General features: G+C 33.8%; 6 protein-coding genes across 9 annotated transcripts; 3 read left to right on the top strand and 3 right to left on the bottom strand.

Annotated features, from left to right (window-relative positions):
* Nucleotides 1-9,651: 9,651 nt before the first annotated feature.
* On the top strand, nucleotides 9,652-35,940 carry LOC131937460 (signal peptide, CUB and EGF-like domain-containing protein 2). Of its 3 annotated transcripts, XM_059294915.1 has the most exons (22): nucleotides 9,652-10,222; nucleotides 18,125-18,244; nucleotides 22,586-22,708; nucleotides 23,097-23,219; nucleotides 27,327-27,452; nucleotides 28,328-28,444; nucleotides 29,225-29,341; nucleotides 29,837-29,959; nucleotides 30,110-30,226; nucleotides 30,459-30,581; nucleotides 30,866-31,087; nucleotides 31,622-31,741; nucleotides 31,901-32,056; nucleotides 32,395-32,497; nucleotides 32,855-32,958; nucleotides 33,092-33,256; nucleotides 33,602-33,769; nucleotides 34,050-34,211; nucleotides 34,423-34,635; nucleotides 35,030-35,182; nucleotides 35,295-35,374; nucleotides 35,552-35,940. In XM_059294915.1, exons 1-22 carry the CDS (start codon nucleotides 10,126-10,128, stop codon nucleotides 35,693-35,695), a joined length of 2,976 nt encoding a protein of 991 aa, XP_059150898.1. In that variant the 5' UTR covers nucleotides 9,652-10,125; the 3' UTR covers nucleotides 35,696-35,940. The 3 variants fall into 3 exon arrangements, with proteins under 3 accessions (XP_059150898.1, XP_059150900.1, XP_059150899.1); XM_059294917.1 differs by lacking the exon at nucleotides 18,125-18,244; XM_059294916.1 differs by lacking the exon at nucleotides 29,225-29,341.
* Nucleotides 35,941-37,940: 2,000 nt separating this feature from the next.
* LOC131937424 (methylthioribulose-1-phosphate dehydratase) lies at nucleotides 37,941-42,623 on the bottom strand. 2 transcript variants are annotated; one of them, XM_059294832.1, is made up of 9 exons: nucleotides 42,583-42,623; nucleotides 42,362-42,397; nucleotides 40,145-40,239; nucleotides 39,956-40,004; nucleotides 39,729-39,846; nucleotides 39,162-39,284; nucleotides 38,916-38,989; nucleotides 38,677-38,783; nucleotides 37,941-38,526 (listed from the first exon to the last, which is right to left on the bottom strand). In XM_059294832.1, exons 2-9 carry the CDS (start codon nucleotides 42,395-42,397, stop codon nucleotides 38,409-38,411), a joined length of 720 nt encoding a protein of 239 aa, XP_059150815.1. In that variant the 5' UTR covers nucleotides 42,583-42,623; the 3' UTR covers nucleotides 37,941-38,408. The 2 variants fall into 2 exon arrangements, with proteins under 2 accessions (XP_059150815.1, XP_059150817.1); XM_059294834.1 differs by lacking the exon at nucleotides 39,162-39,284.
* A 96-nt stretch (nucleotides 42,624-42,719) lies between these two features.
* On the top strand, nucleotides 42,720-48,952 carry LOC131937429 (pyruvate dehydrogenase protein X component, mitochondrial). Its single transcript, XM_059294839.1, has 10 exons — nucleotides 42,720-42,879; nucleotides 45,435-45,512; nucleotides 45,721-45,821; nucleotides 46,027-46,208; nucleotides 46,308-46,406; nucleotides 46,644-46,836; nucleotides 46,917-47,054; nucleotides 47,384-47,542; nucleotides 47,881-47,945; nucleotides 48,031-48,952. Exons 1-10 carry the CDS (start codon nucleotides 42,735-42,737, stop codon nucleotides 48,302-48,304), a joined length of 1,434 nt encoding a protein of 477 aa, XP_059150822.1. The 5' UTR covers nucleotides 42,720-42,734; the 3' UTR covers nucleotides 48,305-48,952.
* Nucleotides 48,953-52,480: 3,528 nt separating this feature from the next.
* On the bottom strand, nucleotides 52,481-56,090 carry LOC131937430 (MOB kinase activator 3B). Its single transcript, XM_059294841.1, has 7 exons — nucleotides 56,018-56,090; nucleotides 54,871-55,021; nucleotides 54,549-54,642; nucleotides 54,291-54,424; nucleotides 54,084-54,199; nucleotides 53,827-53,913; nucleotides 52,481-53,146 (listed from the first exon to the last, which is right to left on the bottom strand). Exons 1-7 carry the CDS (start codon nucleotides 56,063-56,065, stop codon nucleotides 53,117-53,119), a joined length of 660 nt encoding a protein of 219 aa, XP_059150824.1. The 5' UTR covers nucleotides 56,066-56,090; the 3' UTR covers nucleotides 52,481-53,116.
* An 85-nt stretch (nucleotides 56,091-56,175) lies between these two features.
* On the top strand, nucleotides 56,176-59,676 carry LOC131937440 (CCR4-NOT transcription complex subunit 11-like). The gene is made up of 11 exons (XM_059294872.1): nucleotides 56,176-56,406; nucleotides 56,724-56,832; nucleotides 56,951-57,085; nucleotides 57,251-57,367; nucleotides 57,507-57,676; nucleotides 57,809-57,962; nucleotides 58,291-58,497; nucleotides 58,587-58,666; nucleotides 58,786-58,855; nucleotides 59,047-59,202; nucleotides 59,289-59,676. The coding sequence occupies exons 1-11, from the start codon at nucleotides 56,366-56,368 to the stop codon at nucleotides 59,409-59,411; spliced, it is 1,362 nt and encodes a 453-aa protein (XP_059150855.1). The 5' UTR covers nucleotides 56,176-56,365; the 3' UTR covers nucleotides 59,412-59,676.
* A 517-nt stretch (nucleotides 59,677-60,193) lies between these two features.
* Nucleotides 60,194-67,890, bottom strand: LOC131937439 (uncharacterized). The gene is made up of 15 exons (XM_059294871.1): nucleotides 66,302-67,890; nucleotides 65,939-66,015; nucleotides 65,660-65,776; nucleotides 65,308-65,397; nucleotides 65,036-65,220; nucleotides 64,531-64,726; nucleotides 64,099-64,273; nucleotides 63,834-64,007; nucleotides 63,500-63,604; nucleotides 63,248-63,313; nucleotides 62,384-62,565; nucleotides 62,057-62,184; nucleotides 61,471-61,679; nucleotides 60,825-60,949; nucleotides 60,194-60,738 (listed from the first exon to the last, which is right to left on the bottom strand). Exons 1-15 carry the CDS (start codon nucleotides 67,842-67,844, stop codon nucleotides 60,613-60,615), a joined length of 3,498 nt encoding a protein of 1,165 aa, XP_059150854.1. The 5' UTR covers nucleotides 67,845-67,890; the 3' UTR covers nucleotides 60,194-60,612.
* Nucleotides 67,891-69,280: the final 1,390 nt, after the last annotated feature.

Here is a 69,280-nt window from a genome sequence, read left to right as displayed (position 1 = left end):
GTTAACTAACTTTTGCATTAACATTTAAGTTCTAGTGCTTTTAAATTTAAATCATCAAGACAGAAAGACACATTTCAAACATGCATTGATATAAGCTCTCGTCGTCGTTTTTTTGTTTTTTTTTAAAGCCAATGATTAAGATACATTTCAAACATACTCTCAGACCAGAGAAGTAGATCTAACGTTGTTGGCATATAGCTAAGGACCAGCTCCGCTCCAGTCCGATAATTAATAGTTTTTAGTTTTACATTTAGTTTTACATTTAACTTACTTCCCCTGTAAGCTTTTGTCGTCATGGATCAAAACTGGCGAGCGAAATGTGACATCAAATTTAACTTAGTAGTCATCCATAAGTGACGTTATGCTTTTTTTGTCGATTTTTACCTGTCCCCTCCCCTCCGTCACACAAATTGAGGCCTAAAAAGTGCAGTTGAAGTTATCTTAAAACTGAGTATTTATCTCAATTTGTATTACCATTTATTAAAACAAATTTTCTAAAACGCACAATAACGGCTTTTTTTACAATACATTAAAAGTTTGACGTCACACTATCTGAACCCCTCCCAACCCCTCATCCCAAACCGTCACAAAATTACGCCCCCCCCCCCCCCCCCCTCCGCTAGTGTGGAGTCATTTATGGACAAACCCTTAATCGGACCGGATGCTTAATTAATTTTTTTATTAATTAAAGTTTCCTATATAAAGTACTATTTTTCGCGCTATTACGAAATAGTTTTAGTCATGCAATTTTATTGTACTAACAAATTTAAAGTATTGTTTAAAAAATTTATAAAAAACATTTTAGTAGCAAGCGTTTACTAAATTATGCACAAAAAAGGAGAAAATAAACGATTTTCCTTTAAATATATTATAATGCACCATTATATAAATACCTATAAAGAAAATCGTGGGTTGCTATATTATGTATTGAATACCTTAACTGATATACCTAAATATAAAATTTCATCTACCTTCCTGAAACAGTACTTATTTTTTGGTATTTTAGAAAACGGAAATAGAGTATAGTACCATTTCCAGATATAAAAAAAATTAAAAATAAAACAAAAAAATAATCGGTGAAGGTTTATACAATAAGTTTTGTTGAGGTATGCGGGGGAGGGGGTAACTTACTACATTATTAAATTTTATAAAAGTATCTATGTTAACCACCATTAATGGGCACAATCTGTTATTTGCAATACATATATATATATATATATATATATATATATATATATGTATATATATATATATATATATATATATATATATATATATATATATATATATATATATATATATATATATATATATATATATATATATATATATGTATATATTTTAACTGATGGGTTTTTCGTGCGTAATTTTTTTTTTATAAGTTTTCCATTATTTGTTACTTCGCGTCCATATTATTCGTGAAAGGAATAAAGGAGATGGAAGGGGAAGTAAGGAGGACAGAGAAGAAAGACTCATTTTGCTTCGATTATCTTCGCTTTGCTGAAGATCTATACCATAAAACATTTTTTGTTAATTGCTAATTTTATGAGGAAAAATTAGACTGCCGTAATTAGCTAAAAAATTAGACTGCCGTAATTAGCTAATGAACAATTATTTGCTTCAAGTCTTTCTATTTTTATTTTTAAATCTCCTTTCAAATGTTTTTTCGGAACAGCTTATATTGCATACACTCCGAGCCGAGTATGGGAAGGGGAGCTAATCTCCTCCCGTGTATGAACACATGGTCTGACTAAAGAGTAGTCTTAGCTTGGCTGCCAACATAAGGAAGAAATCCTGCCTCGGGAGGAGAGGATGCGCTGTTAGGCTTGACTGGGTTTCCTTCAAGCCTAAGTGAACACATCGCTTTTAGCGTCAACTTGTGATTCAAAACATCTCATCTGGGCACGTTCGCCTCATCAACAGCGCCATCGTCTGGTGGCAGAAGCCATACATCAATTTATAATCGCTTACCCTCAGACATTCCCGTACCACCCCCCGCCCCCAAGCCATTCTTTTTAAATCTATGAAACAGCAAGGAAAAAAATATCGTTTTCCGTGTTTCAATTATTCAGAGGCGTGGAAGACAGGTGTATGCGTGTAGGAGCGAGAGAGAAGAAAAAAAAATGGGGGGGGGGGGGGGGGGGCGCAGGGGCGAATGACGGAAACTTTTCGAAGCTTTTTTTACATTTTAAACAAGTATATTTGACAATTGGGTGTAATCGTTTTTAAAAGATTAACGTCATTGATAAAAAGAAAGTAAATATATTACGGTGATATCTCTTTGGAAGAAAGTTAAGAAAAATGCAAATTCAACTTTCAGTAGTAGTAGTTGTTTTTTTCTTTCGATTTCATTTTATTTTGATTTTAGCAACAAAAATATTAGTAGTTGTCTTGTTATGGCTAATAACTTGAAATTATTTCAATTCTCACTTTTCCGCTGCACAATAATATAAGAAATAATTTGTATTGGTTTTAAGCGTTCACACTCAAACATGAACATAATCCTGGTTTTACAGGAACTGTGGTTTTAAATAAACAGGACCCCTCCCCCCCCCCCCCACCCCTGACACACACTCCACAAAGCAAACTGTTCTCACGCAAGCCAGCGCCACTCATGAGCTAGTGTCCAAGCTGACAATACGAACATTGTAACAATTAAACGTCTTTACCCTGTTTCCTGTGACGCCCACTTCATCAAAGTTTTACAAATATTATTTTCATGTTTGAGATTTTCACCAGCTCACGAACCTTGCGCGCGGTAATAAATTACATCCTTCCGCCCTTGATCTTTCGCTAACTATAAAAAAATATACAAGAAAACTTTGAGCATAATTTTATCATTAATCAAGGTTTTACAACGAAACACGTACAGCCGCTCATATTTCTTGTTTTATTTAACCTTATCCATGTGCTGGTGATTTCAGCTCAGGTAAGATAATTGGAACGGAGATCTCTCGGTGGAATGTTGTTTGTATAGATGTTTTTTTTTCCTTATGCTGAAACGCAATACTCCCCCCCCCCCCTCCCTCCATGGGGCCTCGGCTAGATAAAAATAAACCATTAAACGTGGATCATGCATGGACGCGCTTGCCGTCTTTACAACATGCCCGCTTCACTTGATTTCTTGGGACTGCCACATCTTTGTTAAGGTCTTTCAAAACTTCCTTATCTAAGTACTTTTTATTTCACAAAATGGCTGATCGAACTGCTTTGTGATTACTAGTCAATTATCCGACTTGCTCGTGTGAAACCAAGTTTTAAATGTTTTACTAAATTAAATATTATAGAATTTAATTCTGAGCTTCCATTTTTATACAAACGATTACCCTTAGCCCATTAAAAAAAATCCTTGCATTAGATGTTTTTTGTTTTCTAAATTCCAAACCTGGTTCGGTTGGACGAACAAAAAAAAAACGGTCTCCGGATAAATGGAGGAAAGATCTAAATCTTTTTCTCTGCAGGCGTAAAGGAGTGAAATGTAGACGGCTACACGGACAGATTATACACGGAATTATCTAAGTAAAAAACTAAGCCGAGCATGAATGGCACATAGCGTACAGGGAGTGTAATGACATGTACACTGTGTTAATGCGTCGTTAAAGCAAGAAGTTGGCATTTTTTAAACACGGGCAATAAAATGTGAACTCTTTAACCACTGAAGGTAGGCTAGGTACAGAGAAAGTGAATAAAGCTAATACGTTTTTGTCACATGTAAAACAGCTGTCGTGTATCTTGTCATGATCTTATCCTGTACAAGATGTACGTCAAGCGCTGTGTGTTACAGGGATTAGGTGGACCTTCTCTGTCTAGCGTGGACTACGTGGACAATGGCAGCATGGGATACCTGGATACTCTTTCTTCATTATGGACTACGTGCACATTGTTTGGGTCTTAAGCAGACTTCCAGAACCATCTTAGTTAAACTTGGACTGCTTGCACATTTTTACGGAAGGGTGGAGGGGTCTAAGGTGGACTTTCTGAATTATTTTTGTTACAACATATCGCACACAGTACGCCCCACAGAAAGTCATATTGGGATAAAATTAACTACGCAGAAGTTATTTGTCTACTGGACTTTAAAAAGTATTTGTTGTAATACTTATACGATTTATATAGGAGATAGCAATGTAGATCTTTAACAAGTATTATTTACTATGAGGTTTCAAGTCTTTTGCTGGTTTACAGATGTAAATGTTTATGAAATCGCAGCGCGACTCGAATCTTTAGGCCCACTCTGAGTCTCCTCAGCTCTCTCAAGTACCGTAATTGTATTGAGTTGGGGAAGTGAAGGCGGATAACGTGTTGGTGAAAACAGTTCCCTTCTCATATTGAGGCCATAGACATAAAATAATTCTACTAAAAAATTCCTGAAAATGTATCTTTACTATAAAATGCTCATCGAAAAATAAAAAAGTACTACTAAAGTAGTCACAGATAAAACAACGAATACTGAAACTAAAGTAACTACCGAAACAGATAAAAGCTACCAAATTATTTTCTATTATGATGTAACATACACACCTTACAAACCTCGCAAGTCAATCATCGACATGCATTTATGCTTGGGTCTGAGTCAATGCTTTAAATACAGAGAGAAAGTATGGCCTCGTAAAATACGTCATATGGATTGCGAATGTAGGCAGTGTATAGGAACAGAACATATTTTACTTTCTCAGATCGTCTGGAAACAGAGTGGAATTTTTTTTTAAACGACCAATTTGCGTCGGCCTGGAATTTGTGGGAGCGGTGCTAGACGTATCAGATTAAGTCAGACACGTCTTGTACAAGAATAGACCGTCTGGCAAGAGCAAGGACCGTTGGGCTAAGTGAAACAGGAGAGTGGAGAAGAGGCTTTTACACTGTATTTTTAATACGTCTGTGTGTCGTTTTACATTTTAAAAATAACAGCAGTAATGTCATATATATATATATATATATATATATATATATATATATATATATATATATATACATATATATATATATATGTATATATATATATATATATACATATATATGGTAAGCTACTAAAACAAGTGACAAGCAACGCATATCTCTTAAAAGAAAAATCTCCAGAAGTAAAAAAACAAACTATATGAGCTTGCCTCTAAGCGTTAATTATCAATAAGGATTGACGCATGCGTGTTTATTTATCTCAAAGGTAGTTTGTCCAACGATATTTTCTGGAAGTTAACATTATACGTTATCACTACCTTTTACTGTTTATATATCCAACGGTTATTAACGGGCATAATGTGATCCTACAAAGACGTACATGGGGGCCATCATAACCCCGACTGTCGGCGTGCCTTAAACACTGATAAAAACAAAAAAAATATTATTGTTAGATAAAAGCTTTCCCGGCAATAGCGTGTGCTGTTTGTGAGAAAGAAGTATGCCTAGCTTTCGTTCGAGCTACGAATAACGTTCTAAAAATACAACCTAGAAATTGTCATAAATATGCACAATTATTGTCGGCCAAGGAACGCCTCTCAAAAAAAACAAAATAGATTACATTTAGAATAAAGAAAAAGCGAAATTTTTCGCGGAGTAACGACGGTTAATTCTGCCTGATTCTGAAATTAGTATATGTATTCAATTAGTCAGAAACAATTAATTAGGAAGACAGTGCACTCAGTGTTTTTAAAGACGTTTTTATCTAAGGGTATATGGAGCTGCGGCGCACACGTCCAACACGGTTAATAACGTCAGAAAGATAAGAGAATCGCGGTCCAGCAATTCGATGGTGCTTATACCACGAGCGTTTCCAGTTGCGTAATGATAGACCTATGACCTCTAATAAACTATAAAAACATTTCAGACATTTGTAATTGATCTATCCTGACAGTGATACGAGATTAACATTAAGCTGAGTATTTCGCTGTAAACGTGTAGGCAGATAATCGGAGAGTTTAAAAAAGCAGGTCTCTCTAAAGATAAACTCATCTCAGTGGAATGTCCATTCTAGACCAGACATTGAAAACATTCTTAATTTATTCCTTGACTTGATCAGCCTTACACGCTTAAAGAGCTGCAATGTGTCTGGAATGCAGATCTCTAGTTATCTGAATAGAACTTGCCGTAAAATACTACACGGCGCTAACAGCTCAAGAATTTTTTGAGAAAAATTCCAACTGATATTGTACAGAAAAAAACAACAACAGCTGTTTTATGAAGTACTGATGTGGTGTAAACAGTTGAGACTAACACTTTACCGTTTAAAATATGTACCGTGTTGTTTTTAAAACTATACACAATGTTCTTCTATATATACTTTTGAGATGTAAGAAAATATCAAGTCTATGAAGTATATGAGGATTCTATCATTCCTCAGTGGTTTCCCATTTGTTATTGGCCATTCTAAAGCCGTGTATTGAGTGAGACGCCGCTTAAACCTACCCTTTCATGTCGACTCGGTTCCCGTGTGAAGCGGTTACCGTGTCATCCGTGCAGGTAAAGGATAAATCCCGCCGCTCGGTAACCCGATCCGTGGGCACACAAAAAGGTGTCGCTCAAGTGTATAGAAATGTATGCATCACATTTAGGATGGCCAGCGTTCATCTGTAGTCGGCTGCACGTTTGGGGTTTTCCTTATTTATTGATCACAATTTGAATCATTTTAAACGGGCACAACTAAACCTAGGCTAGATGGTTGTTGATGGAGATTTGGTTTTTATGGTTGGAAATTTTAATAATTTTAAAAAGTGATACAATACCGATTGTATGTGTGTTTGTCTGTATTTTTACACCCTCATACATTGTATTAATACTGTTTAAACGTCATCCACTGTAAGAGATAAATACTGAGTTAAGTTGCGGATAAATTATGGTGTTAATTAATCAAATCAGTGCAATATCATTTCAAGTTATATACATATGTAATTACAGTTTTTTTGCTCGCTAGATGTTTATTCATCACCACTTGACAATACACTAAAACTACTTCATAAGAACTAGAAATATCATGTTTAAGCAATGGCCAGGGTGCCAGTTATAACATAACAGCTTGAAAAAATGAACGTATGACTATAATGTAAAAAAATAATGACTACAGCTTATAAAATATGTGTACACGTAATAGACTGCTTATATAGATTTACCAGTTCCACACAGGGGACTTCTGGCATATGTTGCTCTTGAATAGATTAGGGCTAATCCCGACATAATTATCTCCGTGTGGATTTGTGAGTTCGTGACTCCAACACCGCCCTAACGCGATGTTTATTAATATTCTGTTGCACACATTTTGAGGAACGTATTGCCACAAAACTAACGCCGACAACCCCACCCACGAAAAAAATCGATTGCTTAAAACTTTAGAGATGTTAACAGTTAACAAAAACGATCAACTATTCTAATAAAATTGTATTACTGTTTAGAAAATAAAAAGTAATGTGCAGTGACAACTTCTACTTATCCCTTATTCCCATTCTAGACATCTTCTTGTGAAACAAAAAGCCATGAAAATAACTTGCAAGAAAAACTGATTCATTCAAAATACATTTTTTTTTTACTTAAAAGCTCAGGCATAATTATTTACCCACCCCTTACCAACGCAGATTTTTCTTTGGACCAATATCTTTTTGAAGAGTCGCTACGCTTGTCCAAAAACCCATGGAAATTTTATTTAGACACGGAACGTAACCACATCAGCTTTGAATGCCGGGCTTTAAGGCAAACAATTGAATGAATGCAGTTGTATTAGACAACGGAGATTTTGGCATGGACCTCCCTGTCTAAGAAGTTATTCTTATACAATACAATCTTTAAAACGCAACATAAAAGAATTCTTTTTTTTTTACTTAGTAACGTATTTTTTGTAGTTTAGCGTCAAATCTCGTGCTCGAGAGATGGGTAGATACATAGGTAGCCTACCATTAGACAAAGGTATGATCATAGAGAGAATCATTGTTAAGTTTCACACACTACCTAATAAGGAAACATATTCTTATTTGTTAATTACGAGACTAGCATAGTCGAGCTTTTTATCACTAAATCAAGTGGCTGGGTTCGAATATCAGTAGTGTCGGGGTTTGGGCTTAGATCCTGGCATGGTTATACTAGACAGGCCTTAACTTGCAAACTGAATACTAACGTGTTAGTATGTAGGCCTATCTCATGTAACCTAACAGACACAATCTGATCGATGATTATCACACGAAATAATGGTTCAGTGTGAAGTCAGTGTATGAAAATGGAGGCAAACGTCAAAGAAACCGTGTCAGCCGGCGAGACAGGACAAGAATGGCAGACGGAAAAAAGTTTTGTGTTGTTATCTCGACCAACATCTTTACCGTATGGTGAGAGAATAGTCCCTGATACCGCGGACCTCGCGGCGACAAGTCGGCCTACAAACATCCAATGAGACCAGAAATATGCGCGGCTACATCAGCGGTCCTCAAAGTGGTCGGCATACAGATTTAAGAATTCGATGGCCGATGCGTTCATTAAAAAAAAAAGAGTGATAAAGTACGAAATAACAAAGAAGGCAAACAAAGAAATAACGATGGTACCAAAGTAATGAACTGGGTAAAGCAAGCATATATTTAGCTTAGAGTAGAGAGTTGTTACACGGATCCTTAAAAAGCTTTACTAATGTTGTAACAAGCACATTCTATCCTAACCTGGAGATCTAATAGTGTAAAAAAATTGACCAGGTATCGCCAGGAATAGGCTTTCCACCATATTGGCAATATTTTTCAAGATTGATTCAATAATGATGCTAATGGACGTTCACGATATTTAATAACCTTTAAAAACAACCTGAAAAAAAAGAGAACAGGTACGTCTGTGTTTCCTTTTCAGTGTTAAATTTCTTACGGATAAAGGGAGGGGGGAGGGAGCTCAATCAAATACACTACATAGGGTTGAACGTGAACAAGTTTAAGGACCAGCGGGCTCCAGCTTCGCCAAGCGTTGCTCGCAACCCTATACTTATCTCTTATTCCCGCCGTCGTGGTACGATTAACTTGAATAGAAGTAGGGGGAAGCTGAGAGCAGAGATACGTGTAAGAATAGTTTAGTGCCAGTTTTATGTTGAGGCCGTCCTGCGCTGAATCGGTGCTATATCCTGATGTTCAAGCACGAGCGACTCCGGAATGATGAGCTTTTGTGTCAATCTCTCCTCCACTGTCGCCGCTACCGTTAAGACGGGATCATGTGGAGGGCGCGAGACGTCAGACTCCACCCCCCCCCCCCACCCCCTTCTATTTTTTCTTCCCCCTTTTTTTATCACTTTTACTTGTCTAAGGTGAAGGCAGAGGACCATACGATATTAAAAACCAGCTACCATCCAGCCCACCTTTTCTTTCGGGCGAGAGGAAGATACGGCGAAGATGGTATATCTCCCAGCGACATCTGTGAAACTAAACACCTCTTTTATTCTCTCCCTTTTTCATCCCCACCCTCCCCAATTCCTTTCCTCTTTAGATTCTCCCCCTCCACCCCCTCTTTTTTTTTCTTCATGCATCCTTCTCTCCGTCGTTATTCTACAATTTTTCTTCGCGTCAAAACTATCATAGTTTTTAACACCTGACATTGGTAACATACGGCCAACTACTCTACGGCCAATGGAACAGCTGGCCTGAGTTATTCCCCCTCCTACCTTCACGGGGAGAGCATTAACACCTCATTACACGATCATTATTTGGGGAACTCTTCTTGTTAGCTATCCATTCAATACTGCCTTGGTCGCTGTTTTATTGCGTAGTTTTTTTCCCCCAAATAACTGGAAGGGGGAAAAACTAAAATGTCTGCTTCTTTTCGCCGTCTGCACTCGGTGAAACAGGGCGAAAACGCGTGCTGTGTAAGTGCCGATGAAGCCCGATCTGTTTTAAGTTGTTTCTAATCTCTCGAGACAGAAGATCTTGTTTAAACCTCCATTTAGATGCTAAAGATAGCTGATAACGGCGCGGCTTATTTCACTACTGAAAAAAAAAGCGAGAGAAGTGAAAGACGAGAGGGGTTAGAGGAACAGAGTTCATCACGGAATGTTCCAGTGTTAATTCTCGGGGATTTTTACTTCATCATATTACATTCTGCTTGTGGACAGATGAGGCTTGTGTAGAGTTTAATGGTTGATTATGTCATGCCAAGAACTCATCGTTTGGTCACTTACAGTGCGACATGAAGCTGACCACTCGATGTCGTCTGGTGTTATTTCTTTTGCTGATGGTCACCGCTTCGCTTGGTGAGGGGAATACACGGCCACTCAAGACAAAAGGTAAGGGGACATTGTCATTTTGGTTAGCTTAAGAACACGACGTGCTATATTCTTAATGTGTCAACCACGCCACATGGTACAGCCAGACACTGACCGCGTAGAAGTCAGACCACGATTTTAGTACACCCACTACACGTATTATACTGATCTTCTTTATCTCTATCCGCCTAACATAAACGGTAATAGTAACCATTACGAGGGTATTTTAACCAGTACTATACTACTAATCTATTAGCTATTTAAACACAATCATTTAACGCTGGTAGATTTTACTTCTTGCTTTTGTATGTTTCCACCTAACATTTCGTGCTTGTTGTATAAGTAGGACATGTCTAATTTAACCTGGCTGGTGTAGCTAAGTTGGTCATTAAATCACCCACTAAAGAATCCATTGTTCTTATAGTTGATATTTTTTCGAGAGAAGCCCATGCTAATCTAATTAATAACACACGCTAACAACGCTCTAGGATCAACTATAGTAGGACTGGAACTATTTGTATTCATCTCAATGTATATTTTAATACCACCCTATTTATATACCAATGTAAAACTGTATATATATATATATATATATATATATATATATATATATATATATATATACATATACAAATGTTAAACGGATGCTTTTGACTGGTGTAATGGAGGCTAAATACTAATATAATCTGTTAATTGGCAAAACATAAGGATATTTTTACAATTAGATAGTTAAAACCAGTGTCTAGTTTTTCTACATGACGAATCTTTCAGTAATCTTACATAAGAAAATGTGCTGCACTTATAGTCTATGTTCCTCTCTGGTTTGGACAGGCTTAAGAGTTTAACTTCATCTTATCGCCAAAACATACACACAGATGTAAAATGACAGTCATACTTGCTTACGTCTTAACAGTTTTTAATGAACTAGAGTTTACTAGAGGTAAATGATGTGTCTCACTAATTCTTTATTAAAAAAAATATAAAAAAACTGCCGTCATACTCGTAGACTTAAGCCGCGAGTGTGTGTGTACACAGAAGAATGAAGTTAGTGTAGACCGAGGCCACAGTCGAGTGTGTCTACGTTTGCTTTTGTTCGAATGTCAGACTTTTTACTTTTTGCATGTCATTACATGCGCGGTACACGGTACACGCTGATGCATCAGGAGAGGGGGGGGGGAGGACAAGGCAAGATATATTTTCAGCCAGACGATCTTTTTTCGACAAAATCAACATAAAAATAGAAACGGAATTACCTTTTTACTTTTAGATTTTATTTTCACCATGCTTGCCGAGAGAGGAAATTTAATCAAAGCAGCAGGGAGGCTCACATTACCGCTTCGTTTGAGGAGTCGTGTCTTATGGCACGTTAAGTGTCATGTTTTGTGGCATATACGTGTCTTGTAGCGTGATAAATAATGATTCTTACACTATGACATGTAATGAGTCGTGTATTGGTACATGAAATAAGTCTTGTATTGGGCCATTTAACGCGTTGTGTATTGGGACATGTAATGAGTTGTGTATTGGGACATGTAATGAGTTGTGTATTGGGACATGTAATGAGTCGTATTTTGTGACATGTAATGAGTTGAGTATCGTGACAATTGGACATGTAATGAGTTGAGTATTGTGACAATTGGACATGTAATGAGTCGTGTATTGTGAAATTAATGAGTCATGTATTGTAAATGCAAAAAGTCGTAAATTATACTAATAATCTGTTAAAAAAGTACACCTGTCCCATTTTCACTGCCATCAAACTTCAGTTAAATACTAGTTGAAATAAAAATTTCCTTTAGTTAAGCGTTAACGAGTTTTTATAAATTGACCTTTACATAATTTGTGTTACTTGATAAATTTAAATCCACGTGCGTCTAATGACTATAATATCGTACACAATATCTCCGTATGTAATAATATCTATCCGAAATCTTTATTTTGAAAGTTTAAACATTTTTTAAACACTTCACTTAAATAAAAAGTATAATGCCATCTATCCATACTCCTACAACATACACTAACCACTCCAAACATCTGCAGCTACTAATGCAGTAAGTTTGAGAACCACCGATACAATGGATTCGTTTCAATAAATCTTATTTCCCACGCTGTCTCCAGAGCGAACGTCGCTACGTTGTTTATAGCTCCCATACATACCGTTTTAAAAATGGGCGTTTTTTTTCCCCTCGAGCTTAGCATAAAATTTCGATCGGATTTCCCCAAGACTTCCATCTCTAGCTAGTAATTTTCTCCCCTAGTGCCCCCCTAAACACTATCATTGAGTTTTTGTTATTCCAGCATTTAAATTCACGATGAATAAGAAGTATTGATTCTAGAAGTTAGATTCCGTTACAATAGTAAATACACAAGCATATGACAGTTTTAGAATATAATATAGATTGATTAATGCTTTATTCTTGCCTCGTAACTAGACCGGTACGCGCTGTGGTTTTATGACGCCGTAGAAGCAAGCCATTGTTTGTGTAAGATTTAAACTAAAAAGAAAATCATGTTTCGGTGCATTACAGTAAACCATTACATAGGTTGATAAATATGTTTTAATCTATTTAGTAGATTCCTTTAAATAATTGTGTTGGGAGATAATGTTGTTTGGCCATTACAAACATAGCAGCTGTGATAAGTTAACATCGACGAAGTACCCCCCCCCCCCCCATCCGAGAAATGTGTGTCGAGAGTAAGGCTGAGCCGGCGCCCCTTTGCACAAAGATTGTATACACTAGGTGGGACGAAGACATCAAGAAATGATACAATAGATGAAGACATATACTTTTATTTACAGGTTATTAAGAAATCAAAACTTGTGAACAATTCGAAGGTTTCAGTCACTAAGTATTGTTATGGTGATAAGAATGCACTATGGGTTAATATTTTTTTCTCAAAGTAATTTGGCTTTTTTTTTTAACAGGAATACATTTTTACTTTCTCGTATATACAAAGTATAGAGAAAGTATTGTAATCGTGCAAAAAAAAAATCGAGATTTTTACAGATCTCGACGTTTTACACCTCACTGATACGGAAAAACATAATTTTGCAATCTTGTCCGTATGTCTGTGTGTGTGTGTGTGTCTGTGTGTCTGTGTGTCCGTGTGTAAACACGATAACTTGAGTACCGTTACAGCTAGGTTGATGAAATTGCATATATAAGTATTTTATCAAAATCGTAGATCCGTATCAACTTTTGAGCGATTTCCGATAACCGGAAGTGGTACTTTTCCTACTTTGAATTTTTCAAAAGCCTATAACTTGAGTACTATTTCAGATAGATAAATGAAATTTCACATGTAAGTAAAAGATCTAATTCTCTACCTTCTGTAAAATTTTGAGTAATTTCCGTTGACTGGAAGTAGTAATTTACGCTACTTCCGATTTCTCAAAAAACGAATGTAAATTTTAAAAGTACTAATAATATTGCGCACTATTATGCGCTTTTTTATTTGGCGTTCACTTGGTGTGCAATTAATTTGTCTACGAGATTTTATTCTATTTTTAAAACTTTAAGTATTTAAAATGGATTAAAAATCATGTCTATATACCGAGTTCCCATCCCCTGTTATTTTATATAAGAATATTCGATTACATATTTGAAGAGGGATCTAATTTTGATCTTACGGGTAAACAATTCATAGACATCGTCACATGGCAGCATTTAAACAAAGTACCGTTATAGGTATTCACAAAACTTGCCTCAAACAAAATTACCTTTGACTAGACTAGCCTCCTCAAACAAAAGTACTACTAGACCACTTTTAAACAGAGACTATATTTTGTCGCAATGTATGCATTAAAAAACATGTTTCAAGCAAAACCGTTGCACTGATTAAAAAATAAAATAAACAAGCTCATAAAACGAAATATCTTTTAGAATATACCTAATCGTTTCCCAAGGAGGTACACATTTTTCTAGACATTTGATCAATGGTTTATCATTAATGTGGACATTCTGCCGTTATAAGACAGTTCAATGTAACAATTTTGCCACATTTTATCACCTGAATTTTGTTTAGTAAGTTGTTTCATTTTCGTGGCGTGCACATCTTTAATATACCTCAATTTGATAAGATTGTATTTGTAACTCAATATCTATTATCCCTCTGTGATTGATTACATTTTTTTTCGCCTCGTATTTTTATAAGATGCTATCATTTGCGATACCCGGTAGATGAGGCTCAATAGTTAAGAACAGCAACTCATCTAGGTTTGTTTGTTCTCGGATGGAGAAATCCTATGGAAGGAAGCAGATCCAAAATGAAAAGCAGGCAGAAAAGGAGTCAACGGGCCCATAAGGCTCATAAAATTTTGACTTGAGTTGGAGGAAACCCCGTCCAAAAGTACAATTAAGAAAGAAAACGACATTGCGAAAAACATTTCTAAATGAATGCTTGTGCCAATGAAATAAGTGTTGTTTATTTAATCTTAAGATACGAACACAGCAAACACCGAAGAAACATTATTTAAAAATTATTCGATGTTGTAATAGTCAAAGCCATTGCTGACAAAGATCATCTTCCTTTAATACACATTTTAATTGCGTTTCAAATAGCCGTCGAGCTTAATAAACTCTAATGAAACTTGCCTTTCATAACGATACGTTTCTTACTTCAATAGTATGGATTTGAGCCTGTATATTATTTGCTCACTCAGGGATACGATACCCAGACAACATCGCTGTATATACTCAAGTGCCTCAAGTACACGGAACGAAAACTGACTTTCCACTCTGTTTCTGAATGTAGTACCCCCTTCTTCCAATTTGTATAGCTTAATAAAAATATTTGTAACAACACGTTCTGATATCTTGAAATTATATTGTACCTTCTTGTGACCGTTTTTTAACATCAATATGTCGATGCTTTTAACCCAACTTTCTTGTAATAAACAACGTATTTGCAAATGTATAAGTAAACATATGTGATACATCAAGTGTTCAAGCTGTTAAACATAACAATTATAGCTTAAAGAATACAGGATGCGGCAGTCTTTTCACACTTATCGATTTAAATATTGTACCCCATCTCTCCGCAGTATCAAATTTGCTAACTAGTTGAAGACCACAGGTAATAAACCACAGTTGTCACAGTTTTCTACTTTTGAGAAAAATGGGATTTTGTATTTGATATTTGAGATCCTTACTTGCTCCATTGTGGCGTGATTTTAAAATCTTAATGTTAAGGGGATCGAGGGGGTTTTACGCTTTCATATTGTAATGTGTGATAGACATACATTAGTGCTACATGAATATGGCACTAATCTTAAAAATCCCAAAAAGTTGGCATTTATGGTTTATCCCGTTTTTTTAAATGTTATTTAAATAGAAATTATGTCGGGGGAGGGGGGGGGGGGGGGGAATGCTCTACTTTTGACCCATTATGCCATCACATATAAATTTTTTTGTTTATACACGGGTTCATTAATACATGCCATAATTATACGTTTTATTTACTTAAAGCTATTTTTAAACACATATTAGTTCAACACACATAATTATCTCCGAATATTGGGGGTGTAGATATCATGTAATGTTATACGTCAACCTAAAAATGTACATTTTCCCAAACTTTAAATGATAAACCTGTTTACACTCAAATAGAATTTTTAAAAAAAAAGTTGTTTCTTTACCTCCTACTCAAATAACTAGGAATTCCCCAGGACGAAACCGAACAAAGGCAATAGTTTTTAAAAAAAAACGAAAAAAAACCCCCCTGACATTTATGTTTCATTAAAAATATAGGATCACGAGGTGCAGATATATCAAGTGATGGTTTGGAAAGTATGGAGTCGATTTCTTCCAATTACATCTGTCCTGTAAATGTGTAAAGAAGTATCGCAGAACGTTATAATCCACTCCATCCAAGCCCACACCAGACACCTGCTTACCAAATAAATAATCCTGTTATAATAGGCCTAGTCAGACTAAACAGATCCGACTGAAGTCAGAAAGATAAACAGAAAATGTTTTTTTCTCTCCGGTATTTCCGTTCATGTGAATGTAAACAACCATTCTGGTCTGTGTCTCAGGGCTAAGCAGACGACTGACCAGACCTTGGCTATTGTTTAACTTGATACTAAGATTTCACCACATCGCCTCGTGATCTTTAATGCCACCATCAAACGTGGCTATTTATTTAAACTCCGTTTTATGGCTTGAGCACCTCGCATCACCCTCGTTACTAACGTTTAGTGGAACATTGACGATGCCTGCACTTTGTCACAGGCTTTAAACAGACATCCCACCCCCTAGCTAAGAGAAGTCCTCGAGACAGTGAAACTCATTCAAGTTCCAGTTTTATAGCCACGTCTGTTTCTTATTGACTTCACGAATAATTTTTTTGCTACTGTGTTGCTTTAACGTTAAAGTTATTTTTTTCTGCGAAAGTATGGCTTCCAGAATTCATTTCAGGCACCTCTTCGAGTGACTGGGGTGGGGTGTGTTTACTCATATATACCTTAACTAGTGTTCCCCCCCCCCCCCCCCGCTGGCTTCTATTAAGCTATCCATAAGCTTGGCCCAACGATGGTAGTATTACAAAGGTGTATTTACTAAATTTAACAGCATTAAAAACAATACACGTGATCGATGTGTTAATTCTATCACAAAAAACATATTGTAAGTTCATTGATACGCCATAGTCAAACAACATCCATTGCTTTGTTGTATTTTTTTCTCAGATTTCGATCTAGTTCGGTTATCTCGAGGCTAGCGGTAAGTGTAGTGCATAATATTTGTGTTGACTTGTAAAGGAAGTCAAAAGTGTCATTCTCATCGACTTAGTAAGCAGCTTGGTTGAAAGTAAACCTGCATTCACTCCAAAAAATGTTTACAGTTACACGGGCCTTTCATAACAACGGTAAATATTTTCTTTCGACTGGACGCAAGCTTATTTTCCATCTAGCGCCACACCTCTAACGTCGACACGGTGAATAGAGGTCCGCTGATGTGAGAGATTGTTGACGTTGAAATGAGAACTGCTGGATATTGTTACCAATAATGTTTATCCAGCAGTGAGCACATGTTTACACGTCACGAGATGTTTTATCTTAACACCGGCTTTTTTTCTTCATCTAGCATGTGCCAAAATTATTTCTGCGCCTAAAAAAAGCGTATTCTATATTAAAATATTTGGCCCGAAAACAGAAAATTGTAACGTGTTTCAGACAAGCTTATGCGCACACCTATAATTCCAAAACAATCTTGCTTTGCCATGTATTCATGCACGTAGTTCTAATTATCCACAATCGACCCATAAACTTAAGATTATTTTTAAAGTCACAAACCAATATTCCGCCTTGTAGCATTTGGTACAATAGGCTAAGTGAGGAAGTGATGCTTCATGTAGATAGACAACATAGACAAACATTCATTTGCTTATTTAATTTGCCTCTTGTTAAGATACTTTGTTAGTCACTATACATGTGATACGCTGGGGATCTAAGCACAACATCCATCTTATAACCAACACGCTTCTACTAATATTTTTACTTCATATCAATTAACGTATAATATAAACTATTAGAATAAAGTAGCTTATATATCAATGGTATTCAATACAAACACTCACGAGTCTAGCTAATATTGTAGATTGACCAGCCATAGTAATTTTTAAGTAAAAGTAGTGATACCACATATTTTTTATATTTGTAAAATATTTCCTTTCTGGGGTATTAAACTGTCCAAATCGTCAGAATATACATTATTTGCTTTCAGAAATGAGGCGCTTAGATTTCAAAAACATGGTTTCAGTTTTATAATCTTTTTACATCTAAATGTAAAAACGGGGATATCAAATTGTGGGAAGTATTTTTTTTTTATTAAAATGGTACACTTCAACGGTAGTTAAAGAAAACAATGAATCCACCCTTAACAATAGCGATACTTTGTCGCCCTGCTCTCCTCTCAAACTCAGCCCAGGACTGTGAGCAAGGTACTCACACATGCCATCAAGATGCTATCTGCGTTCGCACGCGCAAGTCCTACAGATGCAAGTGTAAGCCAGGATTTAACGGTGACGGCAAAGTTTGCAAAGGTGAGTCGGTATACAAATGTTAGTCTTATTGAAATGGTAATGGCATATTTTTAAGTGACATTTTGAGTCCGCATTCCTATACAGGGCACGTCAGCCCGTTGAATCAATAATGTTTAGCATACGGCACAGTATGCTACAGCATGGCATTTATCCTTTTTTATGTAATGCTTCCCCAAGTCTTGCTAACACGCACTGCCCGCCCATATTCTCAACTGATAGCATAATATGCCATGAGTGAGTTGATGGCAGAAGCCCAGTTACCTTAATACCTTAAAACAGTTGAAAAGCAAAAAATTGAAAGTTTAAATGTTAACTCGATTACTTGAGTACCGTTTCAGTTAGGCGGACGAGATTAGTAACACGTTATAATAAACACCATTTAGATGCGCTAAAAGTAAAACAAAACAAAACCACTTTCTTTAAATTATAAATATAACACTAAAACACAGGTCGTTAAAATAATACTAATTTCACTAACGACCGGCGCCTTCACTAGCAAATTATCATGTTTAAAGAAGTTTTTTTTAGTGCATTGCAAAGCTTGTTATATAGTTGATGTTTTAGTACGATATTTAAATCGCAGTACTTATTGGTTTTGTAAGATTCCCCAATATTGAGAAAAGATGAGACAAAGATTTAATATAAAAACGTATAGAATATGAGTAAACTAGCTTACAAAATATACTTCCCCTTCAAATAAAAAATGATATTTATCTGATCTTTCTATACTTTTTTGACGGGCGATATTTTGTAAACATTAAGCGGTGTAATTCCGAGGACTTCTTTTTATTCTCCCATACAATACATAGATCTATATATTTATTGAGATGGTCTCAATTATCACCGGAAAAGAATAAACTGTCACCCACAACACACCCAAACCATACGTATAAGGTATTAAAACCAAGTTTATTTTACTTAACTGTATGTACTTTACGGATCACATTTTTTACATGTTTCTTTAAAAAAACAACAACGTGATAATGGATTGTTAATCAAACTAAATGTCTACGGTCAGCCACATCAGTTACTTTACCCCCCCCCCCCACACACACACACACTCCAAACACCACACACACCTATCTGTTCAGGATTATAAAAGCAGATAGGTGGATAATTATTGCTTTCTGTTGATTTTTATACCACATGTATAAACATAAGCTAAGATACTACTTTTTTGAAACAACGTTTTGATCCAGCTGAATACGTGTTTAAGAACTTTAGTTATTGATTGGAAGCAGAAAGTTCTTGTCATACGATAAACAAAAAGATGTATGGTTACATTTTCAGTGTACAGTAGGTTATTCAGCATTAATGATCTTCAATTGTCTCATCCGATTGCATTAGAAATTATGCATGTTAAAATAAGCATCTATGGTATACAACAAGATGGGAATCAGCACCTAAAACAGTGTCGCACAGGGTATAGATTATTCGAACAATACTTAAAAACCAGGCATCGAAGTTGCCAGCTCTAGTGATCTGTTTGCGGGCCAGCGTTCTATAGATAGACCTGCCGACCTTTACTATAAGGAAACATCTATATATATAATTCTCTACTTGGAGACCCTAGAAAACACCAAGATGTAAGCGCGCTCCCTACCACCCCCACCCCTACATGGTCTGGTGAGCTGTGGTTCACGCTAAATGTTTACAATCGTAGAGCCGGGTTTAGTGACGTCTATTAGGGTAGATAATTTAGTTTGAAACGATTTTAAACTTAAGGGAGGTAACTAAGAGGAGGCTGCTTTCACGGAGGAAGGGGGGGGGGGAGGGGTTGGGGAAAGGAGGTGGTTGGGGGGGGGGGGGGGGGGGTTATCGTCCTTAACGAGCTACTGATAGTGTTTTAAAGCAAATATTTTCAGTGGCAGCATTGGTACCGTCGAATTCACAAATTATGAATTACTGAAAACTAGAAAATAAAACAACTAAATAGCGGCGCATGATACGCCGCGGGTCGGCTCGTAGGTTATAATTCAGTTTTAACATTTTTTTAATTTGTTTTCCGTGGTGTAATTCTCTGTCGATTACAGGGCCATGGTCAAGAGGGGTTGTATGACAGAACAATAGCACTAGCAGAATTTACATCCCTGACTTTTACCGTGACAAACCAAACAAACGTCCTAGTAGCTATCAAACGTTTGATTCGGTTAGAATAGACAGTAGGCGTATTAAATTTAATAATGATCTCTTAAAGTGCTTGAATGACGCTGGAGAGATTTGCTGTCTTCTTTTTTAATAATCAAAATCGTCGATTTGGTACATGCAACATCATAACCCCTTCAGTTCTGTTTCGGATATTTTTTGGTGTTTTTTTTTTACTACTTTACTTTATTTCTTAACTTTGGATAAGATTTCTACTCTCCTTGAACAATTCTCTCAATAATAATGTTTGCTGGGGTCAAAGCCTTAGCTCACACATTACACACATCACAACTGTCGTACAACTCGAGTGTTGAACGGGGAAACTGTAATAACTGATTTTTGAGAGAAACTGTGTCGTCCAAAAGGCTATTGCTGTTTCGTTAATCAGTCTAAAACTGTATTGCTTCTCTTGTTGTTCATTTTGAAAATTGAAGAGGGAATAGTCATTATCTTTAGAAATGAACTAGATTAGAGTTTAAAATTTTATATATATATATATATATATATATATATATATATATATATATATATATATATATATATATATATATATATATAGTCCCTGTATACGAAAATGTGTGTATTACAACGCACTGTAGAACTGATAACCACTAGGCAGCCTATGTTATTTATAGTATAATACTGCGTACTATAAAGCACTGTCTTTTTCCTCGTAGATAACTACGCCGTTTGAGGCTAGATGTTTCTTTTAGGTGCGTTTTTTAGTAGGCACATGAACTAGACTGCTTAAATTTGATATTCTTACGTGGGCGACTGAAAAACAAAATAACCTTTAAAATAAATATTTGGCAAGGCGTCATATTTCTATAGATAAATCTTACCGTTTTTCTAACAACCACAAAAGCATGTGCTATAGCTCATGATTTTAAACTACATTGGAAACCACGCACAGCTTAGGAGTCGAGATGGTTTAATACTACATGTAAACGGGATCCAGACACACGCATGATGCATTAAAATGTTAAACAAATAATTACTAGCACAGCACGAGGTTTTAAAGAATCTTTTGAAACTATTTTTAAGACGCCTGTTTCCTAACAAAACATCATATTTTTTAATCCAGCTCAACATTTATAGACAAAGTTGTTATCAGTTATGGCTTGTTTGTATTTCTTTGCGTTATTCAGTAATAGTTATTCACACGATCTTTCCTTAATACAATACTGACATGACGTTGATAGACAAGGCGGCCACCAAGTAAGGGAGATAACTTTTTGGAATGTATTTCGTCTCTAAAAAAAATATTGCATTGTAAAAAGGTTATCTCTGAGCGGTACACTGGATAACCTTTGCCTTTTCTCACTAATTTAATTAAAATAGGGTTATTCAAATAAATAGGCCTATATACGATACAAACAAAAGTTATGCTGAACATATTTTTTGTAAGAGTTTTGTTTAAACAATATATATTTAATGCACCCGCAGACGCTGTTTCATTCGTATCGTAAAGATCATAGACTTGTTGGCCTATTCATAGCAGCAGTTGAGTATTTTTCATCTGCAGCAAAATAGATGCCATTGTTCTAAAAGCCGTTTATAATGCACATATTTTTTTAATCAATAAAAGACCCAATCTTCAATCTAACAACGCATTGCTGATTAAATTGTTTATCCTGGAATAGTAATAGTTATAGCAACATAATTCATAGTGTAATTACTACATACGTTTTTTAATCAATGTTTGAGATAAATTATAAATTAGCCCTAAATGAGAAGTATGTTTTATTTTATCTTTGCTTTGTTCAAAATACTCATATCAATATCTCATCATAAAAGTTTCTGGTAAAACAGTTAAGTATCCCGTTGTATGCGCCAATTATAGTTGTCAATGCGTGTTAATGTGTATAATAATAATAATATTTGAATAAAATAGTGATTTCTGAACGTCTAGGCAGCACATAGCCCAGTCTGATCTAGAGGAACTTATAGTTTTGTATAGAGGAAGACATTTTTTCACTATCATGTAATCGGAATGTAATCAAAGTATTATAAAAATAAAATCAATCTGGGGCAATGAATTTTTATGGCTACTTAATGTAAAATTCTGATGTAAAAAATTCGAGTTTGTCAATATTTTAGATACTACGTATCTTTCTGTATAGGCTGCTAACAATCGTCATGCGCACATGACAAATTTAACGTATGCATTTAAATATTTACGTTTATTATTTTCAGATGAAGACGAATGTCTTCAAGAGAATGGTGGTTGTGTACACACGTGCATGAACACACCAGGGAATTACACGTGCTTATGTAGTGACGGCTTTGTCCTCGCCCCAGATGGAAAAGATTGTACAGGTAGGTCAATGCCTGAACGACCTACAAATGCAATATTTTATATTCCATGTGTATAGATAAATACCCTATCTTAAAACAAATAAAGTAAAATTACTGTTCATCGTTCTATTTTGTTGGCTTCGTCACAAAACTTCTTTGATCCAGAATAAGCATTTAAAAAGGGAGTGTTGTTTTTATTATTTATTTTTTCAAACGATAGAAAACAAGTTATAAACTTTTACCTTTTCATTTTTACTGATACCTTATAATTTATAATCCCGAAGAGACAGTCTTTTTTGCCATACTATTTAATCGTTTTGATGGGTTACTTTAATGTGACGATAAATCTCTTACCATGAATAATGTATGTACGTTTATGTGTCATACTGGGACTACTCTACATTCCCAGACAAAAACGAATGTTTTGACAACAAGGGAGGTTGCTCTCAACAATGTGTTAACACTCTTGGGAGTTTTGAGTGCAAGTGTGCTTCGGGCTACTCACTCGATTCAGGGGGAAAGAAATGTGTTTGTGAGTAGACAATTTTTCTGTTAACTTTAACGTTAAGCTATTGTATACTAATGCCCGCGATAATTTGCTGCACTACCCACTCCTTTCTGAATCAAATCCACAGCGAACTTCATTTTTATAACAAAATAATATTATAATAGAGGCTTAATTATATAAACACAGAAACCCATGTATAGGCTTATAGTGAGCGTGAGAGAGAGCGAGAGAGAGAGAGAGAGAGAAACATGAACACAAAAAATATAACATTGTATACAGTGGCGAAGCGAGGTCGGGTGTCACCCGGTGCGGCACTTAATTGTGTCACCCCCTTTCAATTTTCGATTTGTACCCCCCCCCCCCCCCACCCTTGTCAGGATTTGTCAAATTTGCTCTTAAAAGACTTTTTAACACTCGAATTTATCACTTAATTAAGTGGAATTATCATTTGTCTATATATATTTTGCTATTTTTTGCCTTGGTGTCACCCCCCCCCCCCTAAATGGTGTCACCCGGTGCGGTCCGCACCCCCCCCCCTCCTCGCTACGCCACTGATTGTATATAACCTAACACATGTAACAACATATCACTTTATGTATCGTATTAAGCAACATTTCTACCCCCCTCCCTTCATTCACTCCAGCAGTCAATGGCCGTGTTAGATGTATCCCATATACCACTCTACCACTTCATGGTGTATGATATTTGCACAGTCGCATATGTATATGGGCTATACATCGCATACCTAAGTTTAAATCCAATTAATAATATGCAACTTTAAAATGCCTAAAAAAATTCTACTTACCAATCGAGTTTGTAGCACTTCTAAAAGCAGCCGCCTAACGCCAACTTTCGCTTTATTTTGAGCTCATACATCAGTACTTTAAACATGTTCAACTCGAATCAGTCTAATCAACTTCAATATCACTTTGTTCCTTTTCACGTGTTTCAATTGTTTTCCGTTGAGCTTGTAAAACTTCACGGGAGATCGGCCTTTTTAGTTGAACTCTTAAATTAGCATAGATTTCCATCGTGAAGCTTTGCAACAAGATACACATTTTGCACTCGTTAATTTTCACATAAAACACATACGTTGTTAAGTTAGCCCGAATTTGTGTCCGTTGACGCTAGATGCTATTCCATAGAATATAACTCGCTGATAGTTAAACACTTTTCGCTAGTAGTAATTGATATATTTTCTTACTAACAGCTAAAGAACGACGGGAAAAAAAGAAACGTAGACCTATTTCTATTATTCTATGCTTGCCGACAGGACTACGCTCAGTACAGTACCTACATGTTTTTCTTATAGTATTTCTGTTATGGTTGTAGCTCAATCGGGATTATGGTTATGATTAGGGCTAATATCAGGCTTGTGGCAAGTTTGGGCAATGTCAGTTCGGTCGGGTATCGATACCAACAAAAACAGTTCGATACAATCGAGAAATGCTGTATGGCATGGGGGGGGGGAGGGAAGAGTCATCAATAAATAACGTCTCGCTTTTTTTTTTTACCTCCTTCCCATCGTCATAAACAGCAAGACACCCACCTTCCCGTAAAATGACTTCATTCTTAAAGCTAACCCTCCACTCTCTAACCAATAGCCATTTTGTTTAGGGGTTTATTCGTCATAAATGAAATCACGATTTACCCCGTAGTCACATATCGACAAAAAAGCCAGACCCCCCACACATCCCTATAATGACGTCACACTTCAACCTATACCCCACCACCCTTTTGATTTCCTTTTAAAATATTCTTCTAAGCTGGGTTACTATTGCGTATATTAATCAATTTCTATTACAATTTAAAAAGAACAGCCTTTTAAAAACACAAAATATTTAGTTTCCTATACAACTTCGAAAAGGGTATCCCCCGCCCCCTATTCCCGCTCGTCACAAAATTCTGGCAACATCCCCACCCCCTAAGAATGTGATGTCGGTTTCGGAGACCCCTTAGTACAGTTAACAAGATATATATATATATATATATATATATATATATATATATATATATATATATATATATATATATATATATATATATATATATATATATATATATATATATATATATATATATAAACATAAATGCGAAATGACTGCAACAATTCATTTAAAAAAAATTAAAATGCAGTCACTCACGCTCACACAGGTCACCTAAATTTAAATCCACTCCCACCCTTTCCTCCCCCTAGTATTATCCTTTTACGGACTGCCTTTTTCTTATTAATCATAGATCTCTAGTACTGTTATTTTATAACCTACTTAGAATCTAGATCTAGATCTATCTCTTCATCATCAGCCTACGGGTAGAAATCTTTACTATAATGGCCTAATCTATAATTAATATATCAATTCTAGATCTATTGACTGTATATATAGTATAGAGTATAGATCTATATAGATATCTAGGTCTATAATCTATACTTGTAACTATACTAGATTTTCTAGATCTGGATAGCTAATTCGTATACTTCGCATATATATAGATTATTATAGATATCACTTAGGGTTGCCAGGTGTCCAGTTTTGAACTGGACAGTCCAGTATTTGAGCAGACTGTCCAGGATAAAATAAATATAAATACTGGACAAGTATATGAATAGTACCAGTATTTTCGGAAAAGGTATCTGGCAACCCTAACTAAACAGATCTAGACTAGAAATCTAGATCTAGTCTAGATCTGGATAGCTAATTCGTATATTAAAGGAAAATCTGTTTTTAAAAAATGGTTTCAAAGACTCACTAAGACTGCAATCGCAAGCTTTTATAAAAACTGAAAAAATAAAATTATTAAAATTCTAACTTGCCCATTTTTCTCAAAGTCAAAAGTCTCTCTAAAATGCTTTAGGTTTAGATTTCAGGATTCTATCTAGAATCTAGTCTAGATCTAGTAGATCTAGATTAGACCTAGACTAGATCTAGGCCTTAGTTAGGAATAGTTCGTCGTCTGCTGCTGCGATAAAAGAAACCCCTGAAACAGACTAGCTTGGGCCTACTTAGGCCTAACGTTGTTTGCTTTAAAGCACAAAAACTGATGACGTCATTTATTAGTAGGACTAGTCATGATAATAAATAGTTAGGGATGTGCAAGTTCTTTTGATTATTGCTTGAAAGTAGATGTATATCTACAGTTCAAATATTTAACATCTGTATCCTGAAAATAAATATTTCAAAGCACCTTATCAAGAAAACAATAATAGTTTCTAGAATCTAGATCTAGACTAGATCTAAAATTTTAGCTGCCTAACTGACCAACGCTAAAACTTCTGATCGAACTTGGATTTTTTGTGCACACCAGATTTCTCTCCCCTCTCCTCCCAAAGCTCTTAATTTTTTTTTCAGTCCATTTAGATCTAGACCAGGGGTCTCCAAACTGCGTCCCGCGATGTCCTCTCACCCGGCCCGCGGAGATCTTTTTGTCCACGGAAAAAAACGTTTTTTGGTGATGGCCGAGGAACTTTGCCCAGAAAAATTAAAGACATTCCTGGAAGAAACTGGCCCCCGAACTGAAATTTGATAGTTAATGCGGCCCTCGGACTGAAAAGTTTGGAGACCCCTGATCTAGACCAAGAAACCGGATCTAATGAAATTCAGAACGACACTTGACCATTCACTGAGAAAGAAGTTGTGTCGATTTAGCATCTTGAACAATTCTTATAGGCACTTGGGCGTAATCTGGTTTTCAAGCAAGAAAGGGAGAAATGACGGGGAGAAGGGTGGGGGGGGGGGGGGAGGAGTGTGTCAAAAACTAAAACAGGCACCAACATATTTCAGTTGTGTTTATATATATAGATACACACACGCATATATATATATATGCAGGTTAACTAACCCATGTTCACCCCCTTCCCCCTAATCACCCCCTAAATAAATTCTTGTCTATGTATAGGAGAGAGGTTGATTCCTGAATTTTTTTAATGATTTAGTAAATTGAAATTTGAGCAGCAATGAAAATGAGAAATGTTTTTTTTTTAAATGTCTGGTATTCTAACTGCTAAGTTTGTTATTCTAAGTTGTTATTCTTAATCAACTAAATGCTAAGTTTGTCTGTTATTCTAAGTGCTAAGTTTGTTATTCTAAATGCTAAGTTTGTCTGTTATTCCAAGTGTTTTTCCCTCCTCAACAGTTGGGGAGTGGTGTAACATCAAACATGGCTGTGATCATGGCTGTAGACCAGCCACCGTAGGTAACAAGGTGGAATGTTACTGCAGAACAGGATATTATTTACATTCCGATGGAAAAAGATGTTTGCGTGAGTAGTAAAATAACACTTTTTGTCGGATGACTAGATCAACTTGGTTTCACAGTTAAGCTGTGGGCCAATTTTATCATTTGTAAAAAATAGCCCACTTCTGATTGCTCTATAGACCTGAAATTTGGCATGCATGCTACTTTCGCCTAACAATTTCAGATGCAATCATAAAAACTAGCAATTAGAGACCGTAATTAGCTTAATTTAATTACGCCCCAAGGACCATAAAATTGAGGACATGATTTCTAAAGATACCGACAAGACTGGAGGCTTATCGACACAGTTACTTCGGCCCCAATCGATGTGAGCGCGCTGGCCGTGATCGTATAGTGGTTAGTACTTCTCGTTGTGGCCGCGACAACCCAGGTTCGAATCCTGGTCGCTCAAGATTTTTTTAGTCCGTGTATTTATAAACACTTAGTCAATTCATACTTAATCAAGTCATTAGATAAAGTAGAAAATAAACTATATAAAAAACTTTTTTAAAAACCACGTTTTTCATGTGTAGCAACGGACTAAAAAGGAGAAAATAAAATACTTAAAAAAAACTTTTTAAAAAACCACGTTTTTCTTGTGGACTAAAAAGTAGAAAATAACTATTTACATACATTTGATGACAAAAAACGTGGGTCGGGCAGATGGGTCGGGAAATTTGATGGTGAACGTACCCACGTTTTTTGTCATCAAATGTATGTAAATAGTTATTTTCTACTTTTTAGTCCACAAGAAAAACGTGGTTTTTTAAAAAGTTTTTTTTAAGTATTTTATTAAAAAGTAAAAAGTACCCTTTCAGACACTAAGAATAGGATCTGTATATCTTAATAAAATAAACATGACGTTTTAAAGAATGATGTTTTGTGACATTGTGTTTATAGGAAGTTGTGAACTAGGAAATGGAGGCTGTCAACACAAATGTAACAATACAAAAGACGGCCCAGTTTGCTCTTGTGCTCCAAGATACATCTTAAATCCAGATGCTAAAACCTGCACAGGTTAGATTTATTTAAACAAGACTAAATCATAGCAGTTAGTGTAGTGGTGGCCAACACTCCTTATTAACCATTCACAAATATTAATGAGTATTTCCCAAAATAAAATATTTACTATTTATTAAAATGGTGCTAGATCTATACATTCACAAATTACTAAATTGTATTGAATTTATTGGTAATGTGAAATTTCAAATAGTACCAAAATTATTTAAATTGCTATCTATTAGGTTGCAACTTTAACAAGCTTTGATCACTAAAATATTAATTTAATCACTTTGATAACTCCTGAAAATTATTTTGTTGTTTTGTCTTCTAAGCACTTTGATACTACTTTGAAATATTCAATCTATTTTTTATATAAATTGTATAAATACGGATTCTTACTTAAATCTAACAGAATATTCAATGTTTTATTCCTTTTATTAAAATGAACTTTTTAAACACGCTTAGGCACATATTATTAAAGATGATATTCATAAAACAATTAATTTTAAAAGTTTTTTTTTAATTTGAAAACAGAAAATGTATGATGCTAAAAATATTGTGTCCAACTAAGATTAAGATTTAGTACTCACACATTTGAGAGAAATGAATAGGCCTACACCAGAAACAAAATCATTATAAGGAAAGGCACACAATTACTGTGGAAACAGAACACTTTGTCATGAAGGATCTTTAAAGACTGGCATATAATCAGATCTACAAGAGGAAGCTTTAAGAAAAATGAAACTGAGTGTGCCAAACCAAGCCAGACTTTCACAATTTCCAATCTGTTTGCAGCTTCCTGCTCAGTAAATAATGGTGGCTGTGAAAGAAAATGTCTGGATACTTATCTTGGACCTAATTGCTCATGTCCAGAAGGTTTTAAGCTTCACCAAGATGGACGATCTTGCATAGGTGAGAAATTCACTTGTTCAACATTTAGTGGTGACCGGCTCATCACTCAGATACTGTCAACAGTCACATATTAGTTATACATTTTAATCTCCTAAGTATCCAGTACGTTAATGAAATGAGGGTGGTTGGTCACCACTGCTTTAAAAATTTTAGTTAGTATTTTATATATATTTCTTGTTGTCTAAGGCCTGACTTTTCAACTATCATGAGTTACATGTTTGTTATTCATTTTTACATATATGGAATGAACATTTTGGAATAATAAATTGAACAGTTAGTTGGATCCCATGGCATCGCTTCATTCATAAGCTGCCACAGCTGCTAAATTAGCTGCATCAAGATTCATACATTCATGGAAATAAAGGAAATGAAACCTGAAACAAGCATACAGTCCACCCACCTCACCTTAGCTAGCTACACCCCTATATGGGATATTATAGCTTAAATATTTTCTCTTAAAAAATTTATATATTTTAAAAATATGCTATCATTTAGATGTGGATGAATGTGAAAAAAAGACCGATGGTTGTTCTCACATGTGTGAAAATATAAAAGGAAGCTTTGAATGTGTTTGCCCTCCTGGCTACAAAGTCAGCTCAGATTACAAAACCTGTGTAGGTAAGAAACATTCTGTTTTCTTGATGAGGTAGCTATAGTCACCATTGCTTCTGTATCAGTGTCAACAACAACAAAACTAAAAGTGTATGATTAGTTTTGAATAATACAATGCTAAATCTAACTCTGTATTTGATATAATTCATTCAACAGATATTGATGAGTGCATTATGCCTTTAACCTGTGATCATAAGTGTGAAAATTTGCCAGGATCTTTCCAGTGCCATTGTAAAGAAGGTTATCAGCTATATGGCCAAACACACTGTGCAGGTAACATGCCAACAGATTTTCTTGAAAACTTTGTTTTACAAAACAACCAAGTAATAGCAACTTTTTGAAAAAATGTTTTCAGTTCTAGCAATAAGAGTTGAGCTACATAGGCCTACTCTTATTTGTAACATTATCCCTAATGAAACTAAACAAATATGGATCATTGAAATATTATTTTGTTTTGTCTTGTCCATAAATTCATTTTTCTTTTCATAATCCAATTTTTGTCCAGACATCAATGAATGTGCTGTTAGAAATGGCAACTGTGCTCATACATGTGAAAACACTAATGGTAGCTACACCTGCTCATGCAATGCAGGTTACAAGCTGCATCAAAATAAACACGACTGTATAGGTAGGTTTTACCTTGTTAAATAGGCTCTATATGATGTTTATATTATGTGATCACTCTCTAAATAACATTATAATAACTTACTGTGTTACCATATATAGCCTTTAAAAAAATTGTTTTAATAAAATGTTATAGAACATTTATTTTACTACATCAGGAATGTTTTTATTTCTTTTCAAATACATGTGTTTAAAGATTTTTCATGCTGCTTTTGAAAAGAATCAAATAAAATAACTAGGTATTAATTAAAATGAATTTCAACAGTCTTACATTTTTCTTTCAACCAGATAGCAAACAGTGTTTAACCTTGCTTCAACAACCCAACTCAGACCTAACTTGTGTTCATGTGGCCCCTAAGGAACAACACTGTGTGATGACATGTGCTGATAATGCTTACCTTATCAGTGAGCATGGAGTCTTGAATGCCACATCATTATCTTTTAGGTGTGGCCCAAGTTCTAATTATAAATGGACAAACTTAGAAGAAGGAAAACTACCTAAGTGTTCTAGTATGTACTGAGCCTTATACTTTTTGCCCATTTTAAATTATAAAATACTTTCAAGTATTCATGAAGTAATAGGTGATTTAGTTATGGCTATACCTCCCCCTTACATCATGTTGGATATAATCAACATTTTTCCTTAAGAAAACTTGAGAAATAATGAATGGAGCACGATGTGGGTGTCTATGCAGGGATGTGTTGGGGGCTGTAAATGTTCTCTCCCCTAACTCCCCCATAAACCATAAAAATGACATGTTTCACATTGAGTTAAGCTATTGGTCAGAGTGTTGATTTCATTGCTTTGAGTTTCAAAACAATGTTTATCATAATGCACAATATTCTGTCCTAAAAGTTGATATGTAATATAAAAATATATAACCACTCCTTGACAAATTCCTACCTCAAATATCCCACACGCACATGTATCATAGCTGTCCTTATCTTTATAAAAACAATCGGTTTGAAAAAGGAATTTTCATAGTATTTCATATCCATAACATGGCAGATAATATCAGCTTTGCGAATTTTTATTTATTTCAGAAAAAGTAACAGCTCCAAGTTATACAAAAAAAGCTTCTTTTGTATTTATTCGAGATACATGTGACATCAAATTACAGGAGGTAGATATCATGAAAAAGAATTTATCAGACACTTTCAATTGTGAGTAGAAGTCGTATTTTTATTTCAAAATAGACATTAGCAGGGCTAGATATGAAAACACATTTTAGGTTGTAGCTTACCAAGCATGAAAAGGGTATTCTGAAAATCAATAAGAAACTTTCACTTTTTTAAAATCAGACTTTCTAAATATTTTTGCAGCAGACAAGTTTAAATGCAGCAACAGTTGTCAAATAAATACATTAGATCTTATGTGTGGATCCAAAAGAAAAAAATACAGACAAATGGTTAGAAAAAGTCGTAAATATTTGATAACAGCTGAATTTGAACTGCAGATGAATCCAAAACCATTAACTGGTATGTAAATTTTTAACTCTAAAAGTTGGAACTATCTAAAAGGGCTTTAATGTAAAGAAAAAAAAGAATATTTATCACTTTTCTACAATACATTCCATTTAAAGAATTGTGCTAGGAACAAAATGGTTTACAATAATTTTTAAAAATGTTAGCTTAGTGAAGCCGCTTGTTCCACATTTATTGCAATTACACTAAATGGTTTGGAAGCAGAGACTTTGGCAGAATTCACACTGTTTTTTAAAATATACAATGTTTATTATCAAAATCTTTGTAGGCTTAAGTGGTGGTGACTACTATAATAAAGAAGATAACATTTTTGTTTTTATTTTATTTTACAGATGGTTGTGATGTTGTATGCAGGTCTAAAAGAACACTGAGACGATTTAACAGAACACTGAAAAAAGCTAGACAAATATTCAAAAGAAATAAAATTTCACTTAGGTAATTCATTTGACTTTTTAACTTATTTTTAAAAAAAAACCTTTATTACTTTTAAAAATTTAACTTCTTGCAGTTAAAAACACAAACCTCGTGTTAATTAAGATCTGATTTTCTATTTGAACCAACTTTCAAAGTGGACTTAACTAGTAATTACCCCATGAACTTATTTTCAATAAAAACACCCTGGACACATAATATTTTCCAATATAATTTTTTCTAAATAAAAGATTTTTTTTTCTCATTTGAAATAAATTTCAAAACAAAATTATTATCATATTTTTATTTAATTCAAATTTAATATTTAAAATAAATGTAACAGTTTGAAAATAATTATACATTTTGTTTATATGTCAATAGATATCAAAATGAAGACTACAAGCCTATAAAAAAAAGCTTCAAGCCAGAAAATAAAACTGAAGTATTATGTCTAGAAGGATCACAACTAATAAACAATACATGCAGTAGGTGAATTTTTTCTTCTAATGTTAAGTCCTCATCCATCTCACTTCATCATATTATGTGAACTCTTAAAACTGGAAGTTAATAGAAACTAATTATTTTTAAGCCATTCTAAAAAACATTTATTATAAACAGTTGGCTGTTCTTTTGGAACATTTTATGACTCGGAAAAGAAGAAATGTCAGCCTTGTCCACGAGGTACTTATCAGGATAAAGAAGCTCAAACAACATGTAAGGAATGTCCAAACAGAAAGCCTGGATCAGGAATTGAAGGTGCAACTGTGAAAGAACAATGTGATGGTAGGCAAATTTTGATCTTTTTTTTGAATGGGTCAAATCCCAAGAAAAGTTTGATTACTATGTTAAAATCAAAAGATTGGAGATTGGCAATGGTATCCATTCAGGCAGGACTCAGCTGATTAAAAAAAAACTCAGACTACACATTTTTTATTTTTCCTGAAAAATAATTTATTTATAATATATTTAAAACAAGTTATTAAAATTAATAATTTTAAATCTAGTGTTCAGTAATTTTTTGAGAAAACTTTTAAGCCTATTCTCTTTTTTTTTTGTGTGATCAATTTCCTGTTAATACAGAATACATGTTTGGGTTTAAAAAAAAAAATTAAAATTTTTTAACACTAGAGCTCTGTGACCCTGGGACTTACTCAGCTTCAGGAAGAAAACCATGTTTAGCCTGTGGCATCGGAACATATCAGCCCAGTTATGGAAGAATCTCTTGTTTGCCATGTGGCGCAGAGTTTCGTACCAAGAATACAGGCAGTACAGGATTCCAAGACTGCCTAGCCCGAGGTTTCTATAATCAATACATTAACTTTATATTTAGAAATCAAAATTCACTTTTGTAAAAATTTACTTAGAATTCTCTAAATTAAAAAATTTCCAGTAGCTTTGTAAATTACGTTTGTGAAATACTAATCTCTCTTATGAAGGGATAACACGGTCAGCGCTATACAGAAAGAAGATTTTTTTTTACAAAAAGTAATACGTTTGTTCCTGTAAGTAGTTAATGATGCTTTAAAACACAGATATTAAATTTTGAAGCTTTACTTTTAATATTTTGTTTGTTCAGTGGTGTGTGAAGCTGGTTATTTCTACAACACAACAACTCACTCCTGCTCCATCTGTCCACGGGGCTCATACCAGCCTCAGCAAGGACAAGACTTCTGTTATTTATGTCCTGGAAAAACAATGACAGATTTTGAAGGTTCTAAGTTACAAGATGATTGTAAAGGTGGGATGTTGAAATTTGTAGTGGCTCTTGCTGAAAAAAAGTTAATAAACCCAGTTTACACAGTCTCGGAAGATATTTTTTACAAGTGTAACTAGTATTGTCTTATTATTTGTGACCTTCTTAGAATGTAATGAATAATAATTATAGATTACAAGGATTATTTGACAAAACAACAAAATCTGTTAATAAATTTAATGATTGTCAATTGCAGATCGGCTTTGTGGCCATCACATCACTGATTTCTATGGTGTTCTTGAGACTCCTAACTATCCTGGCAACTATCCAGTAAATGTGGAATGTGTGTGGAAGATTAAACCTGAAAGTAAACGAAGCATCCTCATCATCATTCCAAAGATTGAACTGCCAGAGCAACATGTGACTGGTGGAGTCGAATGTGGAGACTCCATCATTATGAGGAAATCAAGTAAGGAACAAAGAATATTTATGTGTGACTGTGTGTGTATGTATGTATATATATATATATATATATATATATATATATATATATATATATATATATATATATATATATATATATATATATATATATATATATATATATATATATATATATATATATATATATATATATATATATATATATATATATATATATATATATATATATATATATATATATATATATAAAATATGTTAACACTGATTCCTTGTATGGTGAAAACAGATTGAATGGCAATTAAACTGCCTGTGTCACGAGTTAAAAGTTTCTATCATAAATATACTCATACCTTGATATTTTGATTATCTTTAACCCTATTAAACTTCTAAAAACATAATCCCTTCTTTTTTTAAAAAAGAAAACCATCATAGTAAATACACATTTCAAGCTTGTGATCCACGCAAAAGGCCAATAGCATTTACAGCCAAATCTAAAAAACTATGGATTCAGTTCAAATCAGATGGTAACCATACAGCACAAGGCTTCTCAATCCCATTCGTTTTTTATGATGGTAGGAATTTTTTTTTTAAATTTCTTTAAATAAGTTTAAGCAAAAATATGGAGGAATTTAAAAAATTAGGCAATAAACGTTTTCCTAAAAAGAGCTAAACATTTTTTCCCAGCTGACTACCAAACTCTTATTGATGACATTGTAAAGGATGGTCGACTTTATAGTACTAACCAACATCAGCAAATATTCAAGGTACAATATTTTTTTAAAGTTTCAACACTAAAAATTTAATGTTTTCAGTAATCCGCTATAGTAGCAGCAACAGTATATTACTATTATTATTGTTAAAAAGTTGCACTTTTCTAATAATTAAAATGTGATATGTATACCGTAATAGCCTACTAACTGTGGTGAATCTATTCTCCCCAGGACCGCCAGTTGTTAACTGCACTACTAGAAGTTATAGCTTCACCATACAATTACTTGAAGTATGCCAATGTCTCTCACACAATGTTTCCACCATCCTTCTTTAAACTCCTGACCCCTAAAGTCAGGAAGTTTTTTCAGACTTAAAGGTTTGACTTTACAAGGTTTCTTAAACATTTAATAGAAAGTAGTTGGATGTTTGCAAAATAGGCCAGTGTGTACATTTATTTAGAAAATATAATAGAAAAATATAAATATATATTTTGTTTTTTAAAATGATAAAAATATTTTTTATATAGATTTATATATTTTACGCACTTAGCTATTTTATTCTGTCAAAGATTAAAAAAGTTTCTGGTTTAAATTTGAAATGATATTACCAATAATATATTTTCTTTTTTTTACTTTCTCGTATATACGTAGTATAGAGAAAGTATTGTAATCGTGCAAAAAAAAAAAATCGAGATTTTTACAAATCTCGACGTTTTACACCTCACTGATACGGAAAAACATAATTTTGCAATCTTGTCCGTATGTCTGTGTGTGTGTGTGTCTGTCTGTCTGTCTGTCTGTCCGTGTGTAAACACGATAACTTGAGTACCGTTACAGCTAGGTTGATGAAATTTCATATATAAGTATTTTATCAAAATCGTAGATCCGTATCAACTTTTGAGCGATTTCCGATAACCGGAAGTGGTACTTTTCCTACTTTGAATTTTTCAAAAGCCTATAACTTGAGTACTATTTCAGATAGATAAATGAAATTTCACATGTAAGTAAAAGATCTAATTCTCTACCTTCTGTTAAATTTTGAGTAATTTCCGTTGACTGGAAGTAGTAATTTACGCTACTTCCGATTTCTCAAAAAACTAATGTAAATTTTTAAAGTACTAATAATATTGCGCACTATTATACGCGTTTTTATTCGGCGTTTGCTTGGTGCGCAATGTTTTTTTTATGAGATTCTATTCTATTTTTAAAAGTTTAAGTATTTAAAATGGATTAAAAATCATAACTATATCCCCAGTTACCATCCCCTGTTGTTTTATATAAGAATATTCGAGAAAGTTTAGGGGAGATCACTACCGGTTTATTTAAAACAAAATATTGCATAATGATGCCATTATAAAAGGGTAAACATTGATAGTTATATGTATTTGAACTGTTGTTATTTTTTTTAAATACAATTTACTGGTGAACTGTGAAAGTATTGAATGATTGCTTTTTATCAATTGATATGTAGTTTTTATTAACAAAAGGATACATTTTATTGTTTTTAGTGTAATATGATAAAAGCTTTGTGAAAATAGTAATAAAATAAAAATTGTGTGTTGGAAAAATCTGAAGTGAAAATGAAAAATACATTTTAGTTGACAATATAAATGAAAAGAGAACAGGAAAGAATGAATGTTGTGCAGTGGCTGTGAATGTGAGTTAGTTATACCTGAAACAGGTGTGCTGCTTGTATTTGAAACAGGTGCAGCTGTTTCACAATACCTTTTATTCAAAGGTTACAGGAAGGACATCAAGAGTAAAAATAATACAAAAGACCCTTTGTTTTTATGTATTCATTTGCATAATTCTAATTTTTATGACCTTTATTGTGATCTATATTCCACTTGATAATTCAATTGTATCACATAATGTGGTAAAAGAATTGTTGACTTTTTCAGACTATCACTAAATGTAACAAGTATAATGGTGAAGTGAGCCATAGAATGTACATAGCCAAAAATTAACATATGCCAGAGCTGAGGTGCTTTAGTTACATAAACTTAATACAGTTGCTCAACTCTTTCAATGAAAATCTTGCAGTTCCAATACATTGATACAGCAGGTTTTTGTTATGATATACTTTAGTACTAACACCTGAGGATTTGCTTAACTTACCTCACTTGTATACAAGTTATGAACTAAAGAAGGCAATGCTTTAACACATTGTTTTCAGTGACATTACATACAGCCAAAAACCCTAGCTGATCTCACTACAAGAGAGACTACGTTTACCACCATATTTTGGAATTAGAATGACTGAATCCATTATTATATTATACAACAAGTTTATTCTATAAACTAATTGGACGTCTAGATTTCGTTTTCAGATAAACAGCTGTGTAGTTAAATTTACCTTAGTCACAACGTGTTTTGTTTCAACAAATTGTAAAATATAAATCTTCCAAATATGTTGTATGTTGAAATTTTTTGTTTATTCTTATTTTAAATTATCTATTAGTAATAGATCTATTGTTCTATAAGAAAAATACATTTAACACTGCTTATAAATAGTTGTCATTTTTTGCTGCATGAATAAACCATGAGTCACCAGAGGCAGTATCCCTGAGAAGAGTAAACAGAAATAACATAGGAAATAAAAGAACTAAGCATACAGTGGTATTTTTACAGATCTTTAATACATTAGGTCATTTGAAGTTAAAAACTTTGACATAAACATAAGCCAATAATCTTTCTCTCAACACTTTAAAACAATCTGTAGATTGGAAGTGTTTTTGTTGAGTATAATTGCATACATTACACAACCAAGATATTGGTAACATGAGGTGCAATTAAATCCCATCACAAGAAAATGGAAAAACATAAAAACTGAGTTCCCATCACAAGAAATTCATAGAACTTAGTTACTGAAAAACATAAAGTGAAAGTTCATCCCATTAATTTCAAGTGTAAATTAAATGCCTTGTGTTGAATTAAATAAAATCTATAACAAGATACCAGTAATCTGCATATATAAAGTAGCTTTAAGAATAACTTTGACCCAGATTTGTGTAGAAATGTTTCATCCTGGGACAGCCTAATCAAACAAAATCTATGTGGGTGGAAAAATGAGGTTGTCAGTTATTTGTTATCTTGAAGATCTGCTCAAGTAGGCATCACTGTGGGGTACTGGCTTTTGTGTAGGGTCTAATTTTAACGCAGTCATTTGAACAGCTATGTCAAACAGATAATCATAGCATTCGCACCTGGAAAATAGGAAAAATTAACTGAGTTTAGTCACTAAATAATACTGTAAAATAGTCTAAAAACTGAAGAAATATTTCCCCCTCCTCAAAACTAATATTGTTAAATAAAAGTGTTTTATGTTTTTAAAATATTTGTTACGTAAAGCTTACATTGTCTTAGCTTTCTCCCATGTGTCACCCCAGACATAAACCCCATGACGGCGTACAAGAACAGCACACGTATCTGGGTAGTCTTTCATTGCAAGAGCCATGGCATCCTTTAAAAAATCATCATCTAATTCATCTGCTAGCATAATGGTCTAATATTCATTCATTGCAATCAGAAAATCACTTTGGGAAAAGACAAAAAAAAACAAAATAATGAGGCCACAAGCAAGAGATAAACCAACCTTGAGATCTTCTTCATAAGGTGTATTTTCTACAATTGGCACTACTAACTCTTCATCATATCGGTAGTATTCTCCTGAATAAAAAAATAACAATGAAAATAGATAAAGCACCACATAAAATTTAAAAATAGGCTGATGTAAACAATCAACTGCAAGTGTTTAATGGCAGCAATGGTTAAAACTAAAAGGAATATACAGCTTGTTGAATGACAGTAAAGGATAATAAAAATCAACACAAAATTAGACCTGTTGAACATTTCTTGATGCCTTTTATCATTTCTTGGTGGGTGATTTTAAATTCTCGTCCAGGAAATAGAAGCGTTGCCAACACAGCCGCCTTTGAGTGGGTGTGTATAACACTGCCAGCATCTAGATATACCATTTTAAAGTTTTTTACTGCCACACAACTTTGATTATTGTAAAGGCCTTAGCTGGGTATAATTTTTTACATTAATTATAATAGAAGGATACACATGAGATGAAAAACACAAGAGAATTTGATCTCTATAACATGTTCAATCTTACTTAAAGTGTTTGAAAAATAAATTCTGAATGAAGACTGCTAGAACTAGACGCTCAGTCAAGATAATTAAACTTCTGCTTGTAGCCTGGTTTGGCCATGAGTACAGAGAATCAGTAAAGTATAGCAAAGGAATGCTCCCTCATGTTGATAAAACAAGCCTTTCATATCATGTTGACACAGAAATAGATTTATTTTACTTCAGCTATCACAAAATGTACATTTAGTTATAAGAAGGTATATTAGACACATTTAAACATCAATCAGTAAACAACTGCCATTTGGTTACTTACTTCTCATAGTATAGGCATTCATAAAGAGAGGGGTGCATTGGCTTTTTTTCAACTTTTTTGCAGGAGGAGGTGTTAAAATATCTTCTCCATCAATTGTTTGAACAAACAAATCTTCTGGCTGAAATTTCCAAAAATTTACTAAATGTAGACATAAGGTGGTCAGATGTCTTAAAATTTTTACCTTATTTATTTTCAGTCTAGTCAAAGTCAATTAATTTTAAACTTACCTTAATTCTTTCTTTTTGTACACCAGATGGTGCTATAAATATATTATCCCTACAGATTTAAAAAAAAATATATATGCAATGAAAATCTGGGCAATGTGCAACCTGACATCTATACACTAACAAATGACAATATTAATTCCCAGTCACAGTTTAATTTAGATAAAAATATGAAATAATAAGCAGACTCACCCATTTTTAATACTAATCCCACCTCCAGTGCCTGTTACCCAACCTAAATCATAGAACTGTTTACATAAAGATGGTATCAGATTTTTAGGATGCTCCTGTAATCAAAAGATAGAGCTGGTGTGAGTTTGGGACTACAGCGCCATAAGGAGAAGGGGGGGGGGGGGGGAGGGAGAGAGAATGAGGGTAACAAAAAATCCCCTGCAAAAAAAAAAATTTTCAAATTCGCAGGGCCGGTGCCCCAGCAGGGTGCGATTTGGTGTCACGGGTTGTCCTGTAAGCGCTATGGCTCATACGCTTGTTTTAAACAGCATGATAAGCTATGGATAAGATGGGGCCTTATAGTTGACGACAGTCGTTCACTAAATTGAATCAGTCGCAACTGTTGACGCCCCGTCAGAGTGCGATTAGGTGTCCTGGGCTTTCATGTGAGCATTATGGTGCACATGTTCGTTTTAATGAGTACCCTACAATATTGACATGGTGGCACTTTATGATTAAACCAAGCAAGGGGCTGTATGCGGCGCCCCTGTGGTAGTGTAACAGGGGCTCCAGAGAGAGCCCCCCCCCTACATCCTTGTTTGTTATAACTCACAATCACAGAGAGTGATTATGGCACACTCAAGGCTTTCATACAGCACACCCTGGAAATATAGTGCAGGCATTGTTTACATTTAATTATCTCAGAGTTAGAAATCATGGCATACATCTAAGAATATAGGATTGGTAACGCGATGATTGAAACCCTTTAAAAATATTGAGTCAGACTTTCTTCTGAGAATGCGGCAACACACAAGTTGGGGCAAATTAGTAACTGAAGGGCATATATAATATATAAGTTAGTAATTTGGGGACGGAGTGGCCTATGGTACAGAGCTGGACTGCTAACCCGTAAGTCTCTAGTTCGATTTCGGGTTCAAGTCAGTAGACTGTCCCTGAGTCCACCCAGCTCTGATGGGTACCTAACTCACATTAGGGTAAGTAAAGGCGGCTGGGCATAGGGCTGACATCTCTATCCCTCCATATGCCTAAGTCACAAAACAAGTGAACTCTACTTCAGTTGCCCTGCAGACCGTCAGGTTTGAAAGGGAACTTTACTCTTTTGATTTAATAGAAATTTGTTTCAATATCACCCTCTAGATTACTGAGAGATCGAGTATTTTACAAATTTGTAACAAATACTTTGAAACAATCAAATTCAACATACTACTACTACTACTACTAGTCTATTAAATTAATAGTATTACTATTAATGATTAAATATAATAATTATTAATGTATATAAATGATAGATTACCGATCTATATTATTACATATTGTGATATTATATTAGTGCATTAGGCATTAGTTAGGGCTAATAATATTATTAATTATTAATTAAAGTAATTATTTCATGATTTTACCTAATTATTAATAAAAGTTTAAAGTTTAGGCCTAATATAAATATATATAATATTATAATTAGGTATATATAGGCCTAGGCCTATTACCCTATCTATATATATATATATATATATATATATATATATATATATATATATATATATATATATAATTCTCTTCATGGAGACCATAGAAGACACCACGCAGCTTAGCCACCACCTGTCAGGTGAGCTGTGGTTCACCCCGAATGTTCACAATAGTAGAGCCGGTTCGGTTCGAATAAGTGACGGCTATTAAGGGCAGAGTTTCTTCCAGGCATCTCTTCGGGGGGGCAAAGCCCCCCCCCCCCCCCCCCCCCGAAAAATTTTTACCGCCCCCCCCCCCCCCCGAACGAAATGAAATTTATATAATTTATATAGAAAATATATACTTTTACAGTGTCCGCCCCCCCGAAGAAAGTTTACCGCCCCCCCGAAGATTTCAAGTGCCCCCCCCCCCCCCGGAGAAAAAAGTCTGGAAGACACACTGATTAAGGGCAGATAATTTAGTTTTTAAACAATTTGAAACTAAGGGGAAATTACAAGTTCTGCTTGATATTTTCATTATCGTCTGTAAACAGCTGCTTTCATTGGGCGGGATGGGGGGGGGGAGGAGTGGAGGTGGAGTGGGGGGAGAGGGAGGAGTGGGGGGGAGAGGGAGGAGTGGGGGGGGACGATCTGTCCGGGATTCAAAGGGACGACTCGAAATATCGTCCGAAAATAAAACAACTAGATAGCGGCGTATGCTACAATCGCGGGTCAGCTCGTTAATAATAATAAATAAAATATAAAAGCCTACCTCATCTGCTTCATTAAAAACGTATTTCAAATCCATCTTAAAACATAGATCTAGATCTAGATTACTTATAGTTTATACTAGATTCTAGACTAGATCTAGATAGTAGATTAGCTTATAAATTTGAAAACAAAATTATATTGGAATAGTTTTAGATCTACAGCCTGGTCTATTAATTAGTCATAATCATTATGGATTAACCTATCTATGCTATTATTAATTACGTTAACAATTAGATCTGAGTTTGAGTAGCATACAGTTTTAAAAACTATACGGGTTAAAGGTTAAATAATATGCCAATTTGAGCTTGCAAAAAGTTTAGCTTACAATTTGCCAATTGGAGTTTGACCTTCAATTTTCCTGGCTATGTGTAAAAATGGCAACCTCTGTTACGAAGATCTACTGTCGACTAACAACAAATAAAATATCGCTATTTCCTCAGTTAAATAATTTTCGAATCAAGAATAAAGCATCGCAATGTATGCTAAGAAGTCATTTTCACGATGGCCCTGCATTGTATGGTTAGTGCTCTTTACATGCACAAAATAACATTGTGAATGCCCCATCGCCCATCATTGTTGAATGTTGATGTTTGTTATTAAAATTAATAGACTAGATCTAGATTCTAGATCTAGCTAGATCTAGATTCTAGTAAAAAAATACTTATACTTAGATCTATGCCTTATTTATAAATATAAGTTATAGGCTTACTAGATCTCTAGATCTTTTCACTATCACTATGTCATGAGTATGTCTAGATAAGTCTAGTAGTAGTAATAGTACAACTATAACTAAAAATTTAAAGTCCTACTGCTACACCGTCACCATCATACAGGAAATAGGCCTATGTATTACTATGTAATTTCAGTATAAAATAAATGAGTTAATTAACTAGAGGAGCTTACACTTTTCGGACACACATAGCGAAAAAACGCAACGTAAAAATTCCATGCGGTCTCATTCAGTAACCGCTTAACATAGAAAACAAAAAAAAGTATCATATCTATCCGCAACCATTCTACTTTAATAATGTGTGTGTCATTTTGTATTCATACGCATAGAACTTAAGCTATTCTTGTTATAGTGACTGGGGGGTCTTAACGTGTGTTCGAACACATGTAATACAGTTTTACATGTGTTCGGACACCTTTACCCGTCATCGGACATAGCACTTTTTGTTCATTTAGAATAATTTAAAGTCAATTTAATGAATAAAAACATATATTATATGCATGTATATTGTATTATTGATTGTTTGTGAGGTAATTTTAATAGTATAAAACCTTTTTCCCACACTCCCAAAGTTCATCCCATTCAGCCATTGCGGCTCGCGCAGTACGCTGCTAAGCCAGCCAGGTCACATGATTCCCCCTCCTCTTTCGCATTCCACTGCCTTCTTGACCTTATTTTGACCCTTTCCCTTCAATAACCAGCCCCTTTTATGCTCTAAATTCTTATTTAGTAATATTTTTGTGTTGCTGTCCGCTCCCATGTAAGGCCAAATAAGTTAGCGAACACCCCTTTTTTATTGTTCAAGCACAAAAAAACCCATTAACCTTGACATTTACGATGTTCCATACATATATAGAAGCTATTTATAGTGTAACCTTTTAGCTAAGCATTGATTGGTTCAAGTTTTGCCCCTAAGTCCAACCCTAGGTCACTTCATCCGGCTGGTGTAAAAATAGAAATGTGCGTACCATGCAACGTTAAAAAATTTCTAAAAATAATTCTTGAGAAAGGAAACGGAAGTACTTGACACGGAAGTGTTCATAAATGAACAGTTTACGTGCAGGCGCCGTGGTTTCGCGTGAGACATGCTAATTAAAGTTTCTATGAGCCAAAAACCGACGAAGTGTTCGCTCCTACGTAATTTTTGGTGTGTGTCCGAAAAGTGTAAACTCCTCTATTTAAATATTGCTAATGATAGTTAATGTTAAGGCATGATACACAACTGAAAGGAGATTGTTTATGTTATTGTTTTGAGTTTATTATAACGAAGTGTCTACTCGGAATAAGATTTTTCGGCAAAAGATAGTTCTGCGCATGCGCAGTGACCTATGGCTAGGGTTAGGGCTAGAATGAGGGTTAGGGGTAGGATTAGGGATAGGATTAGGGCAAGGGTTAGGGTTAGGGATAGGGTTAAGGATAGGATTAGGGTTGGTATTAGGGTTCTGCGGTTGTAAACACACGCATGCGCAGTACCATCGAAAACATCGCCGCTAAGTCGTAGTTTCTCTCCATTGCGCATGCGTATCGCATGCGTATCTTATTCCGACTAGAATCGGCCTTATTATTATTAACTCATTGCAACAAGCCTGCCAGTTGGTTGAGGCCACGCCGGAGGCACGTTCTCACCAGGATTCAAAGGGACGACTCGAAATATTGTTCCAAATACCTTGTAGGCTATGTTAAACATGTTACAGTCTTGGTTCCAGTTCTTAACTTGTGATATCATCTTTTTGTCCCAAGACACATGGGGACGTCACAGAAACCTCCCTCCACTTTTGTCAGTCACTGACAATTTCCTGGCAGTCCCCCATGATAGTCCTGCCTCTGCCAGCTGCTTCCCTGCCATGCGCCTCCATGTCTCCCTTGGCCTTTTTGCTTTCTTTTTCCTTGAGGTGTCCAGTTTAGCGTCATTCCTGCAATGTCTTCATTATTAATTCTTAGGATGTGCCCCATCCATCGCCATCTTCTTTTTTTCACTTATTTCAAATGTAACTGAAAATCGCATCAAAATGTCAACTTTAATAATCCGATCTTGAATTGATTTAACCATTTAATCCCTTTTAGTAAATTATTGACTTTTCTACAGCAATTAACCTACCACCTAATAAGAGAGAATATGACAATAGTCCAATGATAAACATAAGTGAACTAACAAAATAGATTAAGTCAGACAGTTAATTTAGGACAGTTTGTATTGAGGGGATATAACTAAAAGTCAGTGATGTCTAAAAAATGTTAGGTAGCTATATTAATATTAGTATCCTACAAATATCAAAATTTATATTATTTTATATTTTATTCAATTTACTTACTAATGTATTCAATTTACTTACTAATTTTGTAGCAACAATAAAACTTGACATGCCATCTCTGTCTCCAACAATGGAAAAAGGAAATATTGTCAAATGGCACAAAAAAGAAGGTAGGCCTTCTATTGCAGAGTATTTACCATATTTGTATTATCATTGTAAATTAATCAAAATAAAATTGTAACTAATGTATTACAAAATAAAGCAGTTTTTCTGCTAGTTTTCTGTATTTCAAAACATCAGGTAGCAGTAGGTAAGAGTTTTCAAAATATTTTTTTTATTCTTTATGAAGCGATCTAACTTATTTTGTTTACATTTAAGGGGATACAATTTCACCTGGTGATGTTCTATGTGAAGTCGAAACAGATAAAGCTATTGTTGCCATGGATACTGAGCTAGAAGGAGTACTTGCCAAAATTCTTGTAAGCTCATTTTGAAAGGAAGTAGAAATATACATTTAGTTTTTTTTCACAGTTTTAAAAAAAATAAGTATATCTATGGTAAATATCACAATTTTCTAAACAGGTGCATAATCTATAAAATATTTAAGGATAGACTTCATTTAATCTATACAAAGTCTCTTAATAACTTTTCATAAAATGTTCATTATAAAAATATTTTGTTTAGGTTCCTGATAAGACTGCAGATGTTCCTGTGGGAAGTTTGATTGCTTTAATGGTGGAGGAAGGTGATGACTGGAAGAAAGTGGAGATTCCTGCAGGGGCTGGGTTAAAATCACCAGCATCACCTTCCCAGTCCGCCAGTGTTTCTGCTCCAGCCTCTTCTGGTGCTAAACCTGCAGAACATGGGTATGTATGTGAGTAGGATACACCACAACAAAGAGTAGGCATCTTTCATCTCTGTTAGAATGTCTGTTCACTTTCATAACAGCATTTCTAAATTTCTAGGCATCTGGTTGGACCTTCAGTAAAGAAATTGCTGCAAGAATATAACATAAGCTCAGCTTCTGTAAAACCATCTGGACCTTCTGGAGCACTTCTAAAAGGGTGTGTTGCTTTGTACATTTTTTAAACCTATAGTATACTATTTTAATTTATAAATGGTAGTAAATGAGATGGGGGGGGGGGGGGGGGGGCATTGAACCTCTGTAATTTACCTTTACTTTTAAAAAAACTACATGTTTGCATGGTGCTGTTGATAGGTTTTCTCAGATTTTGGAACCAAGTTATGAGCATGAATAATATATTTTATTGATATTCGAACCATTTATTTTCTTGTTTCAGGGATGTTTTGAACTACATTGAATCAAAAAACTTAAACAAAGTTCCACAAGTTGCTCCTGCAGTACCTGTTGTAGAACAAAGTCCAGCTGCTCAACCAACCACACCTCAAACCCTTACCTCAGCTGGGAACTATGTTGATATTCCGTTAAGCAACATGAGAAGAACTATTGCTAGAAGACTTACTGAGTCAAAGGTTAGTTTAGTTCCCAATTTTCCTATACCTTTCTCTGTGTGTATATTTTTATCATACAATTGAACTCATTGTTATTTCAGTCAACTATTCCTCATGCTTATGCATCAATTGATTCTGACCTGGGAGCTTTAACAACACTGAGAGCAGATTTAGCTGCCTCTGGAATGAAAGTTTCTGTCAATGATTTTATTATTAAAGCTGCTGCTCTGACACTACAGGTACTGGATCAGATTACTTGAAATATTAATGAGATTACTTTCAAAATAATTAATGTGAATATTATGTTAACATATGAATGTAATGTTAGTCATTTTATTTAAACCCTTGTACAAGTAAAAAACAGGGAGCAGTGTTTCAAGACTTTGAAAAACAATTTTACTAAGTTAAAATTATTCCTTAAAAAATGGCAGCCGTTCATTTTTATGTTTATTGTCTTGAAAATGTATGGTTTAAAAATTAGTGTGTAATGTATTTATACATTGTCCTTTTGCCCCAATTATCACCCAAAGTTCTTATTCTCATTTTTGTTCTTCTCTTCTGTTAACAGAGGAACCCAAGGATAAATGCTATTTGGGCTAATGATGGTCCTCAATTGTCTTCATCAGTTGATATTTCTGTAGCTGTTGCTACACCTAATGGGCTAATCACACCTGTAGTTAAAGGCGCCAATTATTTAGCTGTAAATGATATAGGAAGTATAGTAAAGGTAAATCTTATTTTAAAAGTTTCTCCGAACCCTGCAGTCACCAGCCTACTGGTTATGAACTTTAAAACTAAATAAACCAGAATTTCAACTAGATGACACTATATTCAATTATTTTAAATATGAAGTTCTAAGTTTTGTAGCAAGGAGAGAAGTAATATTAACATGTCTTGTTGAGTTGCTTTAGAAATTTTAACTTAGTCACTGGTCATGTACTTAATTTAATAAAATATGGAAGACTTGTTGGTCAAATGATGGGAGTTAATTAAAAAACCTGATTTGTTCCCCATTATAGTTATAGAACGTGTTTAGTTGCAATACCCAAATATATTTTATTTCAGGAGCTCTCTGGTAGAGCAAGAGAAGGCAAACTACAACCTCATGAGTATCAGGGTGGAAGCTTTAGGTAACTCTTCTTAGTACTTTATCCTTTTAAAATCTTAACCCTTTTTTGTTTTGTAGATGTACTTGTCAACTATTTTTTATTACAGTATTTCCAATCTGGGCATGTTTGGTATAACAGAATTTACGGCAGTCATCAACCCACCACAGTTAGCCATTTTGGCAGTAGGAACCTCACGCAAACAAGCAACCATGAATGGCAATGTTTTAAAAATGACAGTAACTATGTCTTACGACAGTCGGGCTGTCAACGAAGCTGAAGCAACACTCTTCCTAGAAGAATTTCGTTATATTTTAGAGCATCCTAAAACTATGATAATGGGTTCAAAACTAGACCCTGCAAAAGAAGCTTTTGCATTTTAAGTTATTAATTTGATTTATAAGTGATATTTTGTTTAACATGTTTAGGTTAGTGCATTTATGTTTATTCTGTGTTAAGTACTTGAAACTTTTAAAATACCTCAAAGACTAAGTTAATTATTTTGAAAAATTATCTCAGATTACACTATTTATCAAGTGTTTATTATATAATTATCCCATTGGAGTATTTTTTTTTTGAGGGGTCTTAAAATGATTAATGAACTTGTCTTGTGTATTGCTTACTTTAAGTTGTCAAAAAACAAGTCAAACTGTGAAAGCAATAAAATTCTCTAGTACTCTTAAAAAAAAAGCTCCTAATTTTATTTTACTTTTAATATGTAAATATGTAGAAAAAAATTGAGTATCTTTTCAACTTACGGTTGGGATGTTTGCATATCTGATAGTACTAACAGTGTTAGCCATTAATACTTGCAAACTAATACATTTTAGTAAAATGCAATAGTCTTATTTGTAGGCTACATTCGCATGCATTAAAATTTAAACATGATTTCAAATTGTCTAGAAAAGCACAAACTATAAAAAAAAATGATTTTTTAAAAACTGCAGTGAGAAACAATGCATGTGGGCTGCTGTTACATTTATTTAAAAAGTTGATGTAAAAATACAGAAATAAACTGTTTATAATATTGTCTTGATGCTATCTTTTCCTTATGTCATTTAATGATTTCATTCAAATTGGGAAATAAAGCATTTAAATATCAGCAAAACAGAAATGGTAATGATATTCCTTCCAAAAATTAAGGCAAGCCACTTAAAGAAATGTGCAAACAATCATTTACAAAATACATTTATTGATGTGCATACATGGTATTTGGAAGGACTACATTGTCGCATAAAAGTTAAAAATAGATAACATGGTAAAATATATCCAGCTGATTAACAATTCCAACAAGGTAAAACTACACGTTATATTTCATCATTCACATAGAAAATACTAATCTACTTCTAGCTGTAGATTATGCTGACTTCAGATGATAATTGAACATTTTTTTACTTTGGTGTTGTCAGAAATTTAGTATAAATAATAAAATGGTAAGGGCACTGAAATAACAGCAACAGAACTGCCAGCATGCTTTGGTGCAAATAAACGTACGCAGGCAATAAAAGCAATCATAAAAAAACCATCTGTAGTTAATAGATCTAAACAAATTTTAACTGTATTTAACATTTACAAGACCAGCCACTTAAATCTGTGTTGTCTTAACAAATTCCAAAGTCACAGCCAGAGTTTACTTGCAAGACAAAAAGTGTTTAAATCAATAGAATATTCTTTCATTAAAATAAACCTAACCAAACTAGGCAGCATTGTAAATAATAAGAATACAGAGAACAAGTTTAAATATCAATAGATCAAGCACGCTAAAGAAAACAAAAATTTCAAAATTAACTTAACTGATGACAAAGTATGGTTTATATTTGTTAGTTAAACACAAAAACATGTTAAAAACCATTATAAAATTTTAAACATTACTTAATTGAAAAATAATGTCCAACAATTATTTGCTTTGAACCCTTAGATGAACATTAAAAAGAAACATTTATCACCCTAAACAATCAAAATAAGTTTTATGACTAGTAAGCTGTTGTCACCAATCTAACACCAACAAGATAGTATACATTGATACATTTAGAATTTCAATAACCTATTGAAACATAAGTAGATCTAGCTGCATACCTATGTTAGTTATCAATGGTAATCAATAATAAATTTTGTTCCAAATCTTTCACTAGCTACTTGTCAATATTTTATGAAAATATAAGTAATGTTAAATCTATTTTTGCATAGTTCATTTTTTAGTGTTGGCTTAAGGTTGGCATTGTATATATTTTTAGAGCAATATTTCATGCATCATATAATTGATTTGAACAACTGAAATTAGAAATGATGTAAATTTTTTAAATAAAAATTCTTATAGTTTTTTAGACATTAAAAAAAAAAAAATGCAGGTCTAATGTTGATAATTGAAAACAATAAACAATACCTGAGTATAAATATTGTTTCGTACTCTACCTTTTTAGTAAACAATACTTTAAACAAAGAAAATTAATAACTTCCAAAAGTTATAAAATACTAATATATTTAAGCCTTGCTTTCAACAATTAATCTCTAGTTTTTTTTTATTTTTACAAAGCAGTCCTGAACCCTAAAAATAATAATTTAAACTAAAGACTATCAAACTAAATGCTGTTTAAGGGTAGACACCACGGATAGAATTTTTTTTTTAATTTAACACATTTCTGGGTATTTAATAAGTACATATGTTAGTAGTTGTTAAACTATTGACAAAAATAATATGTGGCCGTCAATAGCAGTACTGGTTGCCATGGGAACCGCGAAAAGGTGTGAAAACTAACACCTTTTCAAATCGCTAAGGCTTTGTTCCCATAAGCAATTTTGTAAAGCGGATGAAAGATTTAGATTTACGAAACCAAACTATACATTTCTACGTTTGTTCATTGCGATAGCTAGTACTCAATTTTTATTACAAATTTTTACGTAAATTTAAGTACAAAAATTAGGGGGTGGTATAACATAAGTATTGATATTTTCTAAAGTATTGTTGTAAACTTAATGTACAAACGTAGTTTTGTAGATGGTATAATGCTAAATGCATGTGGAATGTTTCAGTGCTGTAAGACTAAGGGTTCCAAAGCCTTAGCGATTTGAATGTTGAATTTTGAGTAAAAATGCAAAGTTGAGAAAACGTGAAAAGAAAGGCAGAAAAAGGCACTGTGCGTTTCCTCTTATAGCAAACAGAAAATGACTTCTTGTTATGTGTGGAAGAACCATTTGGCTAATAAAATACGCGTTGATTCATGTTGTAAGTTTTAGATAGATTTTTCTGCGTAAGCAGAAAATATGCATACAACAGAAAATAAATTAATGACTGTTAAGTCTTAAACATCCTATCATTTGATTGTTATTCTCAGAACAGCTATCATCAAACCAGATTAAGTTTTGTTTGTTAGCCGGTCTTCTCACGTCAATAGAATGTCTATTGTAGCTTACACAAGTTTATTGCCTTATGATAATAGCCTACTACACAACGCTGGGTACAACGCTTGAGGTTAGACACGCCCCTTCACCCCACCCCACCGCTGGATAGTGCGTGAAGAACCGATGAGCCATAGATTACCAATGTTCATTCAACCGTGAATAACATGTCTGTGTAGATAGGGTCAAGTACAAGGCCTAAGTGAATGCTTATTAGCTATCCCATCTAGTATTTCCATTCGTTGCTAGCAAACCCTGTACGGAGAGATGGGCGGGCATACACATTAACACATGTGTCGTATACAGTCCGGTGTAAAGCCTGATGAACGCGTTCAAGCCTATCACAGCATGCCGTAACTAGATTATAAAACAGCCGTTGGTTGAATGGCGAGAAGGGGATGAGGGGGAAAAAGGGATGGACTTAGTACATTCTTCAAACTGATAGACATGTCCATGACGCATTGTTTCAGCTTAGTATAATAAAGCGTACGAAACAGTGTTTAATAGTGTTCCAGTGACAATCAACAGAACATGTGTTGGTAAAGTTTCAATTATTAAACTTAATGTTGTTCTATAACTTTAAAACAACAAATAGAAGAGTATACGCTAATGATGTAAACAAACAAGACAGGTGATTGTTTTGTTTATCTAGAAACAAGATGGCTGCCTTGCACACGTGGTTAGTTGCAACCTATCGCAGATTATTTTGATTTACTGTACTATTGTATGATTGGTCAAACGTATCAATGAATCTCTTCCCATTCATAATTTTTACGCACATGCCCATATATGGACTTTGACATCAAATTTTACTTGGTAGAAAACAACGTTTATCCCACTTATTTGTAGAACAAAAGAAAAAGTCACTACACCAGCGGGTACACGAGTGCTTGGCCCTTAGATTGCTGTAAAGTTTATGGTGCCTCGCGGGCAATAAATGATGTAATACTCGCTCGAAGATAGCCGCTGTCCACGTAGTAGTGTGAAAACTTGCCGGGGGGTACCATGTTTCACATGGCAATAAACGGATAACCGTAAGGCGTAGAAGTCCGAAATGTTCGGGTTAGATAGATAAAAGGTATTAGTACCGAATTAAGAAATAAAAATTTTGGGGAGCAAAATTATTTTTTTATCGAAAACATGGGTATCTTGTATCCTTAAAAAGAACTAGCAATAAAATTTATTATGAAAAAATACATGAATACAAAAATTTTAAATAAAACATGTTCTAACACAGTATCAGAGTAAACAGCGTGAAATTTTAAACCAAAATTATTTACATTGTTTGAATTTCCTAGATCATAAAATCAATGTAAAGTTTGAAAACAGTATTTACTTAAGTATCTTATTAAGCAGTGTAATTATCCACACATTTTATTATGTTAATGAATTCAAGAAAAATGTACATAATTCTACAAAAATGAACTAGTTAGTACAGCTACAAATATCTTACAAAAATAAAAACAATCATTAAATACATTATTATTACAGAGAGCAATTAGCTATCCAATGTTGTACAGTTTAATAGTCTAAAACAATTCATAATCTGAAGTGTTTAATGTCTTGTAGGTAAATAATCCTAATGAATCACAAATATATTGAACTGCATCTCATGAACAAAAGAAAACTGAAGCGCAAAAGCAATAATAAAAACTTGATCATGAAAGAAAAGAAGCTTCAGCGTTATAGTTTTGATGGAATGACTAAATATCTTAGGTAACTGTTAACTTATCTAAAATAAAAAATAAAAAGTAGAAGCAGAGTTGATACGTCCATTTGTTATTTTCCCTCAATGTGTTTCAGTGACATATTCTTTCTGTCATATCTCTCTGAAATGTTTAAAATATCATTAGAGTAGTTACAACTTGTAGGGATGAAACTGTGAAATCAACCAAAGATCAGATTATTAAAGTTGACATTTTGATGCCATTTTCAGATACATTTGAAATAATTGAAAAAAAAAAAAAAAGATGGCGATGGATGGGGCACATCCGAAGAATTAATCCAGAAGACATTGCAGGATTGCGCTAAACTGGACGCCTCAAGGAAAAAGAAAGCAAGGAAGACTTGGAGGCGAAAAGCGGGAAAGCAGCTAGCAGAGGCAGGACTATTGCCAGTGACTGACAAAAGTGGAGGGAGCTTTCAGTGGTGGCCCCATGTGACTTGGGCACAAAAAGATGATGATATAACAAGTTAAGAACTGTAACCAAGACTGTAACATGTTTAACATAGCCTACAAGGTATTTGAATTTATATTGGATATAATGGTGATTGCACCACATGCTGGGATGGCTTAATTTAGATTCTGTTGTATGATGTTAGGAAGAAAATAATATGGACAAGTAGTAGGCTCATCCAGCAGGCATATAGAGATTTGTTTGTGGAAGCAAATTATTGTATCACTATAAATTATCTTGATCTAAAGATCTAATTATATTGAAATATTATTTAAAATACTTAAAAATCTAAAATAAATGAATAATCATAAAAATGTGTAGGTTATATTTACCAATGGTTCCAGCTCTTTCTTATCAATCAGATTATATTCAGTAACAAAGTAGTAGAAATGTTTGTAACAAGTGTTGACATGAGCCTCCTGGAATAAAAAAAAAATAAGTTACTTTATGTAGGTAAAAAAATGTGTTTTATCCCAATAATTATAATGTTAGATTCTACAGAAAACAGTAAGAATAATACAAAATAATATCAATAAAACTAATTGAAAAAATTCACATTTATCTAGCAATGAAATAACATTTTACTTACAGCACCAATAGCCAAAAGTTTATCAAAGTGATGTATGTAAACATGTACAAAAACTCTGAACAATCGTTTCAAAATTTTTTTAGCAATACTCATGTAGTTTTTAGGAAAGGGTTTACCTGTAAGTAAAAAATTGGCATTTAGTAAATAGAATCTAGATAATCATAATGCATTTTGATTATTCCTACATTGAGAATCAAATCAACTGACCAATCTGGGCAGGAAAAAGATTTTCATCATTTATCTGTGCCTCAACCCATTCCATGAGTAACGTAATGTACTGTGGAGCTGGTAAAGCTGTTGGTCTTTTATAGTTAACTCCATCGCACCAATGATATTCATATCTATAATTTTAAAAATTGTACCTTTCATAAGATATATGAATACAATAATTTTAATTCTGCTAATTTCAAACAGGTTTCCTAAGCAAACAGAGGTATTACTGTTTTAAATAAAGAAAATAGTTACTTAGGCCCTCCAGACATTGTTGGACATGACTGCTCTGTACAGTGTTCAAAAATTGTACCATAAAGCAGATTGATTCTATTAAAAAAATCGACAACTGTAATATAAAAAGTTTGATTGAAAAATAAAATCCATAATTAATCAAGAAAGTTTTTTAGAAAGTAAAGTAAAACAAAATTGAGATTTTGCTTTTTTAAAACCTCTGATTTAAAGAAATATTAATTATTTAATGGTCTATGAAATAATTAGGCAATTCAAGATATAAAATATACAGTTTATGGAATTAGTCATGAAACAATCAAGAACATTCAGTACAAATTCTCACCATGGACTGCTATCCAGTCATTGACATCTTCACCTGGAGGTAGCTTAACTACTTCTTTCAGATCAATCCCAGAGTTTAAAGAAGCATTGGCTTGCTTGTGTAAGTTATACTTCAATGTTCCACTCTCAAATCTCTTCTTAGGTTTAAAGGTCTACAAACAATAAGTTAAATATCAAACTAAGACCTGTAGCAAAATACAAAATAGCAGCCAATAGAGAAGGATATTATTATTAAGGCCTGTAAATGAAGATGGATTGGTCACACACTAAGAAGGGAAGAATGGAAGAAGGAAAGGAGATCGTGGAGAAGAACGGTAGAGGAAGAGGCAAAGACTGCAGGGATCACTTGGGATCACTACAGTACAGTTACTACACACTAACTACACTCAACTACTCAACTTTTTTATACTTTTACTTTTACACACTGATTGAGTCTTTGAGTACACACCTCAATTGGTAATCTATCGTTTTGGGTACGTAAAATCGCCCGCGACTTGTAATGTGAAAACCAGGTGACTCCTTAAATTTTAATAATTATTTCACATTTTGAGGAGGATTTATGTTTTTTAAAATACAAAAATGTTTCCTTGTTTCATTTATGTACGTGTTTTTAAACAATTGAATTAAAACTTTTCAGTAATAAATGAAGACTAGCGATGTTTCCAACAGATGCAACCATGCTCATTTACTAGAGCAGCCATCTTGTTTAAGTTTTATTTTTATAAGCTTTTAGCGCCAGGTTCAGGGGGAAGCCACTCTATTTTACAAATGGCTGCTGTTTATATAGCAAATCTTGCTCTCAGACACTGCTGTTTAAAGTTAATTTCTGGCCTATATTGATATATTTAGCCATTGATTTAGGTTTATTATTCATTTATCTATAATATTTGACACAAACATATGACAATATACTTCTATTAAAGCCTTGACAATGAGGTAACGTTTTCGTACATTAATAGCCGCGGGCGATTTTACGTACCCAAAACGATAGATTACCCCTCAATTCACTAATAGATCTAGATCTAGATCTAAATCTAGTAAACACTTAACATGTAGAATCTAGATCTAGATCTAGGATCTATATTTTTTATCAAATAATCAAACTGTAAAAATTAGATCTAAATTAAATTAAAGATAAAAAAGAATACCTTATCTTTGGCAAAAAACTGAGCGAAGGCTTGCCTAGCTGCAGCCATCTTGTTAAGTTGAATTGGCCAGTTTGAATATTATTTTTCTCGACAAAGAGCTAGATTTAGATCTAGAGATTAGAGCCCAGGCCTACTGCTATCTAAAAATCTGACTAGTCTAGATGCAAACATCCGGTATTTTTCAATAGAGATCCGGTAAAAACAATAGATTTGACTTGATATCCTGTGTAAATTTACTGTATGATTCTAGAATATTAATTAGATTCTTTAATTTAACAGTAGGCTAACTGCACAACTGTTCATTCACTGCAATAGATCAAGAATAATTCTAGAAAATAGTTGTGATCAATGGCTGCCCTTACTGTGAAGGAGCTCGCATCTTTGCTCAGGTATGCCCAACTTCCCCAACTCAACTGGCACTGCATCACAATCACATAAGTAAGATGAATCATTCAATGTGCTGGTCTCTTCCCTTGATGAACTGATCAGAATGAGAATACCTAATAAAAGTAGAAATTTGCTTATTAATGTCAGAATTAAGGACTGAAATTTTATTACTTGCACTTCTACATACATAACATTATAATTATAATATGAATAATATGACCTTAGCTTTTTAGGGGCTTAGTTAGAGTTAGAGCTATCTTTCTTTTTTTTAAAAGTAATCACTAGGCTAACTACTAACCTTTCTCGTTGATATTTTCAGTGTTTTATCAGAGGATGCAACACAAGCTCAGTCATTTGAAACCCTGGCTAATTCATTTCATCATTATTTCACCAACAAACATGATCATTTTAAAGTTGGTCAAGCTCTGGTAATTCCATTCTAATAATTCATTTCAAAGCTTATAGGCCTAACATTGGTAAACAAGTTCTAGACAAGTACACCAATTTTTATTTTGAGTGATCATTTATTATTATATTTTTTTTTAGGTTTTGCTACTACAACATCGAGATTTGCTTCCACACCCAACACAAAAATTAGCTGCTGTGTTCATACTTTATGAGATGTATAAAACAGATCCAGTTTCAGCAAATCCATTTGCTGCAGTTTTTCTTAACCTTTTAGTAAGATACTTGTCAGTTACAATTATGTTTAATACATGCTATATGTGTAAGTACTATAAAACTTTAATTTAAAATATTAAAGCTATAACCTTACATACTTAACTATTAGAGAAAAAATATTAGCATCTGCACTAGAACACTACTTTTACTATGTTTATTTTCAAGCAAGAAACTACAGAAAGAAAGGAGCCAAATCCGTATGATCTACAATCATCAATACCTCCAGTGTCTGCAGCAGAAAGATATTTTCTATCTAATCTTGTCACAAGTACTTCAAAAGAGGTAATATACATTTTTTCAGCACTCTGGCCTTTATTAAGATATTAATTCAGTTTTTTTCATAACTTTTTCTCTTTTATTAACCAAGCACTATACTCCTTTTAAATTATATTTTTTAACCTGCACTTTTTTATGTTTTCAGTTGTTAAAAAAAACACCAGCTCAAATCATTCAAATGGATGTGACAGGTAAACAGCCAATGGATATTAGTCAAACACAACTATTCATTGTGCAAAGACAGTCAGAAATGCCACACACAAGCAAGACAGCAATGAGCTGTGTGTTAGCTGACCCTGAAACAAAACCCACCAGGTAAGTCTTGAAACTAAACCTATCAGGTGTATGCTGTCTTTTATTACGGTACAGCAAAATTGCTATTAATTTGTTAGTTAAATCTAGTTGATCTTTATAACTAGTTTTAAAAATATTTTTATTTTGGAACAGCTTTGAGCAGTTTGGCAAACCAAACATGATAAACCCTGACATTCAAAGAGATGTAGCAGAGACTCTGCTCACAGGAACTAAAAGTGCTGTAGATAACACACTTCGGCCTGAATTCATAAGACTGGCTCCTCCACTACATATAGCTGATGATGAGGTATCAGTCCATGTACATTTGCATTTAACTACACAATATTCTTTTTTTTTTTAAAGTAAATTCTAAAGGCACAATTCTTCAGGATTTTTAACAATTCTACAACACTGCATGATCCAGGCATTTAAAAAAAAAATCCCATTATTGACACATTTTATGGTGTGTAGTCCAGATGTAATTACAACTTCAGTAATGTTTAATAACAATTTATTATTAGAAACGTGAGCACAAAGAAATAAGCTTTAGAGTAAATTTATTTCATGAAATAGAATAAGTAATATGAAGACCAAAATTGTTTAAACATATTTTTTTATTAATTATCAATGTATAGATGGCCTGGATGCTTCCATCAGATACAGAATTTAATGTAGCTTGGGATACAACAATGTGTGTGAACACATCAACAGGGGTTGAAGTGCGCCGGCTTATGGCTAAAGCATTTAAAGGTGCCTTAACACCTCCCCAGCAGCAGCAGATTAAGAAAGAACTAGATAAAGATAGCAAACTAGTCTACAATATTGGATTATCACCTGCTAAAGTAGGTCTATATTAATCAATAACCAAAAGTTTGGCATGTGCTCCATTTTTTAAAAAGAAAAGTACATCCAATGTATTTTTTTTTAACAGCTACCAGACTTAGTTGAAAATAATCCATTAGTTGCCATTGAAGTTCTGCTCAAATTAATGAACTCAACACAAATTACAGAGTAAGTTATCCTTTTTATTGATTCTGAACATGCTTATACTCTTTAAATAAGCTTTATTTGATCTCAACTATTAAAATGTTTATGTTAACCTTCTGGCATAATGTATGTGTATCTAACAGCTATTTTCAAGTACTGGTGAACATGGAAATGTCTCTTCATTCAATGGAGGTTGTTAACAGATTAACTACAGTAAGTTCTTACGACATCTGTCTTAAATACAGTGTATCAGTACTGGGCAATTTTGAGCTGGCCAAAACTATTCTACCTGAATTTTCTAAAAGTCTAAAAATTATTTTATTACCTTATGTATAATTTATGATTGTCAACCACACCACTGCTTATAATTTAATATGAAGGCTTGCTTTTATTTTCTATTTTAGCAAGTTGAACTTCCATCAGAATTTATCCACCTGTATATTTCAAACTGTATTACCACATGTGAGACCATCAAAGACAGATACTTTCAAAATCGATTAGTTCGGCTTACCTGTGTTTTTCTACAGTCTCTAATACGTAATAGAACTATAGATGTTAAGGTAAGAATTACTTTTGTTTGTACCTTAATATGCAAAAAGAATGCATGCCTAAGAAAGCATTTATATTATTTTTTTATATGTTTCAGGATATTTTCATTGAAGTTCAAGCATTTTGTATAGAATTTAGCAGAATTCGAGAAGCTGCTGCATTATTTAGACTTCTGAAATCTCTGGACAATGACAAAGAGCCAACTAGCACTGGAAGATAAATTGACATGGTTGAAAGTGTTGAGAAACTATAATTGTAATTTGTATGTATTGATTTTTAGTAAAATTATTAAAATTTGCAAGGTAACACAAAACTGTATTCTATTTATTTGATTAGTATCCTATGTTGATTTCGTTTCAACTTTGCACATACATGTACATACACCAGGTGGTAGTGATGAGTCAGGTGAGGATGCCAGACTAAGTTGAAAGATACATATTTAGGGGAGGTAATACCATTGTGAATTATTTTTTGTGGAAATGTGAACTTTTTTTTTTGCCACTGTATAAAAGATTAGAATCAGTTATTTAAATGAGCAATTTTTGACATGTCTGCTTATTTTAAATCATGTGCTCATGAAGAAGTTGTAGTGTTCTCTGCTTGACCTCAGCATTTAATCAATAGGATTGTAATGTCAGTACTTTCCGTAACTCAGTTAGGTACCTTATTCACAATGCTAGGGTGAACTAAGGTTTGCCCCTTCATACCAAACTTTTTTCTTTTATCACACAAACATCATGAAGTATTAAAGCTTTAAATTATTATTGCCAGGAGCTATATAATTAAAACTTAAAAGTTGTTGCTAGAACTACTAATGACAGCTTTAACGTACAGTTTAGCAACCAATGCTTTTTTTTTCAAATTGTCATAAATTTCTATTATTTTAGCTATAAACACTTAATATTTAATTTTTGTGCATTTAAGAGCATGTGTCACAATTAAAAATGTTTAATTTAACAGTAGAAATTAGAACAGGCAAAAAAAAAAAAAACAATTAGAAGTGTAACAATCTTATTTTAATCTTGCTACTAACATTCAAGCAAACAAAAATAAATTGTTAAAAGGCAAATGCTGATAGACACATGGCAGTTTAGAACAGTGGCAATACAAACAAATAAGATATTAATTTAATTGTTAAGTACCCTTACAAATTAGTCATGTTATCTGTAACTACCAGATGATGTACAACAAATATACTTTTTCAGGAAAGTAAACATGAAAGACAATGTAATATGCAGGTAGTATAAAAATATGGACTGTGAAATTTAAAAAAAAACCTGACAGTTTATGTATATTTGTAATGAAATGTGGTTAAGCAAGTATGGTCAAATGACTTATTTACAACAACAAAAATATGCTAAAATAAAAAAAATTATGCATTAAAAAGCTGAAAATGTACATTACATTTTAAATACACAAAGCTACTCTAATTGATGGAAATTTAATGTATCATCCACAAAATGAACATCTAAACTAGAATCCAACACATCATTGTGAGACGGAACAACTCCAATATCCTCCAACATTTCTGGATTGGGTGGGTCGTCCTATTAAAAAAACAACAACACTATTATAGTAAAATAAATATATTGCTTTTAATGTGCTAGTGAATAAAACAAACTATGTTCCTTACCTGCAGTAGCTGTGTTTGTCTGTAAGTTATTCCAGTCTCTGGATCTCTTATAAAAAGATCTGTCATAAAAAGATCAGCTGACTCTGAAATACCATCAGCTTGGAGCTCCATGTCAGGGATTTCAGCTAAATAAATGACAAGTTGAAGTGTGAGAGTTAACTGGAATCTTTCTCTTGTTATAGATCAAACAAATAAAAAAATATTCTATCATTAGCTGTTAATTTTTAAATATTTCTTTTGAAGTTAAGAACTATTTTTTAACTTGATACAAACTGCAATATAAATAGTGAAATGAAAACTAATAAGCACCTGCTGATGAATGATGCTTGGTTTTAATATGATCTAAATAATATAGTTGTAACAAAACAAAGCTTTTACAGTGAAAAACACATTTTAAATTGAAATAACAGGTGTAGATTTTATGGCTTTCTAAGTTGGATAAAATTTTAAATTTAAATTGTTATCCATTAACATTCTGTTAACTTTAATTTTTTATAGATTTGTGGAGATCTAAGTGTTTTTTCTGTGTCCTGGTACAAATATGAATAGTCATTTCACATGTCAACTAGGAAAGAAGCAAAGTTTTAATGCCATGACAGTTAACTGACACTATTGTTTTCAAAAGAAAAAAACACTTTGTTGTTACCTTTGATTACACCTTCTGTTAAATCTGAAGGCTTTGACAACAGAAGAGTGTGAATCTTATCTGGTCCAGCCAAAGACACATTGTTAGAGACAGGGTTTTTAAAGTCCCCACATGAACTGAGCACAATATTGACAGGTGGAGCTGATGTATTATGCTCTTCCAGTTGAAACTTTAGTCTGGCAGCCTCAACTTCTTTTTGTTTTTGCCACCTAAAAGGCAAACAATTACAAGATATTAAATCACAGTAGCATCCAGAATAGTCTAAGAATTGGATTGACAATACATATTAAAGTAAAATGAGTTCTGGTAAATTTATCACAAAATCATTGCAACAGTAGGCTACAATGTTTAGTTGGTATTGAGTTTTTGGCTGATCTGAATGAAATATAAATATACGTTTACACAAATGTTGAAAAATCCTGCACTCTTGCACTCATTAAGTAAAAGAGAATGGCATAAAAATGCTTTATGTAAAATAATACAATAGAAACACAATGGATAATGACACTTGTGTCATGTAGGCACATGAATTTATGTCGCAATTAGCAAATAAATCAAATCTTATCTGTGAAAATCACAAAAATACCTTTTTAAAGCTCTCTGACTGATAATATCATTAGATCTGGGATCTGTTCTGGCAGAACCATGAGCATTTTCTAGTTTGATCTGACTCTTCTTTCCTCTCTCTACAGCAGCACTTGAAAGTCGTTCTCGCTTTTAAAAAAGTGTATATACTTTAGAAAACCATTATTAATTTTAATTACTTTGTTTTTTAATGTAACCTTTTTCTAATAAGCTAACAATCACATACAAAATTAATTTAAAAAATCTTTTTCTGGATACCAAAAATAAAGCACTAAATTTAGATCTTTATAATATAGAAAATGAGATCAAACAAAATCCTAGTTATCACCTTTAGAATATCAGTAGCTTCCAGAAGTCTTGCTTCTATCTGCTCATCTGGGTACAGCTGCTGATGTTTCTGGGTGTGCTGGAGAACCTCAACAGCACTACCAGAGATAGAAGGTGATGTGAGAGAAGTCTGATCAGGTAAACTCTCACTGGATGAGTTTAACAAGGCTTGCTCTGCCATACCTGTGGTTAAAAAACTCAAGTTATAAAACACAGCATGTCGCTGGAATAAAAAGAGACATCTTAGTTTTATTGTCCAACTTTAGCATTGAGGTTCAGAAAAAAATGAATGGAAGGCAGAAAAATACCGTAGGTATAGCTTTAAAAACAGAGGATGAGTTAAAATACCGGTACATAAATAAGGCTATAGAGAAGCTAGAAAATATTTAGATCTAAATAAAAATATCAGAGGAAAATTCATACAATTTAAATTGATGCTCAAACAGAAAAAAATTTGGATTTCCACTAAAAATCTGAAAAGTCATATTCCTGAACCAAGTGTAATCATCCAATTTGAAATGTCCATATTCGATTGTTCATTTGAACGGAGTGACAAAGAGAAGAACAATAGCATATAGTATCTTGACCTAGATCTAGTATCAGTAGGCCAAATGTAAAACTATCTTAAAAATGTGTGGATTGTGCATGTTGGTTGTTTCTGTAGTGGTAATTTCCGTTGGTTTATTTTTTTAAATTTAAAAAAAAAAAAAATTTTTTTTAAAATTTACTGCGTAAAAAAAAATCTTTTTTAAAAATATGGAAGTAAATGGAAGAAGTGGAGAAAAATTGCAGCTCAATCAGAAAATGAAGATTACCACTAAAATTAGGAAAAGTAACATCCCTGCTGATAAAAGGGAAAGTTTACCTCCAGTTAGAAAGTCTATAGTGAGAACTGTGTCTTGACTTGGGGTTAAAGCTGCTTGTGTTAAACCTTTAATAAAAATAAAAATCAACACTTATCTTTCATTCTAATGAATTTGTGTATCTTTTCTTAAGTTGACCTTAAACCTTTTACAGCTCTCCAACATTTTTTTATTTTCATATAAATTAATTTGAGGTCACACTAAAATGTGACTTAAGAAAGTAGTATTAATATATTTTAGTATTTAGACAATACCTTCACTGTAGGATTCCTGTGAAAATGCCATATCATTTTGTCCATCCCCTGAGGTTAAAAGACTCAGCCAGTTGGATGCCCCTTGGCTTTGAGAGGACCCTTCAGCTGTTTTTGTTATAATTATTTTAAAAATTATGTTCAACAGTTAAACTATGAAAATAATCTTTCTTAAAAATGTCTATACAAAAGCCCCTCTGGCGTATTATCAAATTGAAAATATGTATGTTTTATGATGAATAAAAGTTCTTAAAAAACTATAATGTACTTTTTATTTCATGTATAATAGTTAGGTTTAAATGTAATTACATTATTTAAAAATAATTCACTTCCCTACCTTCTGTAACATTGCAATGTTTAACAAGAATATGCTGTCTAAGACTTGCTTTAGTTTCATAATGTCTGACGCACTTGTCCATGGGGCAGTGGTAGACTATTATCTTCCCTGATTCATCATGTTTTTTTAAATGAACCCCCAATGTACTTTTGGATGTAAATGAGTTACCACAGCCTGAATTAATTAAATAAACGCAATCGTTATTGTCAAGTAATAAATGTAAAAATTGTGTTTTTGACGATGGAAAATTTGTTTTGTAACTCACCTTCAATAGGACAAACAAAGGGTCTATCACCAGTGTGTATGATCATGTGTCCTCTAAGATGTTCAGATCTATGAAACTGTTTTTCACATACATAACAAGTCCATTGGCGATCTCCAGTATGTTTTGTTAAATGCCGCTTTAGTTTACTTGCAGTTTGAAAAGCCCAGTTGCAACCCTATATTAGAAAAAATTGTATTTTAATTCATACTAGTGGTTTCTAAAAGTGATGTTATGATAATAAGTTCAATATTTAAGCGTAATATTTTTATTAGGCTACAATGAGATTAAAGAAACCGGTAAACTCTACATCTGTGCTATTGAACACCTAGTCCAAAAGGGTAACTATACTTTTTTTCAACAACCATGCATAAAGTAAACATATAACATGACAATGAATCACATTAAACCTATAAAATTATAAGCACACTTCACCTTATAATCACAGACATATGGTTTTTCTCCTGTGTGTAATTTCTCATGCTGTTTTAGTCTACACAGAACATTGAACTGTTTACCACACCCAGGGTATTTACACCGCAAGTCATCAGGGCTTAACTGATGTATTTTCATATGGATAGTCATACAACTACTGGAGAAGAATACTTTTTCACATCCGGGTTCAGGACATCTGTCAAAGTTTAAAACCTTAGCCATACAAGTCAACAGATAATACTATATAATGTTTATTCAAGTATTACGACACTAAAATACATGCAAATATATACAAATATATAATATTACACACACACACATATATATATATATATATATATATATATATATATATATATATATATATATATATATATATATATATATATATATATATATATATATATATATACATATTTATATGTATGTATTATACATATGTGTGTATGGATACACATACTTTATTACTAATTTTTACAGCCATAAAAAAAATAGTATGATTTACTTGAATTTTCTATCTTCACAGGCATGTACATTTCTTAAATGTAACTCTAGGCGCCTCTTAGTTGGAAAACTTTCATTGCAGCCCTTTTTTGGGCACACTTCTGTGCAAGGTCTCTCATGAAGCTTTAGGTGAGTATTGAGATTATAAATTGTTGTAAACCTGTTACCACATCCAGGTTTATCACACTGTTGATATCAGAAGAATTCACAGATGACAATTAGTTAACTTCATTAACAGCTTACTAGTAGAATACATTTTTTTAAAGTACTTACTATAAAGTTTTTACGTCCTTCATGAGATTCATAATGTCGTTTTAGTTTGTTAGATGTTGTGAAAGCCCATTCACATCCTAATATAGTACACTAAGATAAAGAAAGATTTACATTTGTTTTACATTCAGTTAAGCTTATTAATAATACTGTCTAATGATCATTACTGACAAAATCCTTATATCTAGTAACAAAATAGTTGTCTATGCGTTAATTAAAATAAGAATGCTAACTGAACTAGAATAGCTTAGAGAATTTAGCCTTGATTTGATACAATTTATAAAAAGTTGCCAAAGTTTGTTGACTTGTATATTATTTAATGTTAGTTATTTATTCCAAATTACAAAACAAACACCTTGAATGGTCTTTCTCCTGTATGCTGCATCTGATGGACTTTAAGCTTTGAAGATTTCTTGAATGTCTTTTCACAGCCAGGTTCTGTACACATTAATAACTTTCTACATGGCTCCTTCTGAAATAATATTATGCAATTTCACAGGGGGGACAAGTAGAAATATAAACTATTTTTTTCCCATGAGAGACTAGGTTCTTCTTTTGTCAAGCTCACTTCACACTCAAGAAATACTAGTTCAATTTAGCTATTTACTATTTGCTGATTATTTTTTATAGTCACCTTGGATTCTTTCACACCAGTAGAAGTTGGAGCTTCTAGAGCAGTAGATTTATCCGCATCAGACATCATTGCATAGCCTGCAAAATTATTTTTTTTAAATAAGACCTATATTAATTTGTTGAAATGTTAATGGGAGTAAAGTAATCTACGATAGCCGAAATATCCATACATGCTGTAGATATGTGAAGAGGTGTGCCTGAAGCTTAACATTAAAAACCTTGAAGGTTTTTTTTTTTTTAATCTTAAAATTAATTTATTAATTGTATGAATTGTTGAAAAAAGTGATGTCCACAGTTATAGCAGATAGAAAACCAAATTAAAATATAATAACAAGGGAAGAACAAGACACTAAAATAAAATTACCTGAAATATCTGCATTGGTCTGTCCACTCAGTGCTGGGGAGCTTTGAGCCGCAGTTGCATTTTGTACAACCGTGCCCATGGTTGTCATACTGAATTGATCATGCCCTTGATTTACATTAGATGCATTTATTAAAAACAGACGCTGTCCTTGGTTAAGATTAACCTTAGTGGAGCCACTTTGATTCAAATCTGAAGTGTTGATCACATACATTTGCTTTTGTCCCAAATGTGTATCAACTAGAATTTTTGTGGAGTTTTCATCATCATTAGATATTGAAATGGTAGTGACATTAAGCTTCTGACTAGCAAGCTGGGAACATTTAGTTGTAGAAATTAGTGAATTGCCATGTTTGATCTCTGAGTGATTCGAATGTGGGGACAACTCTGGTGCTTGCAACATATTGATTTCTCCCTGACCATCAAGTATATGACTGTTGGTGCAAATAGCACTTTCAAGTCCTAAAAAGTTAGGCAAACTATTCAAGTTCAAATCAGTTGCAACATCATGTAAACTAGACAAAGTAATATCTGGTAAAGACATACCCTGCATGGTTCCATTAGTAAATGTTAATGGCACAGATTTTAAAAGAGAATTTGAAAGCAAACTGTTCTCAGTTTCACTTACACAAGGTAGGTTACTGTCAATAAAATCAGTTGAGTCTGTTATGTGAACTATTTTAACACCAGGTGACGAATCTGTTTTATTTATGTCATTTTCATCAATATCAATACTTTCAAACAGCATGCTGTGTAAATCATGTGAACTGCTTGCTCCTAGATTTAACTGATCTTCAAGCATGTCAGTCGCATCCGGAAATGAAACAAAGGAACCTTCATGATCATTGGGAATTGATAAGTGTTGAATTGTAGAATTTGATTCAATATGTTGCAATTCACACTGCGATTCTTGACTTGACCCCCAGGTTAAATTCATTGTTGGACCTGTAAAATTGTTGACAGATGTGCTATACTCACTATTTTCCAAAGCTTCAAAGTAATTTGAACCAACAGTCTGTTTAGAAAATACAAAGTCCACATTTTCAGAGACTGATCCTCCACCTATAATAATTGAATGGGAATCCATCTCACTTGCAACAGGACTGGTGTTTGCACTACTTTTGGAGATCATTTGTAAGATGTCTGTCTGATTACCAACAAACTCACTTTCTCCTTCGGCAGATTCATCACCTTCCACTTCCATTTGGATTGGAGAATTAGATCTAGATCTAGATCTAAATCTAGATCTTGGTCCATCTTCTTTTTGTTTAATAATTTGTTGATGACTAGCAACAGCAACACCGGATGAAGATAGAGGTGAGAAACTAATACCGAAGGCATCGTGAGGAAGATCTAGCTTGACCGAGTTTACGGCAGTTCGATTATCAGAGTTCAGAAACCGACTAGATCTAATATCTTCCGATTCTTTTTTGACGTAGTCCTGAAGTACAACAATATTTTCATGTGTGAGTTTGTGGGGGCCGCCATCTTTTGACTCTAAAAGTACCCCCGTTTTCAACATTTTCTGATCCCCGTGTAACATCATTTAGGGGACGCCATTGTTGATGCAGAGTGTACCAAACCGTGACGTCATGATCAAATATGGCCGTCAGTAGTAAATCCAACGAATCTAGGCATAGACTAACAATACAATATAAATATAGGCCTAGCCCCAATTAAAATAATAATACTAGATCTATTTGTTTCAGCACGTTTAATTACCGTTCCTACCTTCGGCAACTCTATTATCAACAACAAAATAATACCGATTACGTTGTAAAATTTTCGTCGGTCGATTGTTTAAGTAGCCTAACACTAAACACCTTTTTTAGGATCATTTATGAAGTCCACAAAGTCAAAGACATAATTTACCCCCACCCCCCCCCCCCCCACCTCCTTTCCTGGTCCTACTACCAGAGTTTATTTCAGGCATCTCTCCGGTGGGCACTGCACCCCCGGACGTCCATCGCCCCTACTCCTGACGAAATAGAAAAAAAAAAGGATTTTTTATACAGAAAGCTATAATATATAGGACCTACTTTAGACAGTGTCTGCACCACCCCCTCCCCCCCACCTACATCCCGGAAGTTTCATGTGCCCGATCGGAGAAAACTGTCTAAATGGAACCCCGCCTACTAGAATGACCCCCAACCCCCCCCCCCCCAGAGTTTCTTCCAGGCATCTCTTCGGGGGGGGGGGGGGCGAAGCCCCCGGAAAAATTTTTACCGCCCCCCCCCCCCCGAACGAAATGAAATTTATATAATTTATATAGAAAATATATACTTTTAACAGTGTCCGCCCCACGAAGAAAGTCTACCGCCCCCCCGAAAATTCCAAGTGCACCCCCGGAGAAAAAAGTCTAGAAGAAACACTGCCCCCCCCCCCAATCGATGTCGACTTTTGTTTTGTAGTTTTCGAAAATTTTAATTCCAATATACACTACTAGTTTTTTAGCATACGTGGTGTAATTTGGAATGCTAAACATTTACGCCATCATCTTTTTCTGCCAGGACACATGGGGACGCCACAGAAAGCTCTGTCCACTTTTGCCGGTCTCCAGCTCAGTTGTTTTTCTGCTGTGCGCCTCCACGTCTCCCAGGACTCATTCTCACAACGTGATCTTTCCAGCACCCTCTTTTTAAAAAAAATATTTCTGAAATGGCTTCTAATTTCATTTCTTCTAGTTATCTATAATTGGAGATGGTGATGGGCCAGTGGATACCATATATATCCTTCGCTGGTAGCGATTGTTACAGCATTTGCTGCCACACAGTTAAGGACATTACTTTTGAAAAGTCTGAATTTGGTCTTGGAGTTGATAATTCTGCCTAAATGTATGAAAGTTGATAATTCTGCCTAAATGTATGAAATCTTTTACTTCCTCCACGTGTGTATTGTTTATTTTTCATAATTTTGGTTTTGTTAATGCTTAATTTGAGTCCAGCTCCATTAACAAAAGAAATAAGCCTGTATCACTTTTCT

The sequence above is a fragment of the Physella acuta genome, unplaced genomic scaffold, assembly GCF_028476545.2.
Source record: "Physella acuta isolate Inbredline_101_S28 unplaced genomic scaffold, ASM2847654v3 ptg000210l, whole genome shotgun sequence".
NCBI classification, from domain to species: Eukaryota; Metazoa; Mollusca; class Gastropoda; family Physidae; genus Physella; species Physella acuta.
The sequence above is the reverse complement of the archived record's forward strand: the minus strand, read 5'-3'. Positions and strand labels throughout refer to the sequence as shown.

Bases quoted from the DNA above. Each gene is read 5' to 3' on its own strand.
- LOC131937439 (XM_059294871.1), bottom strand. From the start codon at position 67,844: ATGATGTTACACGGGGATCAGAAAATGTTGAAAACGGGGGTACTTTTA. The intron at 65,777-65,938 runs GTGACTATAAAA...ATATTATTTCAG, and splicing joins CTGGTGTGAAAGAATCCAAG to AAGGAGCCATGTAGAAAGTT. The intron at 62,185-62,383 runs GTGATAACTAGG...CTTTTTTAAAAG, and splicing joins AAGCTACTGATATTCTAAAG to CGAGAACGACTTTCAAGTGC.
- LOC131937460 (XM_059294915.1), top strand. From the start codon at position 10,126: ATGAAGCTGACCACTCGATGTCGTCTGGTGTTATTTCTTTTGCTGATG. The intron at 18,245-22,585 runs GTGAGTCGGTAT...TATTATTTTCAG, and splicing joins TGACGGCAAAGTTTGCAAAG to ATGAAGACGAATGTCTTCAA. The intron at 29,342-29,836 runs GTGAGAAATTCA...GCTATCATTTAG, and splicing joins AGATGGACGATCTTGCATAG to ATGTGGATGAATGTGAAAAA.
- LOC131937440 (XM_059294872.1), top strand. From the start codon at position 56,366: ATGGCTGCCCTTACTGTGAAGGAGCTCGCATCTTTGCTCAG. The intron at 56,833-56,950 runs GTAATTCCATTC...ATTTTTTTTTAG, and splicing joins TTAAAGTTGGTCAAGCTCTG to GTTTTGCTACTACAACATCG. The intron at 58,667-58,785 runs GTAAGTTATCCT...TGTATCTAACAG, and splicing joins AACTCAACACAAATTACAGA to CTATTTTCAAGTACTGGTGA.
- LOC131937430 (XM_059294841.1), bottom strand. From the start codon at position 56,065: ATGGCTGCAGCTAGGCAAGCCTTCGCTCAGTTTTTTGCCAAAGATAAG. The intron at 54,643-54,870 runs GTGAGAATTTGT...TTTATATTACAG, and splicing joins TGACTGGATAGCAGTCCATG to TTGTCGATTTTTTTAATAGA. The intron at 53,914-54,083 runs GTAAGTAAAATG...TTTTTATTCCAG, and splicing joins AACTTTTGGCTATTGGTGCT to GAGGCTCATGTCAACACTTG.
- LOC131937424 (XM_059294832.1), bottom strand. From the start codon at position 42,397: ATGGATTTGAAATACGTTTTTAATGAAGCAGATGAG. The intron at 40,240-42,361 runs GTAGGCTTTTAT...TTTTGATTACAG, and splicing joins TTTTTAATGAAGCAGATGAG to GAGCATCCTAAAAATCTGAT. The intron at 38,784-38,915 runs GTTGGTTTATCT...GATTTTTTAAAG, and splicing joins CTTATGAAGAAGATCTCAAG to GATGCCATGGCTCTTGCAAT.
- LOC131937429 (XM_059294839.1), top strand. From the start codon at position 42,735: ATGGCAACCTCTGTTACGAAGATCTACTGTCGACTAACAACAAATAAA. The intron at 46,407-46,643 runs GTGTGTTGCTTT...TTCTTGTTTCAG, and splicing joins TCTGGAGCACTTCTAAAAGG to GGATGTTTTGAACTACATTG. The intron at 46,837-46,916 runs GTTAGTTTAGTT...TTGTTATTTCAG, and splicing joins GAAGACTTACTGAGTCAAAG to TCAACTATTCCTCATGCTTA.